Genomic DNA, 72,089 nt, shown 5'->3' with positions numbered 1-72,089 from the left:
ACATTATGCAAAAGGTAATCTGTTGCCTACTTTAAAGCTGGAATTTTCTTCAGTGCTGGAAATGGTTGTTGTTGCTGAAACTCAAGGAATGAGAGGAAGCAGAGCCAACCTGAGACGTGTTTCTGAAGGCATAAGAAATGTAGAATGTTAAAAGATTCCAGAAATGTGGGATGAGGGGGTTGACTTTCTTTTTCCCCCAAAAATGGCAGTCTCTGACGTCAGGGGAACTATTTACTCACATGAAGGAACGAACTTTCAATTTTGAAGGGTACGATGAACTGGTCAATTAAATATATACCAAGTCATCATACCATTCAAAATTGAAAGTTCATTCCTTCACTCAGCAAACAGCTGTACCTTACTTCCTCCACGCTAGCATCTGGGCTATGTTCTGAGGGTGGTACACAGTTCTTTTCTTCAGTGGGTTTAAAGTGTACAAAGTTAGAGGCAGAGTTTTCTGAACATAGAGAAAACACTCCAAACTAGAAATCCTCTGAGCTGACTTGTGAAGAGAAATACAACTTACACAGCCCAAGAGGCAGGCACAAAATCACCTTTGAGTAACTGTGTGAAAATACGTGAGGATGAAAGGTTTATGTGAAAGGGAGAGCTAGAGAGAAAAGAGGCTGGAGAGAAATGCAAGGGATATTAAAAGATCCTAATTCTTGCAAGCTTGTACTTTATCCTGAGGGCAACTGTATCTGAGCAGGACCCTGTGGGGCCCTCCTGGGACAGACCTTTCCCCCTACCCACCCACCGATGTCCCCTACCTCCTCTTGCCTGTAGAAATCCTTTAGCTTAGCTTCCTAGACCTTCTCCAAGTTCCAAAGAATAAATTTAATCAGAGAAGTGAGATAATGTAGGAAAAAAGGGAGGTCAAGCTAGACAAAATAATGATAGTTTAACCATTAAACAAAGTCAAGGACCTTTAGTTCTTTTTTAAAAATTAATTTATTTTAATTTAATATTGCGATGGTTTTTTGCCATACGTTGACATGAATCAGCCACGGGTGCACATATGTTATCCCATCCTGAAACCCCCCTTCCACCTCTCTCACTACCCCATCCCTCTGGGTTGTCTCAGAGCACCGGCTTTGAGTGCCCTGTTTCATGCATTGAACTTGCGCTGGTCATCTATTTTATATATGATAATGTACATGTTTCAGTGCTATTCTCTCAAATCATCCCACCCTCGCCTTCTCCCACAGAGTCCAAAAGTCTGTTCTTTACATCTGTGTCTCTTTTGGATCATATAGGATCATTGTTACCATCTTCCTAAATTCCATATATATGCATTAATATACAGTATTTGTGTTTCTCTTTCTGCCTTACTTCATTTTGTATAATAGGCTCCATACACATCATTAGAACTGACACAAAGGACTATAGATAATATTCTGAGCCACATCTTTTGAGGTGTTTTGCAGATGTTGAAAGCTCCATCAGTGGAAGAAGTTACCTGTGTGCTGCTCATAAGCATGTAGACCCCAGACTGGCTGGAACCAGAAGACTGACGAAGCTGACTCCTGATTACCTCACCAGCAACCAATCAGAAGGACGTCCACAAGCTAATAATTCACACTGCAACCCTTTCCCTCACCCTGTCTTTAGAAACCTTTTCCTGAAAGTCACTGGAGAGTTCAGGCTTTTCGAGCATTAGCCATTCACATCCCTTGCTTGGCACCCTATATTAAATGTGCACTTTCCTTCACTAAACCCATTGTCACAGATGGGTTTTACTGCACTCAGGTGAATGGACCCAAGTTAGGTTTAGTAACGCACTGTCAAGTTACAGAAAGGTTACAGTACCAGAAACCAATGAGCTCCTACTTGTTCTTTAGAAAGAGCAGTCTGATGAGACTGAAAAGAATAGTTTTGGCAAGACTGGAGATAGAGAAGCGAGTTAGGAGACTGATGCAGAAATGGGAATATAGTGGGATAGAGTGGCTGATTTGGGTGGAGAGAAAAGTGATGGGTGCAAAACACACGAATAGGAGGGACTTAGGATAACTAGAATTTACAGGTTGATGGCATATTAAGACAGGGAGAAGAGAAAAGTTGACTACTCTGAGTTTTCTACCTTGAGTAGCAAACAAATGGGGTCTCATTCACTGGGCATCTAAAAGAAGAGCAGCTTGGAGAGAGAAAATGATTAGTCAGTTTGGTTTGGACCACATTAACACAGAGGTCCAGGTAAGCTACTGGATAGAAGGATAAGGATCTGAGCAGAAATACCTGATCAGCTTACTAGATTATTATTGACTAGAAACTCAGCATCTTATTGATAGTTACTGAAGCCATGGGCAGGGATGAAGTCACCCAGAGAAAGATGTAGCGTATGAAGAGTTTCCATACAGAAGTAAAGACGTTTGATCAGTAAATGTGCTAAAGTGATGCTGAAATTGCAATTTCTGCAGAGTATAGTGAGAACAGAAAGGGTGCGGTCAACTCTACTTGGAAAGCTTAATCTGAGTGTGGTAAGTCGAGTAATCTCTCACACATGGACAAGGAAAGAAAGATCACAGCAAGCAGAGGGCATAATTAAGAATGGCATGGAAATGTGGAATGGCACAAGGTGTTTGGGAAACCATGGATAGTTTGGAATTGCTGGGGAGTAGGATGCACAGAGGGGTAAGAAAAAAAATTTGTTAAGAAAAGAAGCTAATAGAAGTGAAGCAGACTAAGTCTTAAAGGGTCTTGTTCTACTGCTCAGGAGTCGGGGTATCATCACCTGTGGAACTCTTTGATGGCAAGTGGGTATAACTGTGTGCACTGTGAGAAGTATATGTAATGTGCATCAGGTCTCTAGCACAGTGCCTGGGACACAGAGGCATGAAGTAAATGCTAGCTTTGCTTTGATAGAACTCTCACTCTGGCTGTAGTCTGGAAGATAGAAGTCATGAGAATAGGGGTACGGTACTGAAAACAGGCAGGAGAATTGAGAAACCAGTGCAACACTGTAGGTAAGCAACAAGAGCCTAGCTCAAAGCGGGAGCAAAGTGAAGAAGGATGAGCTGAGAGATATCAGATGCAGAACCAACCCCCTGGGGGCTGGAGATGGGGGTAGGGGATCAGAGAAGTCAAGAAGCACAGGCTCACCTCTCTGGGTGGCCCTGTTTGTGAAACTGGGGACTATTTTGGGGAGAAACGGCAGCGAGTACGATTCAGGATTCTGAGTTGGGGAAGCCTGTGGCGTACAGTTAGGCAGCTGGATATACAGGCATAGAGTTTAGGAGAAGGTTTAGAGTCTTCTCTAGAAGAGAAAGGGGTTGTTTGGGAGCATTTATAAAATGAGAGGAGCACTGGGGCCAAAAAAAGTCCTAAACAATGCCAATATTTAAGGAATGATAGAGAAAGAGGAGCTGGATTTTAAAATACAATTGACTCTCACTATTCAAGGTAGTGAAACTCTTTCTCCCCCAAGTTTATGGAGATGTAATTGATATAAGATATGTAAGTTTAAGGTATACACATGATCATTTGATACACACATGTATATACTGGGAAATGATTACTAAAATAAGGTTAATTGACACTTTTATCACTTTACATAATGACTGTTTTTTTGTGTGTGGTGATAAGACTTAAGATCTACTGTTAACAACTTCCAAGTATATAACGCAGTATTATTAACTATAGTCACCATGCTGTAATTAGATCTTCAAAATTTATTCATCTTATAACTGGAAGCTTGTCCCCTCTGACCAAATTTCCCACACACCCCACTCACACCCCAGCCCCTAGCAACCACCATTCTCCTCTCGGTTTCTAGGAGTTCACTTTTTTTTTAGATTAGATACAAGTGGGACCCATATGATATTTCCTTTTCTCTTATTTCACTTAGCATAATGCCCTCAGGTCCATTCATGCTTTTTGTAGCTGAATAATATCCAATGGCGTACATTTCTATGCATGTGTAACACATGTGCTTTTGTGTTTCTCTGTTGAGGAATACTTTGGTTGTTTCCATGTCTTGACTGTTGTGGATAATGCTGCGGCGAACACAGGGGTACAGATATTTCTTCAAGAGAGTGATTTCATTTCCTTCAGATATACCCAGAAGTGAGATTGCTGGATGATGTGGTAGTTCCATTTTTACTCTTCTGAGGAACCGCCATGCTTTTTCCATAATGGTTGGTGGTTACGGTCCATAAAGTCTCTGTGAACACTGAATTGGTAAATATGGAGCAATGCTCTCAGGGAAAATACAGGGTTAGGTTCCTGCAAGTCTCTGGTCACAGCATTTTTATCAACATATCAATTATAGCCATTTTTTAAACCTGTGTTTCTGTTGAAAAACACCTTTTTTCATATATATATATAGTTGATTCATTAGCATTGAACTTGGAACCAATAACTCTATGACTCATGCTTGAATGAAACTTATCTAACACACATGTTTCACATCACATGTATTTTCTCCATAAGGCACATCACATCAACCTTCATCTGTAAGGTCTGTAAGGTGTCTTGCACTTAGGATCCCTAGACAGGACTTTAGCACTAAGCTGGGGGAGTGAGGGGCATGTGGCGGGCAGGCATTTTAAACTGCAAAGTTGTTAGTGTAAAGCATGAAAAAAAAATTTTTTTAAGTGGTACTAAATAGGAAAAGGAAACAAGTATATACCACAAGAGCTTAAACAAGAAAGCAGAGCATCACCTTGTTCTACACTGGCTGAGAAGAAGCAAGTGGGGCAACTCATATTTTTCACTGTTCTACGCATGTTTGCAAATGACTTCAAAAGCACCATGTATTTTGGTTTAGGCGTTACAAATAAACTTTAGAGTAGGTGAATTCATAAGTATGGAATCTTCAAATTATGAGGATTGACTATATATTCAGAAGAAGAAGTAGTCATTTTCAAAAGAAAGTGTGCTGTGAAAGACTGTTGATAAAAGAAGAAAACCATAAAGATGTTACCTTCCACACAGAGCTCAGGTAAATGAAGACAAAATAAAAATCTGTTGGATGTTGTGAACATAAGGTAATTGCTGGCGTTTGTTAGAATTCTTTCTTGGGAGTGGTTGAAGCAAGAAAATGGTTGGCAAGAGTTGGAGAATAATTGGAGGGTGAAGAAATGGAGAGAATGGAGAGAGAATTGTTTGAGAAAGCTTGGGTGGGCTCTTCAGAGGCAGGGGCAGGGGGCGACGTTCAACACTGAAATGGAAGCCTTCTGAAGGTAGGGGTTTTCTTGTGTTCATGGCTGCTTCCTCAGCACCTGGGACAGAGTCTGAGGCATGGATAGGTGCTCATTGCATCTCTGCTCCCAAGAGGGCTGGTCTGATAGAGCTGAGATCATGTGCCCACCCCCCTAACTTTACAAAGAAGAAAACTGAGACCAAAGAGGCCTAATAATTTTTCAGTAGTCCCCCAGCAAGCTAGTGGAAGAACTGTGACTAGAAACCCAAGACTCCTCACTCTTCTTTTTTCCCACAGCATGCAGCCCCAGATAAGAGCAGGAGTGGGGTGAGTATTCTGTATCATCACCACAACAGAGATTTCAGCAAATGAAGAGGCTGGGAGGACTTCCTAAGTGAAGAAAGCAAACTGTGAAACAGTGTGCATAACATGACCCTACTGTTTTAGATTAATAAAATAAAAACAATCTAGCCAGCATACCTTTGAAAAAAATTGGTTTCCTCTATAAAGTGGCATTACAAAGGACTTCCACTTCTCACAGTATGTATTTCTGCAGTGTTTGGATGTTTCTAAGAGTACATATTAGTTAAGAGAAAACTAAAACCAAAAGTTTAATGCCTGTAGAGAAAAGTCCACCGCCGTTAACAATGGTTAAATGTTGTCTAAGTAGATGAGTGGATCTTTAGTCAAAACACAGAGCAAGTTTTGGGAAGATAACAAGCACAGCCTGGAACAACCATTGAAGCTTTCTTTAAACACCAGAGGGATCTAGGAGAATGAGAGAGGACAAAATTATTACTGCAAAGTGGGAGAAAGAGAAGGTGTGGGAGAAATAGGGAGGCATTCCCACTATGGGGTGTGGTGAAGCTACCCTGAAACAAACCGCAGATAATCTAGGGATTGATAACATGGGCATCTACTGAGAAAATGACTCAGAGGTTGGCAGCATTCAGAGCAGAGGCTTCCTGCCCACTCCCACTCCCAGCGCCTCAGCCAGCTCACGTTCATCCACGCACGCACAACAACTCTGCCAGGCTCCTGCTTGAGCACAGTTCATAAGTTACTAAACCGCTCAGAACTAACCTCATCTGAGCTATTGGAGGACCCGGTGCAGTGATACATGCAGAGAAAAGCACAGCCGCAGACCCATAATGAGTTATTTTCACAGTGGCTGAATGAGAAGCAACCCTCATATTGCATCTACCTTGGGGAAACTCACAGGATTTGTTTTATGCTACGGGTATACTTTCTCTTAAGAAAATACTGTTCTACAGCATTGTATGGAAGTGGGAAGCACTGGGTGTACACAGGTCCTACATAAAGATGGTGCTGGAGACTCTCCCTTATGGTGGTTCTGCTTTTTTTTTGTTTTAGAACATAGTGGACAACAAATGGTTTAAGAGTCATCTTAGCCGAAGTTCAAGGGGGCATTCCCTTTTCTTTTCCAGGCTCTAAAGTAACAGGATATTTTTGCAAGTCAATGAGCAAAAGATTTAGAACTCTGAGAGACATGCTTCAAGCATAACACTTTCAGCCTAGATTCTGTCTGGTAGTAATTAGATTTTTCCTGTCTTAGTTTCTCAGAACTCCTCCAGTGAAGTTCCATAGTTGGAATTGTTTCAAACATCCAAATAGAACAAGAGACCACCACCCCTCTTACCCCTAACCCCCTCACACTTCTCATGCCCCTCTGCGAATTAGGAGCATCATCCTTTATCTAGCTCATACATAACTGCCCACTGCTGCTTCCCTTGCTAGGAGGCTAGTGATGGAAGCACCTCTGTTGCTAAGGTATACTGACCTGTAAAAAGGTGAGACTTTCAGACTCAATATAGTTAACAGGAGTGACTTTCTCATTTAAAGCACAAAGAGAAGGTCTTTCTCTCACCCCCTAAAAGAAATATTATAAATTAATATTTACATTAATTAATATAATAGAAATTTTATAATTTAATAAAATGTTGTATATATGCATAATGGAATACTATTCAGCCATAAAAAAGAATAGTGCCATTTGAAACAACATGGATGGATCTAAAGATTGTCATACTAAGTGAAAAAAGTCAGAAAGAAAAAGACAAATATCATATGATACCACTTATCAGTGGACTCTAAAATATGATGCAAATGAATTTACTTATAAAACAGAAACAGATTCACAGAGAAAAAAACTTACCATTATCAAAAGGGGATGGGGGAGATAAATTAGGAGTTTGGGATTAGCATATACACACTGATATATATAAAACAGGCAAACAACAAGGACCAACTATATAGCACAGGGAACTATACTCAATAATTTGTAATAATTTATGGTAATATTATACCAAGAGCAAAGTCAAAAGATAAGTGAAACAGGGAAAGATACTTGTAACTCATTTCAGGCAATGTAATCCCGCACTCCCTTTTCGAAGAAAAGGAATATAAATGTCTTTAAACATATGAAAAGATTCTCCATTTCAGTCATAAAAAGATAACGGTAAATCAAAACTGTAGGAGGAAACCATTTCTTGCTTTTCAGATTGGCAAAAATTCAAGAGTGTGACAACACATTCTATTGTCAGGGCAGAGGGGAGAGAGGCTCTTATCTAATGCTGGTGGGAGAATCCTTTGAAGGATAATGTGACAATAACCATCAAAAGCGTATTTACCCATCAACCTGATAATCCTACTTCTGGAAATTTATCCTACAGACATAGATGTGTAAGAGAAAAGGTCATTCATGCAGGTTTATTCACTGCAAGGCTGTTTATAATTACAAGATTTCAAACAATCTGAATGCCCATTAAGTTTATCTTAATGGCCTCCACTCGAATTAATGGGGACTAGTTAGATAAGCTATGGTATAGCCGCACAGCATAACACTGTGCTGTGCTGTGCTTAGTCACTCAGTCGTGTCCAACCCTGTGCGACCCTGTGGACTGTAGCCCACCAGGCTCCTCTGTCCATGGGATTCTCCAGGCAACAATACTGGAATGGGGAGCCATTCCCTTCTCCAGGGGATCTCTCCGACCTAGGGATCGAACCCAAGTCTCCCACACTGCAGGCGGATTTTTCACCGTCTGAGCCACCAGGGAAGCTACACAGATGTAAATAGTAAAAAGTGAATGACTTCTACGTGTTAATACGGAAAGATCGCCAATTCTGATACTGACAAGAAATATGTTTGGTTCCTGCTTCCTGGTACAGAGCTCCTAAAACCCTTATAATTTCCTGGGTAGTAAGGGTGACAGGAACACCTTTTGTTATATATGTATTTTTTCTGTCCCAGGTTCTTAATACAAGGGCTTTTAAGATCCTGGAGATCTCAGGCTGACGAGTTATTTTTATAAGCTGATGAAGTACCTCTTGGCTTTCCTGGTAGGACAGTGGTAAAGAATCCACCAGCCAATGCAGGAGGGTTCTACCTCAGGTTCTACCTTGGGTTTAAACTTTTAAGATGGACCGGTTGGATCTCCTTGCAGTCTGAGGGACTCAAGAGTCTTCTCCAACACCGCAGTTCAAAATCATCAATTCTTTGGCGCTCAGCTTTCTTTATAGTACAACTCACACATCCATACATGACTACTGGAAAAACCGTAGCTTTGACTACATGGACCTTTGTTGGCAAAGTAAAGTCTCTGCTTTTTAATATGCTCTCTAGGTTGGTCGTAACTTTCCTTCCGAGGAGTAAGTGTCTTTTAATTTCATGGCTGCAATCACCATCTGCAGCGATTTTGGAGCCCCCCAAAATAAAGCCAGACACTGTTTTCCCATCTATTTGGCATGTAGTGATGGGACCAGATGCCATGATCTTCGTTTTCTGAATGTTGAGCTTTAAGCCAACTTTTTCACTCTCATCTTTCACTTTCATCAAAAGGCTTTTTAGTTCTTCTTTGCTTTCTGCCATAAGGGTGGTGTCATCTGCATATCTGAGGTTATTGATATTTCTCCCAGCAATCTTGATTCCAGCTTATGCTTCATCCAGCCCAGCATTTCTCATGATGTACTCCGCATATAAGTTAAATAAGCAGGGTGACAATAGACAGCCTTAATGTACTCCTTTTCCTATTTGGAACCAGTCTGTTGTTCCATGTCCAGTTCTGACTATTGCTTTCTGACCTGCATTCAGATTTCTCAAGAGGCAGGTCAGGTGGTCTGGTATTCCCATCTCTTTCAGAATTTTCCACAGTTTAATGTGATCCACATAATCAATGGCTTTGGCATTGTCAATAAAGCATAAATAGATGCTTTTTTGGAACTCTCTTGCTTTTTTGATGATCCAGCTGATGTTGGCAATTTGATCTCTGGTTCCTCTGCCGTTTCTAAAACCAGCTTGAATATCTGGAAGTTCACGGTTCATGTATTACTAAAGCCTGGCTTGGAGAATTTTGAGCATTACTTTACTAGCATGTGAGATGAGTGCAATTGTGCAGTAGTTGGAGCATTTTTTGGCATTGCCTTTCTTTGGGATTGGAATGAAAACGGACCTTTTCCAGTCCTGTGCCCACTGCTGAGTTTTCCAAGTTTGCTGGCACATTGAGTGCAGCACTTTCACAGCATCATCTTTTAGGACTTGAAATAGCTCAACTGGAATTCCATCACCTCCACTAGCTTTGTTCGTAGTGATACTTCCCTAACCCTAACCTCCTTTCCCTCATGTAATTGCCTTTTTTGTGTGTGATGAGAACATTTAAGATTTATTCTCTTAACAGCTTTCAAATCTCCTTTCTCCATATTCCCCATGCCTCAGACCACCCTGCTGCTTTTACTCCTCATCTTATAAATACCCCTAGCTCCTCACCTTGAGAGTGTTGGGTGGAGAGCTTGTTCTCCTATCTTCTCTCAACTCTCTCTTTGCTGCAGACCTCAGCTTCTTAGCATTTTTTTACTTGCCATGCTTCAGGACAAGACAAACCTGATTTGGTATCTCCTGCTGTACATTATATTGCCCAGTTCTTATTCATCTTATAGCTAGAAGTGTGGCCCCTTCAATCAACATCTCCCCATTTCTCCTACTCCCTCCTGCCCTTGGTAACCACCACTTACTTTCTATTTCTATAAATTCAGCTTTTTAAAAACCCACACACAATTCAGATCATATGGCATGTATTTTTCTGATTTCACTTGACATGGATGGACCTTGAGGGCATTATGCTATCACAAAAGGCAAGATTTTCTTTCCATGGCTAAATAAGATTCAATCAACAATGGAATCAAACTGGAATCAAGATTGCCAGGGGAAATATCAATAACCTCAGATATGCAGTGACACCACCCTTATGGCAGAAAGTGAAGAAAAACTAAAGAGCCTCTTGATGAAAGTGAGAGAGGAGAGTGAAAAAGTTGGCTTAAAACTCAACATTCAGAAAACTAATTCATGACATCCAGTCCCATCACTTCATGCCAAATAGATGGGGGAAACAATGGAAACAGTGACAGACTTTATTTCTGGGGACTCCAAAATCATTGCAGATGGTGACTGCAGCCATGAAATTAAAAAACACTTGTTCCTTGGAAGAAAAGCTATGACCAACCTAGACAGCATATGAAAAAGCAGAGACTTCACCTTGCTAACAAAGGTCCATGTAGTCAAAGCTATGGTATTTCCAGTAATCATGTATGGATGTGAGAGTATAACTATAAAGAAAGCCGAGCACCAAAGAACTGGTGCTTTTGAACTGTGGTGTTATAGTAGACTCTTGAGAGTCCCTCAGATTGCAAGGAGATCATACCAGTCAATCCTAAAGGAAATCAGTCCTGAATATTCATTGGAAGGACCTATGCTGAAGCTAAAACTCCAATAGTTTGGCCACCTAATGAGAAGAACTGACTCATTGGAAAAGTCCCTGATGCGGGGAAAGATTGAAGATGGGGAGAGAAGTGTTGACAGAGGATGAGATGGTTGGATGGTATCACCGGTTCAATGGACATGAGTTTGAGTAAGCTCCGGGAGTTGGTGATGGACAGGGAAGCCTGGCGTGCCGCAGTCCATGAGGTTGCAAAGAGTCAGACACGACTGAAAGACTGAACTGAACCGAATATTCCATTGTGTGTATATAGCACTTTTTCTTTATGCATTATTCCTCCATGGACACTTAGCTTGCTTCCACGTCTTGGCTATTGTGAGTGATGTCACCACGAACATGGGAATGCAGCTACCTCTTCAAGACAGTGCTTTTGCTTCAATCAGATAAATACCCAGAAGTAGCATTACTGGGCTTTTTCCAGAATTTTGACAGCAATACCATAGACATGAATACTTCTACAAGACTCTTAGGCAAGCAAAGCTTTTTATTAAAAGAGGTTGTGCAGGAGGGAGAAGGAAGGAAAATGCCAGCTCCCTGAGTGGGAAGGGGTGACTCACTTTTCTAACGAAAGGTAGAGTTTGTCTCAAGACCACTGATTTCCAGAAATCAAACATCTTTGATCTGCAGCAGGTGGCTATCAGAAACAGGTAGTACTTTTGTGAAGAAAAAGGAATGCATGAAAATTCTATTCAGGAATGCACCAGAACAGATAAGGTTAAAATAATTGAGCTTGTTGTCTTGTGATAACTAGATACACTTGTTAGTGAAACAAAGTTAATCTTTTATTCCTGCAGGCTTTTTTGTTTCCCTCTCTGGGACTCAGGTCCCAAGGGCCTGTTTTGGCTTGTAAGACCTGTTTTGTCCAAGGCTGTTCCCCAGTCCTTTTCCAGGATGGCTGTACTCTTGTCTTCTGGTCTCAGTAAGACTGCTGGATCGTCCTGTGTGTGTGCTTGGTTGTGTCTGACTCTGCAATTCTTTACTGCTGAGCCACCAGGAAAGTCCTGCAGACCATATGGTAGTTCTATTTTTAACTTTTCGAGGAGCCTCCTTGCTTTTTTTCCATAACAGCTGCACCAACTTGCACTCCCGCCAACAGAGCAGGAGGATTCCCTGTTCTCCACACTCTTGCCAACACGTGATAAGTGCTCTTTGACAAGTGTAAGCAGTTTGTCTCTAACTGCTGTATAATCCTCTTGGTTGCATTCTCTCATTCCCTTGTTCACAGTAACAGTAATATCTGTACCCTAGAGGGGACACAGTAAATGCTATACTTGGTGACTAGGAACTGAGCCACTGCCCAGAGAAATCACTGCATTGGCACCTTGGGGCAGGGGCATTTATCTGTTACTTGCTGAGACATCGCAAGTTCTAAGAGGCTGGTGCTTATCTGGGAATCTCATTTAGGGAAATCCAGCCTACTTAATTCCAATGGTATTTTTATGACAATTTTGCAATGTTTCAAAGGGGAATCAAATTTAGTAAGACCTTTATTGGAATCAATGCACTTGACTGGCCTACTTTCGAAAGCAGTTTGGCAATGGAGCATTTCCAAAAAAAAATCAGCATTTGCAATCAATGTGCTTACAAGGATGTTTATTGAGTCCTTAATGAGACTGAAGTATCAAAAGAGGGGGCGGCTGCTTTGATCTGGAGAGGCAGAATGGAAAAAGCAGTGGAGCTGAAAGAGTAACGTCATGGTTTCACGCTGAAGCCCAGAACTGGATCAACCTCACTTTAAATTCCTCCTCTACCCCCGACTAGTTCTGAGGACCTCAGAAATCTACTGCAGTCAGTTAACTCTCGGTTGAAATGCCGCTGATTTGAGGGAAGGCTGTAGATACCCTTTTCCATTGCTCCGTGGCAGTGGAGAGGAACATACAGTGTTTAGAGTTAAGAGCTCGGTTCAGATTCCAACTTAACCTCCATTTTCTTGAAGGCACATGAGAGCTAAAGTCATAAGATCATTCTGAATATTTAATTAAATAATATAAACAAAGAACAAGTCACGTTAAGCCCATTGATTATGTTGCAGAGAAGCCAATTCTGACTCCATGTTAGAAACTGTTTCTTTGACTTTCTTTTCCTTGCTTTTGTTGCTATAATCATACATAATAACCTACCTCAGAGGACCCAGACCCTCTGTTTTTCTTCAGCAGCTCAGTCATGTCCAACTCTTTGTGACCCCATGGACTGCAGCAGGCCAGGCTTCCCTGTCCTTCACCATCTCCTGGAGTTTACTCAAATTCATGTCCATTGAGTCAGTGATGTCATCCAACCATCTTCTCCTCTGTCATCCCCTTCTCCTGCCTTCAATCTTTCCCAACACCAGGGTCTTTTCTAATGATTCGTTTCTTTGTATCAGGTGGCCAAAGTACTGGAGATTCAGCTTCAGCATCCTCTACCTGATTGTAAATGAAAGTGCTTTTGTTCCACTCTTAGAGAGATAATCTGACCCTGCCTACCTGTGAATAACTACAACAAAAACAGATAAACACACCTCTTCCAAAGTCTGGCCATTCCCAGAGAGGTTTTGCAAGACTGAAGACCCTTTCACTTTCCTTCCCCACTGCCTCTCCCTCTCTATGCTGCCTTTAAACGTTAGATCCTCATTCCTCTCTGACTCTATAAAAGAATCTGGCATCCAGACCTCGCAAGATGGTTCCTCTGAGACATTAGTCTGCGTCTCAATCAACCAGCTTTCCAAATAAAGTGATATTTCTTGGCTCAACACCTTGTCTCTAAGATTCACTGGCCTGTCATGTGTCAAGACGAGCAAGCTTGAGTTGGTAACAAATTTGGCTTAGCCAGTCAGGAGCCTTGCTGCCTGTGACTAGCCGGCCCCAGGCGGAGAATATTGGAGCAAGGCCCTAGCAGCTGCTGGGACCATTTGTCCTGAGGATCTTTCCTTCAAGATTCCCGAAGCAGCACCGACTGTCCCCAGCACTTGGCAGTTGTGACAAGGAACTGACAAACTTCGAGTCAATGGATTTTTTAAAATTAATTTATTTTTATTGAAGGATAATTACTCATCAGAATTTTGTTGTTTTCTGTCAAACTTCACTGTGAATCAGCCATAGGTATACATATATCCCCTCCCTTTTGAACCTGCCTCCCATCTCCCTCCTGAGTCAACGGATTTTATTTCACTTGTAGGATAAGTCCAGCCAGTTCAACCAGTTCATTTGTTTGTGTTTTTGTGTCACCTTTTCTGTTGTGGGTTGATGGGCTCGATTTTGGAGAGTAAGTTGCTCCAGTGTATACACCGGAAATATATTTCCCCCTTAATTTGGGCTTTTCCTTTACAAGACAAGCCAATTTGGTTGGGGTACCCTGCTGGAGAGAGGAAGTGTTGTTGGACTCTACCTTGAGCTGGTTCACTGGGGAATTGGTTACTGTGGGGCAAGCCTACCCTAGTTGGAATCAGTTTATTTGTTTTGTAGAGTAAATTTATTTACCTGATTTGGGAATCAGCTCATTTATGCATCCATGCTAGAATTTATGTCATTTGTGTTAGAATTTGCCTATGTCATTTATGTTTTGGTGTTATCAAACTTATAAAAATGGGAAATATTTCATCTATTGCAAAAGGAAAGCTCTTTGGGGCATATATTAGATATTAAGATAAGAAGAGCAATGGCCCCTGAATGGCTCACAATTAAATAAGCTGACAGTTAGAATCACTTTGCAAAGGAGAGGAACACTCTGATAATGAAGAAGCCTGGTGACTCCCTTGAACTTGAGACATCTGATTCTAAATTTTCCTGCAAGGGCCCTGGGTAACTTTGATAGTGAGAAGCTTCAGCTCCAGTTTGGGAAGCTTCCCATAGAAGAAAAACTCCAACCTTTTGGAGAAAGGCCACAGGTTTAATGGGACTGGGAAGTCACATTAATGTGACTTACAAGCTGGCTAGGTTTTGGTTTATTCTGGTTACTTTGGTAACAGGCGGACATCTGGTACTGTTTCCTCTAAGGCTTCCTCTATGTTTTCTTGCTTCTTTCTTCTTTGTGAACAGGCAAGAGGTTGTGGAAGCAACTGAGGAACTCTGACCAGGGTTGTTCTCTGGTAACTTCATGTCAGCACCTTGTTTCTTGGATTCATTGGCCTGTCGTGCGGCGAGCACATGAGTTTGGACTTGGTGACAAATTCTGTCATTTCCCTTCTAGTAATGGCTAGTGTTTGCTGTCTGTTTGCTGTGTACACAGTGCTGTGTAGGAATCCTCTATGGATCTGAAACAGAGCAGGATCCTCTGTGGTCCTGATGCCCCCACCACTGTGTTCTCAGCCTGCCTTTAGTCTGCGGAAAACTTTAGTCAAAGAGTAAGTTTAATCTGAGAAGTGGGAAAATGTAGAAACAAAGGAAAAGAATCAAAGGAGACAAAATAATGATAATGTAGTCATTAAGCGTAGTCAAGGACCTTTAGTTCCTTCTCAAGGGCCATAGATAATATCCTGAGCCATACTCTGTGAGCTGTCTTACAGATATTGAAAACCCAGGTAAAGTGAACTACATGACGACCAGACTATACCCATGACATAAGCTGCCACAATTCTGAGAATTGGCCTCAAGAAGTGAAAACAGACTGACTTTGGAACTGAAGATTAACTGTGCCTAAACAGTCAAGATATTGCTGGTCAGACCACCAATGACCGATTTTAAAGATAACGTCAGAGCTGACCATGCTGTTTTTGCATATAGCACTGTCCCTATGTCTATAAAAGCTCTTACACTCTGCTCATCAGCTGGGAAAGTTGGCCTTTGGACAGACATCTGCCCTCTCCCTTGGTTGCCAACATCCGAAACAAAGCAACCTTTCCTTTCGGCCAAACTACTGTCATTTAAAGTCTTTTGAGCAGTGAGCAGCCAGACCCCAGTTTTGGTAACAGACCTATTCAATTAATCTTTTACTTTTAATGACTATATATTGAAATTAAGTCAAATAATCTTATATAAAAGATTGAAATTGTGTGTAACCAGTGGTTTCTTTTGTTAACAAATCCTTCAAATCTAAAACAAAAGTAGAACTTCTGGCAAAACAAGAGGACAGAAGAACACAGCATTGCAGCAAACACTAGGCCCTCCTGTGTACCTGCCTCTCCATCTCTTTGCCGTACACCTGCTGCCTTCCACCTGCAGCACCTGCTTTCCTTGGCCTGAGGGCTTTCTTGTCCATGCAGGAGTCACAAGAATGTTGATGCTGCTGATGCTTATTCACTTTCTCCCCACCCTGCATCCTTCAGTCAGTGACTGATGGGAGCTCCCTCAACCCTCAGGGCTCAGATATGAGCTCCCAGAGGTTTTCCAGCTGTGCCAAGCTCCAGTTATCTAGCCCAGTAACTGGTTTAGCAATACATTCATTTACTGGATGTTTCTCTGAATCTCCGGGGTAGGTGCATTGCTGTAGTGGCAGGCTTCAATGTGAACGGCACCCTCTCTCTTCTCTTAAACTTCTTTTTCTAGTTCCATTTGGGTGGGTGGTAGAAAAGAGTCAAAGGAGAGACCATATTCAGGGTTCAGACAAAAAAGAGGCCCGTAAGTGTACTGTACCTCTTAGGATTGACCCTCAATGGTCCTTAGGCCACTGCTCTAACTTTCTGTCTCACTTGTTAATTAGAAATGTTTTAAATGCTAAATTGAAATAACTTTCATTCCACCCAACTTCCCTCATTTCCAATAAAATTGAGCAATTTTATGAAATAAAATAGAAAATAGTTAAAATTTTTGAATTCTAACTATGTGGCAGCATTAGCGTTTCAGGTGCATGGAATTCTTTAATTAATTCTCACAATAACCATTAAAAACAACTTATACTTCTTACCCTACTCAATATACTCATTGACTGGAGCTCAGAAGATAGGGGACTTGCCAGGATCACACAACAAACAAGAGGCAGAACCAAAAGTTAAACATCCTTTTATCTGGCCCAAGAGCATAGCTCTGCTTAAAATGAATATTCGGGGGTGTTTGTTTTTTTCCAGCTTCATTGTAGTCTTAATATTGTTAAAAAAAATCTATTGTAGGAAGACTTATGGAGATTGTACCGTTTACCCAGAGAAAAATATGGTAATATACTCTAACACATCTGACCTTGAATCCTTGTCAAGTCTTGATTTGAGATGGCCTCAAAGTCCAAAGCAAACGCGAGTTCTAGAGAAACCGGCATCTTGGAGCCCAGGAAAACCAGAAGGCAGAGACAGGGCAAGTGTTCTTTAAAGCAGCTTGATTTGGTAGAGAAAAAGCGTGCAAGATTTGTTTATATTTCTTACTTATTTGGTGCACATAAGGAACAGTAGTGCTCTAGTATCATCAGTAACACACATGCAAACATCTGTGCACACACACAACCATGCAGACCTGAGCGTGTTATTAGTGACTAGGAAACAGAGTTCAACAAAGGGAGCCTGATGCAGAAAAAAGGACTACCTGGCTGGCTACAATGCCCTGCAAAGAGAAGGCAATGGAAACCAGTTGTTACAGAAAATTTGAAAATCCATAAATCATGAGTGGAAAGTGATTTTTCTCCAAATATGGAATTAAGAAAAAAACTAAATGAATGGCAAATTATCTTGTAATTTGCAACAGTGACTTATTTAACCCTAAAGAGACACCAGGATTAACATTGCGCATGGCAGAAAATATCTGTGGAATTTTTGCATGCTGTTTAATGAATAAATAAATGAACATAGTCACTAAATTTATAAGGACTGTCAGATTTTTAGGAGCTTCTCTAATCAAAAGGGTTCTGCCTCTAAGTTTTTTTAAATATTATTTAAATAATTAAAGAACTGTTGCTATACAAGAAGAACATGTTGCTATATTAGTCTTTACTAGTCTTTTAAATACTCAAACTATAAACACAAATCCAAATTTTAAAAATTACAAAATTTTTTCTTAGTCCCCACAGCTTCATTCTGAATGATGAAAAAAACTGGTATGTTCTTAAGGCCTTGACCTGTGATGCTTTTAAAGTCTTGGCAGCTACAATTTACTGTAATTAAGTGATCAAGCTGCAGTGTTTAATGCTGGGTTATACTCTCCAATTAGTACAGTACTTTGGATGTTTCATCTTTGCAAAATTACAAGTTAAAATTATTACTGGTTCTTTATGGAACAAAAGTGTGAGCATTCTCATACAAACCTATTTTCAATTTTCTTTGTTTTTTTCCAGAACCTTAGATGTTTTGACCTGAATACAGTAATTTTTAACGGGAACCTTAACTGCTAAGGTACTCACTGTGGGCAAAACTTTCCTGGGTGATATGTTCATCCTCTGACTGCAGTTGAATTTATGAGCGTGGTGCTTCTACATTTTCCCATAGTGTGTGGCATTTAGGTTAGTTTATACTTCTTTCTTAAAGTTAACAAAACTCTGAGTTTTTAGTTAATTCATCTCTTAAAAAAAAAAGCTTGTAGCAAATGTAGAAAAACTTTATTGACTGTGCATTCATTCAGGGACCAAGTTCGCCCATCTTTCCTTTCATCAGTAATTATCGTGAGTCCTCTATCTCTGCATTGTCTGACTCATACCTGATAACATCTCCAATTCATAGTTCCTCTAATACAGTTTGCATGTATCAGGTAATTGATTCCACCTTCTAGAATCGCTGAGTCACAACACTGGAGTCACAGTCTTCTTTGCTTTACCACATAACGGAAATAGACAAATCATTTCAGCACCCCTGCCCCAAACTGCCGCTGTGGGAGCTGAATGTAGGTCATGGCAGACAGTGCTGCAATAGGAGATGCCACGAAGTCAGGGTACATTGTCTCCGGCTTTCACATTTAAATTCAGCCTCTCCCTTCCCACTGCTTTATATCTATATATATTATGCATATTAAGTATATATATAATGCATATATACACATATTGCTGTGCAGGCTTTTCTCTAGTGAGGCTAGCGGGGGCTGCTCTCTAATCGTCATGTGCAGGCCTCTCACTGTGGTGGCTTCTCTTGTTGCTGAGCACAGGCTCTGGAGTGTTTGGGCTTCAGCAGCGACCGCACACGGGCTGTCATTGTGCCTCCAGGCGCTGTCGCACAGGCTCGGTAGTTGTGGAGCTTGGGCTTTAGTTGCTCTGAGACACATGGGACCTTCTCCAATTAGGGATCAAACCCACGTCTCCTGCATTGGCAAGTGGATTCCTCACCACTGAGCCACCAGAGAAGCCCCCATTCTCCCATTGGTTTTAATAAAAATTTGCCTTCAAAATAACAGAAGTAACATTTTCAATTGAATTGTAACTGAACCCAGGTTTGGCTGCTCGGTGCTCATAAACCAATAATTTGAGAGGCAAGTGTAGTAGAAAGGAAAGTCACTTTAATCAGAAAAGCCGGCAGTCTGGGGAGAAGGTAGACTCATGTCCTGAGACCAACTCCAAAGATTCTGCTCAGCCATGACAGTTTTTAAAGGAAAAAATGGTAGATGGGGGTTGGGGAGAGAATCTCAGGGAATCACTGAGGCAGGAGGTTGAGTTCTGCCTCCTTCTCTGTTGAGTACAGACTGATTGACTCTACCTTCAGATGTCTTGCCTGGATGATCTGCCTGCAGAATAGCTTAGGGGGCTGCTGTGGGTAGACTCTATTGTCCTAATCATTAACTGCTTGGTTCTGTACTTGGAGGGAGAGGGGCTTCTGCTTGGTTGCAGAATGATATTTGGGTAACATACATGAAATATCCTTACAGACTTTAAGTCATTTAATTGTTAAGTCTTATAGGTGAGAAGCAGACTCAAAGGAGCTTAACCAGCTTGTTCAAGGTTGAGTTGGGATTCCACTGTAACCCCAAAACCAGTGGTTCCCAAACTACTTGAATATCAAAATCACCCAAAGAAGACATATACAGATTTCCAGGCCCCACCTCTGGGTAGTCTTATGGGTGGATCGTGGATAGTGTCCCTTTACATTCTAGTATCTGCTATTTGTGGCTAATTTTTATTTTCTCGGTAGACTTCAGCCAAGAAAGGAAACTAAACCACTTTAGTTTTATAAGCCAAGGAAGATGTGAATGGTTTAGTAAATCTTATAGCAGCTTATTTGAGCTGCTCTTTTCTCCTTCCTGAAGTGGATTGTTTTCTCTATCAGGAAAATTATATGAAAAAACAAAAAACAAAAAGATTTGTGTAGTGGCTGCTGCAGCAAGTTTATAAACTGCCTTTGGGGGTAATGGGGAGGAAACCCTAGCCCACCGTTTTCAAGTGGTCAATTTCAAGCTACTGATGGTTTAACAACCTGCTCACAAAAGTTCTGAATATTTAGCAATTGACCCAAAAGTCAGCTTCACTATACTACTGGATGTAAAATACATAGTGAGAAACTGAAAATTTTCCCAACATTATCGAAATTGTCCATTATGTGGCTCGAATTGGTTGTGTGGTTCGAATTCCCCAAACATCATTATGTCTGTTAGCTTCCTTCTCTGACTTCCAAAGGGACCTAGGTGGCCCCACGCATCTCTCAATTGCCAAGAACACACTCTGATATGGTCCTGGGGAGTAATGGGTAAGGAGCATTTAGCGGAAGAGAAGCAGATTCCATTTTTATATAGTCATTAAAAAAAATAATTCTTATTTAGTTAATTTAGGACTGTGCTGGGTCTTCGTTGTTTGCGTGGGCTTTCCCTAGTTGCCGTGAGAAGGGCCCTCTTTTGGTTGAAGTGCTCAGCTTCTCATCGCAATGGCTTCTCTTGTTGTGGAGCACAGGCTCTGGGCACTCAGGTTTTAGTAGCTGCAGCCCGCAGGCTCAGCAGTTGCGGCTCTCAGGCTCTGGAGTGTGGGCTCAGTAGTTGTGGAGCTTAGGTGCTTCCCAGCATGTGGACCAGGTCCACATCCCTGGACCAGGGATGGAAACTGCGACCCCTGCATTGACAGGCAGATTCTTATCTACTGCACCACCAGGGAACAGATGCCATGTTTAGCGTGACTACTCTTTCTTCTTACCTGCGTTATAGCAGGTGTAGTATAGCAGGAGAGCCGTCCTCTGTTTGAGAGAGGCTGCTACCCTTAGGACTTGTAGGATCAGGTGGAAATGAAATATGACAAAGAGTTTAAGACAATTTGAATCTGAAAGGAACAAAAAAGGCTGGAGCTTTCTATGCCTCCATTCACCATAGGAGAAAGATGCATAAGGTCAACTCAGATTGCAGGATCATCATTAGTGAAGATACCACTGGCTTGCTTTTAATTCACTTGGCTAGACTGCAGGCTCTTTTCTCAGGCAGGGCACAACCCTAGCTCATCCAATGACAGGGACTGTTCTTTTGCCTGTGGTAGCCTTTTGCCTGTGGTAGCCTTTGCACTGACTCATTTTGAAAGAGTGATGATGGTAGCTTGACAAAGACTGTGCCCTGAGCACAGCATCATGACTAACGCCACCACATGTAAAAGGTCATAAAACATATTCCAAAACCAAACATAAATGATTCTAGGATCATCCACCATTTTAGAGTATTTATTCCCTTGGTAAACTTCTAGAAGTTGTGATAAATATTTTGGGGGTGTCTGTAACTGCAATAAAGGTACATAATCCACCCTGAGCTCCCTGTGTAGGCAGCTGCAACACTACTTCTATGAGAACAAATTTGTTTTGAATGTTCTCACTTTTATTCTGATTGACTCTACCAGTGCAACTTGTTTCCCATATACTTTTTTACCTGACTAGAAAGAAAAATGTTTATCTTCTAAGATGATGAAGTCAAAAAAAAATTAACTTCCAAATGAATCAACCAGGGAAAATTGAATCACAGTAGGACTCACAATTTTAGTATAAACACTCCAGAGTAGGCAGTGTGGATAGATCGAAGAAGAAGACCTAGATTGAACCCACCAGCTATCAGGTCTTAGTCCAGTCATTTAAGAGGGTTTTCCCATCTGTAAAATGATAATATGTATACTTACATCTCAAGGTAATATATTCCACCAGGTACTAAGCATGTTTTGTTGTTGCTGTTCTTTATTCACTAAGTCATGTCCAACTTGTGACCTCATGGACTGTAGCTCACCAGGCTCCTCTGTTCATGGGATTTCTCAGGCAAGATTACTGGAGTGGATTACTGCTCCTCCATGGGATCTTCCTAACCCAGGGATCAAACCCAGGTCTCCTGCTTGGCAGGCAGATACTTTACCACTGAGCCACCTGGGAAGCCCCACTAAGCAGGTTTATCATGTGTTTTACCCTTAATCCTCAAAAATAATCCTTGAAGAGTTCTTAACTTGGGAGTTCAGACTCCCACGAGATTGAGATGAGATCCAACATGAATATCCATTCCCATACACGTATACAAAATTTGAATTATATGTATGTGTATTTTAATCTGAGTTCTCAACCAGGGACACATGAGCATCTCAGCATCTGGGGTGAAGATAGGGACAAAGAACAGAGGCAATTGGTGTGCTACTTCCATTGTGATCCTGATGTTTGTTCTCCTGTCTAGCTTGAGGTACCAATTTCAACAAAAAAAACAAATCGCCAGTTTATAATAGGGTGTATCATATACTTGAAGCTATATTGAAGATAAAAAAATTGAATTACCTAGGATTTTCCAGAGAAATGAAAAATCTTGTCTGTACAAAGATTTGCACAATAGACTTTAATTATTCATTATAGTCCCAAACTGCAAATAACCCTAAAGTCCACCATAAGTGAGTGGATTAAAAGGGAACATAGGTGCCCAACACATAAATGACTTTCAAAAACATGCTGAGTGAAAGCCAGATAAAAAAGATGGTTCACTGTATATAAAATTATTATAAACTGACAGAAAGCAGATTAGTGATTTCCTTGAGGACTGGGGTGGGAGGGATGGATTGAACTGCAAAGTGAAATGGGGAAACTTTTGATGACGGAAATGTAGTGTATCTTGGTTGTGGTGTTGGTTTCACAGATGTATACATGTTTTCCAAACTCACTGAGCTGTAAAATTTTTATATACTTTTTTAAAGATTTTTTTATGTGGATCATTTTTAAAGTCTGTTTCGAATTTTTTACAGTATCATTTCTGTTGTATGTTTTTGGTTTTTTGGTCACAAGGCGTGTAGGATCTCAGCTCCCCAACCAAGGAGCGAACCTGCACCTCCTGCACTGGTAGACAGTCTTAACCACTGGACCACCAGGGAAGTCCCTGAACTGTAAAATTTTTAATAACTGCAGTTTATTATACATAATTGTGCGTGAGTCTTTTTGAATTCTGATTTTCTCAGGGTACATGCCCAGTAGTGAGATTGCTGGGGCTTAGTAACTTTTTATATCAACAGTTTTAAAAGGTCTGTGGAATGTAAGCAAACAGTTTGAATGCCTACAGTTCTTTATAACCTCATGATAACATAAGATCTTTAAGGCCCTTATTGTGAACCAGTGATTTGCAAAAGCACTCTTGACCAAATTAAGCACTTTAGAACACAGACTATACACTTGTTTTCTAACCAGCAGGCATCAATATTCTGTGTATTATCTTCAGTAACTTCTGTCTATTGTAAATATTTACGTAAATATTTTATGTATTATATTTTGTGAAATCCATATTTTTTTAGAAAATTAAGTTTATCATGATTTGCAAGATAAAGAATAAGATCACAGAACAAAAGTATAATCAAAAAGTTTGTGTCAAATTTTTAATCTGCCTTGGAAATTCTACATTTTTTCCTATATTTGTGCAAAAATATTGTGGACTCAGTTTTGCTGCATTTGGAAAATGCAAAAGAAGTATGATGTGCTTAAGCTGTTGTGAGTAATATGTTTTTAAAAGATAATCATTTTTTCCATGTAATAACCCTCTAGAGAAGTCAAACCCTTGAAATGCTTGAAACAAACCAGAACTGAAACAGTTGATCGTTTTATTTCAAAATATCTACAAAGTTTTAATTTTCCATTATACAAATTTTTCAAAATTCAGACATTATTCAAATGTAAGCCAAAGTCCTCATACAAACAGAATACACACAAAGATAAAAAATATACATATTCTCTCAGCAAACTTTGTTACATAAATAAGAAAAGTATATACAAAAGCTAGTATTTTCAATATGAAGTACAATTATTTTAACACTGTAACCACAAACAGAAGGTACTAAAATAAACACCACAGCAAAAGTTAAAGGAACAACAAATTCATTTTATGACATCTACAACTGTAAAGATACATAAAGCCCATCTTCAGGTAACCTATACTTCACATTTAGATCTCAACTTTCACTTTAGTCATATCTAAGACGATTCTCGGGATAGGGGAAATTCACAATTCTACCAGCTAGCCCTGACACTTTATGTAAGTTAGAGCATGTGACAGACCATATAATCTATGTCTTTCTACTTTGGGAACAGATGCAAAAAGAATTCTTCGAAAGTTAAAATTTCATGAACCTGTGTTAAAAATTTTCCAGTAGATTGAATTGAGTATTGCAGAAAAAAAAAAAAAACCAATTCTTTTTAAGTGAGAAATGTTCGCAAAAAATCCAAATACTTGAAGTCTTAACAGAGTAAAGTAATAATGAAAAAGTATGCCAATGGTTCCCCCAGATAAAAGCAACTCAACTAGGTGTCTGCCTAGTTATGTTTTACCCCAGAAATTCTCCTTCCTTTTCTGAGCTCGTGCCAGAGTTTGAACAGCCTGGAGACTAGAAGCTGCAGAGCGAGCAGAAATTTCAGATAATCTGTCCTCATCTGCAATGAAAGAATTATATTCAGTGCAAAAAATCTCTTATAAAAATACTATGTTTCAATACATCAAGTGAAAATTAAAAGCATCAAGCTCTGTAATGTCAATATTGACTATCAGAAACACATAATCTATTAAAATATAAGATTAGTATTTTTAGGATCGTTCACAGTAATTTTCCAAGTTTATCATATTTAGAAATCAAACATTTCAATATTAAATGAGCATTCTGTTTTTTTCTGAAATCCCACTATGTCATTACACAAATACATGGACTGGAATTTTGGTATTACTTGGAAACAATTCATCATCATACTGTCTTGTCCTACTTTAAAAAGCACAGCTGTTTGAGCAAAAGAAAACTTCACATTTTAAAAACAAAATGTCATACCTTCACATGGTACCTACATCACATTTCTAAAGTAATTTCACTTAATATAGAAATGATGTCTGACTTCAATATGCTACCCTTCATTATTACTGAAATTCCTCATTCTGAGTAAGCAAATCAATTATCAAGTTATTTGTAAACACTGTTCTTCCATTAAAAAGAAAACAAGACAGGATTCAGTGTCCAGATATTGGCATTTCAAAACATAACAACTTGATTTCTAGCTCACTGAATTCTGAAAGGTGTCTCAAACTTGCTAAGAGGAAAGAACCTTCAATGTGTGTGAAGCCATAATACATAAAGTATTCAAATTTGCTTTCAAATTCAAAATTTATAAACAGTAATTTTATACTTCTTAGGTTGCATTAAAATAGTCATTTCAATTGTTCAACATCAAGAATTCAAAATTTCTCCTGCCACCATTATCAGTAACCGAATTTTTCAGAATAAAAACTACACAAGAGAAAAACACTCATTTTCCCTAATCATGTATTTTTTGAGAATATACAGACATTTGAAGAAAATGATGGATGTAATGCTAGGCCGAATTCCTGAGCCACCAGTCAGCCAGGGCGGAAAACAGAGTGCTGATCGTGGGTGTGATGCATCTCTTGCCATCCATTTGCTTTAAAACAGATTCTTCAAGGCTTAGTGCCTACTTTACTCATGTATAAAAGGGGAATAGTTTACCCCCTTCACAGAGTTTTAGGGATCTAATGAAAAGACATCTATGGAAGTACTCTGTAAACTATAAAGTGCTAACCGAATATAAAATTATTATACTATTATTAACTACTATCTAATAAAATATACTTTTATCTTGTGTTATTTGACTATTGAAATACCTTCATCATTAAAGGCTTCATGCTGAGGTAACTGGAAATTGTTCATCCTTGATTTTCCCACTTTAAAAAAAAGAAAGCCGTAAGAAATTATCCTTCAAAGCCACCCAACAATATATCTTACAATCAATTTGAAGAGAAGGTAGACTGTCAAAAAGTTTAATTTTATACCTTTAATAGAAATTCCTGCCAAAGGGCCATTTATTAATTTATAATATGCTTAGCAAATATGTAAACAAACAGGGGATAACCTCCTAGGATTCTTCTCAATGACAATACTAATCTAACTTGAAAGAAATACTATAAGCTTCTCTTTAAAGATGACAGTTGGACTATACACATGTACAAAAGCAATATAAATCTAGGACAAAGAAAATGGGAAACCAGAAAACAGAAACAAAAGTTTAAAAAGTGGAAAGCAAATGGAAGGCAGTGAGTGTGTGGTTATCACAGCCAATGGAGCTGAATCCTAAGGCAGCAGAGAAGGGAAACCAGGAAGCAATCGATTTGCTCCCCTGATGGCTGGGTGCTTGGGAGTACTGAGTACCACTGAAAGCTGAAGGGAAGGGAAAACTGAATCAGGAATCTAATTGTCTTTCTACAAAATAATCTACCAGATCCATCTTTAATTTTGCACAGCAGGGTAACTGCCCATCTCCCAAAAGAGGAATTGAGGTCTTATTGCTAAAGAAGGTTTATCACAGCCACTTTGACTGAAAGACACTAGATTCAACTCGGGGAAAGGAGAAACCATATTCCAAATAGGGGCATTATACATATGTATCATATATCTCCTCAACCAGGTAAAACATGCTATCCATGAAATAATAACAGAATGCTTATATAAAAGGAGTTTTTAAAAAAAACTTAGAAATTAAAAACGTAGCAACATATTTTAAAACTCAAGCAGAAGATAAAAATTAGTAACCCTTTTAAATTAAAACAAAAAGACAGAGATGGAAAATATGACAGCTAAGATAAGAAACAGCATCTTCGACATGTCCAACATCTGAAAAATAACAGTGCCAGAAGGGAGCAAGAGAGACTGGAGGGGAAGAAATTACTGACTAAATAATTTAAGAAAATTTCCCAGAACTGAGGAACATGACTTTTCAGATTGAAGAGCTCTACTGAGTACTAGCAAAATGAATGAAAAGGGACCCACCATAAAATTTCAGAGCACTAAGAATAAAGAGAAGATGCTAAGAGCTGTCAGGGCGAAAAAAAGTCACACACAGAAGATCAAAAATAAAAGGCGCATCAGATTTCTCAACAATAATAATGGACGCCAAAAAAAGAGCAGAGCAATAGCCAACAAAGCTGAAGGAAAATGCCTATGACTTGCGTTCTATATCCAGGTAGCACTGGGTAATGTCTGAAGGCATCTTCGGCTGCCATACCTGGGGAAGAGGTGCTATGGCATGTAATGGGTTGCCTAGACATTTTTGGAAAAGAACGTGAGACACATCGCACACTTAGACCAAAGTGAACTTGGGGACAGCACAACTTAGTGTGTCAAAGATGAGATTTTTTTTCTGTTTACAGAAATCTACTATGTTAACTAAAACGAAATAACACAGTATACTTATAGCCTCTGTATCTATCAATACAGCACTTTCATTTTAATAGACAAAAAATTAAAACCTAAATAATTACCATTATGCTGGAATTCCGGATCTCTCAGGGAGCCCTGAATTCGACGAGAAGGATGCCAGTAGGATGTGGCACAGGGTGGAGAAGCAGATTTCCCAGGTGTGTTAGGTGGGTATTCTGGCATTTTTGAAACCGGAAGAGTTGTCTCAACAAATTTGGGGATACTGGGTTCAGAATCTTCCCTCAAAGGCAAGGGATCAACTGTTTTAATACCAGCAGCTGGAGAAGTCAGGAGGGATATAGCACGACTTTCTTTCTAGATAACAACAACAAAAAAGCATATATGTGGGTACACATATATAAATAAAACAAACATTTAAATACACAAATAACCATAAATGAAATAGGGAAAAATATGGGGAAAATTTATGAAACCTTCATGTGGGGAAGATTTTATAGGACTAACAACCAATATAATGATACTTACCTAAATAAAAACAATATGTAAATACTTTAAAAAAGAAAAAAGAAAAATGACAAACTTGGGGAAAATACACAACTTACTGGATTGACAATGAATCACCATTGATACATAAATATTTCTTTAAAAGTAGCAAGATAAACCTAATTTAAAGGTAAAATAAGGACATATATCAACAATTCATATACAAACTACAAATAGCAAACACATTCTACACCTCACTCATCAAATAATTTCAAAATACAAGTATTAATAAAAGTACTAATTTTTTACTGAACAAATTATAAAAATAAACTTTAAGAAACAAACTATAATAACCTGAGTTGACAAAGATGTAGTAACACTGGGACTCTCATCAGTGTTACTGGGAGCACAACTTTACAGGGGAGCTGGTAAATCACAGCAAAAGCCTTAACACTGTGGTTCTCTGACCACAAAATTAATACTTAAGGAATCTTTACATAAAAAGAGGTAACAACAATAAGAACAAAAATGTAGGTAAAGGATGGATGATTTCTTCACAGCATTTTTCAAAACAGGAAAACTAAGACATAACAAAAGGCATCTAGTTTTAAAAAATGTTTCAACAATAAGCATCTAGCCTTTAAAAAAAACTATAGTATAACTACAGATATCATATTCACAATTAAAAATCAAATTATAAATTAATTACATGGGAGTACATTTATAATACATTGCTAGGCGAGGAAAAATATATTATGAAAACTTATCTACAGTATAATAAACAAATACACTTTATATCTAAATAACTCAAACTCAACAATGGCTGTTTCTACAGTAGGTATGACTTTAACTTTTTTGGTTTGGTCAGCATTTTCTGTCTTTCCACAATGAATTTGTATCACGAGGGTCAAAATCCCTGTATAACTTCACTTTTAGGATAATGTAAACCAGTAAAATCAAATATAGCTCCAAATTTTCCTGATTACTCCTTGTAATTGTTGCCTTTAGTTATTAACTTCGAGTTTATCAATGCAATGTTCAAAACACTACTTTCTGATCTTAAGCATCATTTTCTGCAATTAGAAGGCTTGGCTTATTGCTTCAAAGGGGAGATATCCTGAGGTCTCACTCTAAAAAACAAATTTTTAAAAATCAAGATCTATTAATAAGATAAAAAAACATAGATCTTCCACTTGCTTCCCTTTCTAATTACGAAGATGTCTCATGAAAATTGATTTTTTTTCTTTTTGTACATAAGAGAATTTGGAATTTCCGTCAAATTGGTTTTATTATTGTTAAAAACTGAATTAAATCTGTAGAATACTTGTAGTACATGGGGTTCTCAGGTTTAATTTAACTGACTTCATGATCTGTTCTTGAACCTAAAAACCTCCTTACTGGCCTCACTGCTTCTACTCTCCCCCAGTATAACGTGCTCTCCACTGAGTAGCCAGTAATTTTATTTATCAAGTGTATCAGAGATTTATATTTGTTTAATAGCATGAAATCCTCCAAGGGCTTCCCACTGACATTAGAATAACATCCCCACTCCTTACCCAGCCTCCCTTCCCACCTTCATTCCCCACCTCTCCTCTGCCTCCTTCCTCCAGGCTCCACAGGCCTTTTCACTCTATCAAACTGTCACTGTTGTACACGTACCCTTGCTGTTCTTTCTACCTGGAAAACAATCTCTGGCCCATGTCTCTGCACTGGGCCCCTCCCTCATTAGCTAGGTCTTGTTAAAATGTCACCTCCTCAGAGGTGCCTGTTCTGATGACTTAAAAACTGTCTCACCCACCCCTTGGAGGTTGTCTGCAGTTTTACTTAATTCACAGCACTCACTACTGTCTGAAATTCTTTAAAAAAAATCATTTGTCTATTCGGCCAATGAAAATGTAAGTTTCATGATGGCAGAGATTTTATCTTGATTACCAATGAATCCCCAGATCCTAACAGTGCTTGGCACACTGTAAGAGCACAGTAAATTGTGGACTGAATGAATGAAAATGAAACTCCTGATATTCCCCTCCAAAGATGGCTGTGGTGCAGAGTTCTCTTACTCAGAGCATGGCACTCTCCATCAATCCTGCTGGGTAAGTCAGAAACCTAGGAGCCATTATCCTACCCAGAACCAGGCCTTGATGTTGCTCCCCTCACACAATTCTTTAATTTCACTCATGTCTGTGCCCACCTTCCTAGGCCAGGCTATCATAGCTCCTACCTGGACTATTGCAATGGGCCTCCAGAGGTATCCATAGTCTATTCTTGCCTCCCATGGCTGCCAGAAAGATCTTGCAAAACATGAATCAATCACAACACTCCCATATTTAAAATATTCCAATGGCTTTCTATTTTACTTGAGATGGAAGATATTCTTACTATTGCTCTCTTTTCCAACCTCATCTTGCATCTGATTCCTGCCACACACAGGACTGGCTTTTGTTTCTTAAAACCCTATGTCCTTTCTCTCCACAGATCCTGGCATATGCTATGCTTCTCCTCACGCTTTTTACCTAGTTAGCTCCTCTTCCTCTGTATCTCAACTCAATTATGACTTCTTCAAAGAAGCATCCTTGACTTTTAAGTAGCTTCCTAATCTCCATTACTGGGTCAATTTCTTCCAGAATAGCAGTATATACTTCTCTGAAACAATTACTAGTTTTAATTTTACTTTCTGGGGGCTGTGATTCTCACAGGACTGTAGGTTCAGTAAAATCATGGACCATGTCTGAAAGTGAAAGTCACTCAGTCGTGTTGACTCTTTGCAACCCCATGAACTATACAGACCATAAAATTCTCCAGGCCAGAACACTGGAGTGGGTAGCCTTTTCCTTCTCCAGGGGATCTTCCCACCCCAGGGACTGAACCCAGGTCTCCTGCATTGTGGCCAGATTCTTTACCAGCTGAGCCACCAGGGAAGCCCAAGAATACTGGAGTGGGTAGCCTATCCCTTCCTCCAGCAGATCCTCCCAATCCAGGAATTGAACCGGGGTCTCCTGAATTGCAGGTGGATTCTTTACCAGCTGAGCTACATGGAAGTTCAGTGTACCATGTCTACTTTCGCTTATTATCACAAGCACAGAATCTAGCATGAAGGTAAATGGATAAGAAACATCTGCTGGATAAAGTGAGCTAGCAAACACTTGGGTTTTTAGTATCATTTACAAAATGTACAGATGGTACTTGACAAACCAATACCATGAAAATGCTACTCTCAAGGCTTATGAGACAATGCTGTTTAAGAGTTTAAAATGTGGGCTCTGAGAAGAGACTGCCTGGGGACAAATTCTGCTTCACTGTTTGGCAGCTGTATCACCTTGGTTTCACCTAAATGAGAATATTAACAATATTTGCCTCACAGAGTCATTATGAAGACTGAACAAATTAACACATGTAAAGTACTTAGCACAGAGCCTAAAACATAGTAAGTGTTCAGTAAATGCTAGCTATTATGATCATCTCCACGTAAATTTCCCAAATTGCTGCTGCCCCATAATACTCCCACAATTCAAGGGATGTCATTAAAAGTTACCAGCAAAAAATATTTCTGGATATTATGATAGTAATTCTGTTAACTCCTATGGTAGAAAAGATAGAACGATATTAAACAATGGCAACTGAATGACAGGGATTTAATGTTATGATAGTAGCTTTTTTAAGGAAAAAAGGGGGGGAAATCATTGTGTATAGCAGGTTTAATGACTCCTCGGCCTGCCAGCAACCAAAGCGTAAACAATGGGGAAAGAAAACAAATCTAGTTCCTGGTATGGCTACCATTACAATCCAAATGATTGTCACCTCCTTCCTGGATACTGTAATTGACTAACTAGTTTCAGTTACTTGCTCTTGCACCTCTATTGTCCATTCCCAATACAGTAGCCAGAGTGATCTTAGAAAAACCTAAGTCAAATCATATCATTCCTCTGCTCCTCCAAAGACTTTGCATTTTATTCTGAATAAAATGGAAAGTCTTTGCTATGACCGCTAAGGTCCTACACAATTTAATCCCTCATTATGCCTCTGACCTCACTGCCCATTCTACTCTCTTGCTCTCATCTCCAGCCATGCTGACTCCCTACCTGTTCCTCAAAGAATCAGGCACCGTCTCAACTGCAGGACTTTGCACCTGCTGCTGCATGGGGTTGCTGAGGGTCGGACATGACTGAGCGACTTCACTTTCACTTTTCACTTTCATGCATTGGAGAAGGAAATGGCAGCCCACTCCAGTGTTCTTGCCTGGAGAATCCCAGGGATGGGGGAGCCTGGTGGGCTGCCGTCTATGGGGTCGCACAGAGTCAGACACGACTGAAGTGACAGCAGCAGCAGCAGCTCTTTTTGTAAAATGCCTTCCTAGATATGCATATGGGTCAGTTCTTTACCTGCTTCAGATTCTGCTCAAATGCCACCCTCTCAGTGAGAACTTCCCTGGCCAATTCCCACTCACTTCCCCTGCATTATTCTTCTCCTTAGCCCCTATCACTGTCTAAAATACTGTGTGTTTTACCTAACTATCCTGTTTACTGTCTCCCTCCTCCTCTAGAATGTGAATTCAGTGAGGGCCAGAATTTTTACCTGCATCTTTCACTGCTACACCTCCAGTTAAATCAGGGCCTGGACAAAACTGTCTGAGTAGATGCACAATCAACAGTACTGTTTTTCTTCTCTCTCTCTCTGTTGTCACTACTGACAATATTTGAAAGTAAGCAGTCAAAATACAATGGCACTACCCTCAGAAACAATTCAATGCCTTTGCCTTCTGAAAGTAAGTTAATAACATCATCTCCACATATGACCGAATTTTCTAAAATCTGAACCTCTCATGTATTTATTGCATGTAACTAAAATAATCACTTTCCAAAGAGATGTTTTTCTCCAATGTGTAAATACTTACCTTCCTAAAGTCATTCTTCAAAGTCTCTAAGCCATCCTGAGAGGATACTCTTTTCCTCTGTTCTATGACTGGAGGCTTCACTTTAGATGGAGATACTAAAACAGCACCACCTGGAAAAATACAGAAGATGCCACTGTTTCAATTTAAACTAAATTATCACATAGAGGAAGCAGGTGAAATAAGAACTGTACGGTGTCCGCCTATTACCAACAGCTGGAGTGGTAAGATCATGATGAGTCCTCTGGATTCCACCCAGTTCTCTCAGCTTTGGAGTAGGAAGCCTGCCTCCTTTCCCTGAAGACATAGAAGATGACTCCGACCTACAAATGAAGACAATTATGAAGCATGTCCTCTAGAAAATATGACCAAAAAAAATACTTTGCCCTCATTATGCAGTTAAAGCATAAACCTTTAAGAGAAGGCCATTTTGCTTCTGAAAAAATAAGAAACAAATCCACATGCAGTTAAGAGAAACTGACTACTAGAAAAGAGGGGAGATCACTGCAAGTCAGCAACACACTGGAGATTTCTTCCCCTGAACCAGAGCCTAGGTTCCATTAGCTGCAAAAATCGTGAATGAATAATAAGGGGGTTGGACTATGAACAAAAAACACTATAACCAATGGTAGAGAACCATTCCCCAAAACAATTTGCATATAAATCAACAGAAATTAGCTATTTGCAGAAATCACTTATTTTAACATCACAAAACTTCTTTTTCTCTATAACCATCTGATAGTAAAGAATATTAGTTATTTTTCCTTAAGTCATAAAGGAAGTCATTCTTTCAGATATATCTAGCTAATCATATCTTAAAAATCATAATTAGCAGGATATAAATAAAAAGAACACTAACTACTTCCTCCCCAAGTAATTCAGTGTTCAAGTGTTCAATTCCCAATTAGTGCAGTGGGACTAATGATTTGAGCGACTCAAATCCCTGAGGGAATCAAATTATATAAACCATATAGAAATGCCTATTTCATGACATTAAAGTAAAATCTGCTTTTTATAAGTCATGAAACCAAAAATGTAAACCACTATCATTAGGGACAAAATGAAATACTTATCTGTGTACAATAATGCGTCTACATACACACTTAATTTTACACACTTACTCTTCTTTGATCTTGTCTGCTTTAGATTCTTCCTGTACCTCCAGCTTCTCCGGCTCTTCCACGCTGACCTGCTTGTCCCTCTCCCGCTCCTCCTGCTCCTCCGGCTCCTCCTCCCTCGGTTGTTTCTGTGTGTCTTCAGGGGTGTCCTCAGCATCCCACGCCAGACGCCTTCTAACGGGGATGGGAGCATTTGACACACCCAGTTTCTCTGTGGTAGTTTTCTGGGGCTGTTCTTCCAAGATAGACTTTTTTTCTTCTAGCTGTGTAGAAGGACATTTTTGCAAAGTCTTATGGCTTGTAGGATCTCTGTGTAACAAAATAAGTTTTATTTTAAAATTTAGTAGTTTGAGGTTTCTAGTTGATACTTATTAAGTCCGTCATTTCCTTCCATGGTTCACAACTATGTTTCCCACTGATATTGCTTTGCCCGGATATTGAGGGAAAAAATCAAACTAAGAGTTCATGTTATAGAAGTTAAAGTTATAATCTATTAAAATATTCCAAAATAAATTTATGTCCTTTTACTCCTACCATCACACATATATGCCTGTACTACTGCTGACAAAACTCCCACGTATCTTTCAATTGATAAATGCATACATAAACTAGGACCCCCTAAACGGTTTAATTTGTTCAGTTACTCAGTTAGGGCTTGTGCACAAACTCGTGTGTACTTATACACCAAATAAGCTAATTCAAATTTTGTATTTTAGATTAGGTTAATTTTTTTGAGTCACTGTTAAAGAACAAATTTTGTGGACTTTTAAAATCAGATGTCACCTAATTATAATTTACAGTTCAATGTGGTATGTATGATCATACTAATACTCTATGAAAACAGAAAACTATTTTATTTGATGCAAATCAATGTGCTATTCCTCTTAATAGTTTGTGTTCACTTTAAAACCTAAAATAGAGAATTGTTCCACAGAATCAGGGCCAAAGTTCCATATCAATCACAAAAATCCATTAATGAATGATAATGGATAAGTACTAATAGCTAATATTCTCTAAGTTTTTATTATTGTTGTCTTTTTGTTTTGTTTTACTTTTAAAGTTTTATGTCTACTGCTAGTCATCCCCATTTTACTCTTAATTGCTGACAAGGAATATGATAAAATCTAAACTTCCAGATTTAAATTATGCATTATTTCTACACAGGTGTGTAAAGCAAGTATGTATAGCTTTACTTTTCACAAAATATAAACTAAAAGTAGTTAGTGGCTGATATATTTCCACTTGACTATACAAATTTTGAGTCTTCATATCATGTTCCTACGTAATTCTATGATCCACATTACTCTATAACATACTCTTCCACCATCCACTAAGAACATCTCACCCAGCAAGATCCAGCGCTCTGATGTTGCTGCTAATGGTTCCTTCTGAGCTCGTGGTTGAGGAGACATCCCAACAACGGTTGTTTTCAGACAGAATCTGATTCAAATGATCCCGAGAAAAATGGGTTCCCTGAACTCGTTTCCTATAAAACTCAGCCTTCTCTCGGAGTTCTTTAACCTATGCAGGAGAATTGAGATACCATGTATTATTTTAAACGCTCCTTGCAAATACCACCAAGTAGCATATCCAAGACACTGCACACATACAGCCAGAGACCAAGGAGAAAGAAAGGCAAAAATAGCCACATATATTCATAAGGCTATGTGCATTTTTAAGCAGAAATTAAAACAGTCAAGCTTAAGCACAATGCAATTATTTTACTTCAGGCCAGCAGGCAGGGAGAAATTTACAGCAGCTAAGAAAAACACTGACACCTACTTCTTTCTTCAACTGAAATTACACAAGTACTCTATGCATTATTACAATTTTTAAAAACATGAAAGCGACCAACCTCCGCATACCACATGGCATTTAGAGAAGCCTAGGGGAGGAATACAGAAACATACTTAATGACAGGTTAATGCCGTAAGTGAATATTAATGGGAGTCAGTGAAATATCTTATTATTCTTCCTTCTAAATATATACCAAAACTTGTCAATCAATATTTTTTATAGTACTTTTAACAACATTTAATTTGGTAACCAAGATACCTTAACATTGCCTTGAAAACCAACGACATTCTTGCATGAGTGGAATGCTGTCCACAAGGTAACCTAATGACTATTTTCCCACCTCTGGAAGAGTACTGACATGCCAGAAAGCCCTAGCCTCAGTCTTTACTTCTTGGCTTATGTACAGCTGCTACTACCACAGAAGCACCACTGAGACAGTCTCATGACTTCCCCCTCCAAATTCCTCAACATTCCCTTGTAATCACCCAAACCAGTAATAAATACATAATTTAAAAGACAATCACAATAATAGACGTAATAAATTTGACAAAGTTAACAGGATACCCCCAAAAAATATTCTGATGAACTATATATGAGGTGACTCACATATTAATTCCCTCATATGCAAATAATATATTTTCACATGAAAAGGAGTCTCTTATACTCACTGAAACTCATTTTATACATTATACTGCCACCTTCTGACTTTCTTAAATACAATCCCACAATGTAAAAAAACTAAGTTGCAGCTTAAAATTGTTTTCAATAATCTATTTGATTTATTCTCAAAAAAACTGTGTAACTTTTTCCTATCATAAAGACAGAGTATTAGCCTGAAAAGGCTATCTAGATGCTGTCTGCTAAAGCTACTCTTCTCTCACTTGAAGACAAAAAAGCATATAATGAAATTAGCACTGTGAAAGCAACTGGAGAAACATATCCTCAGCTCCTTAAGGATACTACTGATGCAGAGGGAGGCAAGCACTACGTCTAATGAATCAGCCAAAGCAAAGGACAGTACCTGCCAGGGCAAAAAAACCCCACAAAATCCCAACAGAATCCTATTGCTCTAATGAACCAAACCTGAAACATTCCCAAAGGATAATTCAAAACATTGTTTTCTTCAAATGTTTTCTTCACTGTCAAAAAAAATTGAGCCATATTCATTTACCATTTTTTTTAACTTACAGAAAATTACTAGTTAATGTTTTTTTCATTTAACAGGTAGAACTGAGACACATGGATTGAGTCTGAACTCATAATCAGGGTATTCCAAATGCACAGGAACCTTGTAATAAAGTGCCTTGACAGAATCCAGATTTTATTTCTAATACGTCCCTGCATGCTTCAAATGTATCACGGTCACCCCATCACCCGCATGATAAAATCTTCATGTCTTAGGATCACTTCCTCCTCTGAGCTCCCAAAGCTCTTCGTGTATACCCTCATTAGTACTTATTTCATTTTTCTGGAATTACTGCTTTTGTCATTCTCCCCTAACCTACAAATCCCTTGAGGTAAGGGATAATGTAGCCTTTCAACACTGATTCCACAAGCTGTTCCTGAGTGTGGACTAAGTGCTAGGCCTGAGCTATACGGCTGGTAGCAAAGCTAAGCAAGAAAGGGCCTGCACTCAGTGAACTCACAATCTGGTAAAGGAGGCTGACTTCCTCCTATATGATAAATCATTATCATAACACTGTATGATCTATGCCATAAAAAACAAATGAGATATAAACTGAAGGAAGGTTTCAAAAGGGGGTCCTACCAGTCCTGCATTGAGTGAGGGTCGAGCAAGAAGGAGCCACGAAGAAGGCTGCATTCTATCCATGGAGGAGGACATCACTGATTGATGAATGAGAGGATGGACAAACATCCCCTCCATGTACACAATGACCCAGTTTTATTTGACACTGATTCTTTTTAAAGAACGGAGTGGAGATACAGAAATTCTGTAAAAACTTTATTCAGCTTTGTCTGTTACTGACATTTAAAACTCAGTGCTTTAAATTGACTTTATCAGCAATCTTTGTTAATAATCTTCATGCTAATGTTGTGATATTTTGCAAATACATAATTTTAAACTTCTGCAATCCTAAACTAATATGAAAAAATAGGAGGCTGATATTTTCAAAGTGAGGTGTTTGTTCTGCTAGAAAGCGTAAAAAAATCAGTGGCTTGAACTCAGTGTTAAAAACAATCCTCACAGCCAAAAACCAGAGTCACTAAAAAAGATATGAATAAGCCATGCCAAACAATTAAAGCAATATACACACCCCTTCCCAGGTCAAGCAATACAATCAGATTACATGACATAAATGCTAAAAATGTCTTCCTTTCTGAATTTCTTTTTCTAAATTAAGAACACAACTAAATTTGTTTAAAATTTAAATGTAAAAATTCAAACTCAGAAAACTGGGGAATAAAATACTTCTTGTTTCCAAAATTCATCCCCTGAAAATAAAGAGTCATCTTATACCTAAAAGTGCTTAAAAGTCTGTCAAATTATAGAACGTCTCTCAAAAGTGGCACTTCATCTTGAAACAAAGTCCAATTTCTGGAAGCACATTAGAAAAAAATGATCTCAACCAATGTAGTTGGGATGATAAGAAGACTACCTAAAAATCAAGGGAAAAAGGCATTAACACAGATCCAGCAGTTAATCTGGGGATGGGACTTAACCATTGCAATTGTTGGTTATTATTAAAAAACAACCCTTGAAGTGAGCATTGTAAAGAGGAATAGTGCCACTGGTTATAGTTTGGAGGTAACAAACAATTACTGGACCAAAAAGTCAACTACCTTAATGTTATGTGAATATGAACTTGGGACTTGGTTTAAAATACCTAGTGACTAGATTCTTTCTAGATTCAAAAAGTACAATATCTCAAAGAAGAAAGAGGCAAATGGAGATGACACATGGACTAGGAAACTGCAACAGGACTTCAGGTGAATTAACACTCAAATAGTAAAGTTACCCATGTCCAAGTGTATTTGAAGAGTGAGAATAATATTCCATGAAATGTTAGCAGTAGGATAATGTGGGTATCCTTAATTGTTGGTACATCAAAAGCAGCCACATAAAGTATCTTCCAGGGAAAAAAATGTATATAAGATTTAAGTAAAATATTAAATGTCTATGACCTGGTCAACTAAAACTGTCATCACCATCAGTCATCACTAATCTTGTAACTAAAAATTCTTATTCTTTTCTAACTCCAATTTGCTTTTTGAATGATTTTGACCATGAGGTTAAGGCAAACTATTCCACTAATTTAAACACTTTAAAACCACCAGTAATAATTAATAAAACACACCAGAAAAGTCACATTACTATAGGAATCTTAAAGAGAGAAATCTTAAATAGGAAATCTTAAAGAAACATCTTAAATTAACAACAAAAACAAAAATGTCCTCTTCCATGAGGGCAGGAATAAGGATTGTTACCTTATCATGACTTCAGATGTAACAATCCTCAGAGTCCATTAAATGTTTAGATCTAAATCTTAACTACGCTAAAGCCTTGACTGTGTGGATCACAACAAACTGTGGAAAATTCTTGAAGAGATGGGAATACCAGACCACCTTACCTACCTCCTGAGAAATCTGTATGCAAGTCAAGAAGCAACAGTTAGAACCGGACATGGAACAACAGACTGGTTCCAAATTGGGAAAGGAGTACGTCAAGGCTGTATATTGTCACCCTGCTTGTTAACTTACATGCAGAGTACATCATGAGAAATGCTGGACTGGATGAAGCACAAGCTGGAATCAAGACTGCCAGGAGAAATATTAATAACCTCTGATATGCAGATGACACCACCCTTATGGCAGAAAGCAAAGAACTACAGAGCCTCTTGATCAAAGTGAAAGAGGAGAGTGAAAAAGTTGGCTTAAAGCTCAACATTCAGAAAACTAAGATCATGGCATCTGGTCCAGTCACTTCATGGCAAATAGATGGGGCAACAGTGGAAACAGTGACAGGCTCCAAAATCACTGAAGATGGTGAATGCAGCCGTGAAATTAAAAGATGCCTGCTCCTTGGAAGAAAAGTTATGACCAACCTAGACAGCATATTAATAAGCAGAGACATTACTTTGCCAACAAAGGTCCATCTAGTCAAAGCTGTGGTTTTTCCAGTAGTCATGTATGGATGTGAGAGTTGGACCATAAAGAAATCTGAGCACCAAAGAATTGATGCTTTTGAACTGTGGTGTTGGAGAAGACTCTTGAGAGTCCCTCAGACCACAAGGGGATCCAACCAGTCAATCCTAAAGGAAATCAGTCCTGAATATTCACTGGAAGGACCAAATGTGAAGCAGAAACTGCAATACTTTGGCCACCTGATGCAAAGAACTGACTTATTGGAAAAGACCCTGATGCTGAGAAAGATTGAAGGCAGGAGATGAAGCAAACAACAGAGGATGAAATGGTTGGATGGTATCACTGACTCAATGGACATGAGCCCGAGCAAGCTCCGGCAGTTGGTGACTGACAGGGAAGCCTGGCGTGCTGCAGTCCATAGGGTTGCAAAGAGTTGGACACAACTGAGCTACGGACACTACTGAACTGACTGAAACCCTAACTACCAACTCATCTTAATTTTAAAAAGTCTCAGGCCAAGAGATAATCTTTCCAAAACAAGGAGCTAACAGTGGTGCAGACAGACAAACTAATCTTGAAAAATCAATCAGTCTTCACTTGAGAGTGGAGGTCTGCAGGTTATAAAATAATCAAGTCTATAATGCTACAACTCTATAAACTGACTTCATTAACAAAAATAGTTGATTTTAAAAACATTTTTAACTTTAAAGACCTTATAATTAATCTCTAAGGAGCTAGTTGGTATTTTTTTTAAAAAGTAAATACACTGATAAATAATATCCAACTGATACTTCTGGTGCTATCACCACATCATATATCTTCAAAATGTAGTCTCTACTACTAAGTAAAACTACTGAAATTAAACTGAAGTAGTATCAGAGAAAATGTGGGTTTACTGAGTTTATATACTCACCTGATTTGGTATGTTTTCCTTCACACGTGTCCAAGCCCCAGCTTTATATAAATACTGGGCTGGGCTCAGAAATTTTGCTCTATATTCTGAATTCACCTTCCTAACAGAAATGAAATGAGAGTAAATATTTCACCATGCTGATCAGCTAAATACTATGATATTTTTCTTACAAAATACATACCCAAGCCTTTGATGTCTCCAAGGAGTAAGTTTCTTTTTAGGCTGGTTTGAGTCTTTTGATTCCATCTCTGCTTCTGATTTTAAAGGATCATCTGTTTTATTACACTAAAATGAAAATAATTTGAACTTTTCATGCTCCATTTATGTTATACATTAAAGTGAAAATACAGATGTCATAAAGTATACTTAGATACTGAATTATAATTGCTTTTAAAACTAAGATTTTACTACTAAGATAATGCAAAAATCACAAGTCAACAGCAAGTTTTGAAACTACTCTATCTGGTTAGTTTCTTGAAGTATATAGCTCAGGATATGGTTTCATTTTCTAACAGTAAAAATTTTACATACTTGGCTAGGAAAAATGTTTTAATTATGTCAAGGTTACTGATTTAGGTGTTCAACCACCTTTTGAACATTGGTCTTACATTTTCCTTTGATATTCTAAATCTACACTTAATTGATACAATAATTAAATGGAAGGTCCCAAAAAGTAAGTTAGCACATTGCTTTACTGAATAACAATTCTTTTTCTCTTTAAGAATATCGTTAAGTCCAAATAAAGAAGTATTATACATTATTATACACATACATTATATATAATATATATGTATGATTTTTATAATACATACATAACTGTAATATCTTTATTTTATATATATATAAAATTTTACTTTTAGTCATATAGTTTTCACTCTTAGAATCCATAAAATAGGTATGACATTCCAGGAGATTCAAAAACAGGACCTATCCCTGATTTACCTATAATTTACAATAGTTTTAACCTGATGATGCAACTCAAACAGCTGTAAACTTTTTACAGAAGTAGGTGTTTGTATGTACTGAGGTAAGTCATGTGAATTATACTGGCTATAACTTGGTATACTAAAGCTCTAGTTTAAAATAACATGTGTGTATGTGTATTTCTGTCTTAATTTCCATTAAAGTATGTGTTTCTATCACCACTGTAACCCCTGAAGTTCACATTACTGTAAGGCCAATCATCTGACATTAGGCATAGCAGACTTACCTGCTATATTATTAAGCACTCATTGCACTGTATTATACCTAATTATTTACGTCTATGTCTACCCCATGCAACAAGAGCTCATGGCCCAAGAGCTGCTTAAGGCTTAGTGTGGTTATAATTGTATTCGCAGTACCTACCAGTGCCTGGCTTCTACCAAGGGCTCAATGAACATTTGACGTTAAGTGAACAAACAAATAAATGAACTAGCTAAAAACAAAAATCTCAAATGGTGATAAGTAAAAGGAAACTTATACAGTTGCAAATGGTGGTAAGTAAAAGAAAATGTGATATTGTAAAGTAATTAGCCTCCAACTAAAATAAATAAAATTAAAAAAAAAAGAATTGACAAATACCTTCTTTTCAGGAGATATTGTTTCAAAATTTCCGTTTTCCTTCAAATGACTTCTTAATTTTGGTTCTTTCACTGGGGATAAGCCCTTAAAATTTCTTTTGTATTCAGTTTCATGGATGACTGAGTTACCTTTGAATTGTGGAACAAATTTGCTTTTATTGTGGAAAACCTTAAAACAAAAATTACTTTAGTTTAGTTTTTTTTGTTAAATATATAGAACTTAGAACTTCAATTGCTTAAAGCATTCCACATATAAAGTTTAATCATCAGGATACAAAAAAGGGAAAATTAAATACGACTATAATTTCATTTCACATGGCTAATTAATAGCCATTGCAACAAAAGTAAAAATAGGCAAATGGGATTATGTCAAACTTAAAAAAAACTTCTCTAAAGAAAACAATCAACAGAGTGAAGAGACAAACTATTGAGTACAAGAAAGTACCTGCATACATCTTGTAAGGGGTCAATTTCTAAAATATTTAAAGAAATCAAGGAACTCAACAGCAAGAAACAACCTGATTAAAAAATGGGCAAAGAGGCATAAAAACAGACACACAGATCAATGGAACAGAATGAGTCCAAAAACAAGCCCACACATATATGGTCAATTAATTTATGACAAAGGAGTCAAGAATGTAAAATGGGGAAAGGGTTTCTTCAATAAATGCTGCTAAGAAAACTGGATAGCCACATGTAAAAGAATGAATCTAGACCATTATCTTATGCCATATATAGAAATTAAATTAAAATGGATTACAGATTTGAATGTAAGCCCTGAAACCAAAGAACTCCTAAAAGAAAACATAGGCTAAGCTCCTTGACATGGATCTTAATGATTTTTTGGATTTGACACCAAAAACAAAGGCAACAAAAGCAATCATAAACAAGTGGGACTACATCAAACTAAAACATTTCATACAAGAAGGGAAAACGTCAACAAAATTAAAACATAACCTATGGAATGGATGGCATCACCAACTCTATGGACAGAGTTTGGGTGAACTCCGGGAGTTGGTAGACAGGGAGGCCTGGCGTGCTGCAATTCATGGGGTCACAAAGAGTCGGACACGACTGAGCGACTGAACTGAACTGAACTGATGGAATAGGAAATTTTGCAAATCATATGTGATAAAGAGTTAATATTCAAAATAATAAAGAACTCATAAAAAACTGAATAGAAAAAAAACAAGCTGATTAAAAATAGGCAAAAGAACTTTTTTCCAAAGAAGACATAAATGGTCACCGGGTACATGAATGCATCACTAATCATCAAGGAGTAAATCAACATCAATGAGACTTTACCTCACATACGTTAGAATGGGCATTAACAAAATATAAAAGATAAATATTGGTGAGGATGTGGAGAAAAGGGAACCCCTGCCACTATTTGTGGGAATGTAAATTCCTATGGAAAGCAGTCATGAGGGGTCCTCAAAAAATTTAAAATATAATTATCATATGATCCAGCAACCCTATTCCAGGTATATATACCAAGGGATACGAAATCAGTATCTCTAGATAATCTATACTGCCATGCTCATTATAGTATTCACAACAGCCAAGATACGGAATCAATCTAAGTGTCCATAGACAGATGAATGGATAAAGAAAATGGAATATTATTTGGCATTTAAAAAGCAAATCCCTTCATTTGCTACAACACAGATGAACCTGGAGAACATATGTTAAGTGAAACAAGCCAGGCACAGAAAGACAAAAATACTACATGGTTTGATCCCACTTATAGGTGGAATCTAAAAGAATTCATAGAATAGTGGTTTCCAGGGAATAGGAGAGGGGGTAAATGGAGATATGTTGGTCAAAGGGTACAAAGTTTCATCTATGCAGGATAAATAAGTTATGGAGAGCTAAAGTATAGCATGACTGCAGTTAAAATACTGTGAAAAAAGTGAAAGTGTTAGTCGCTCAATTGTGTCCTACTCTTTGCAACCCCATAGACTATAAACCACCAGACTCCTCTGTCCATGGAATTCTTCAGGCAAGAGTACTGGAGTGGGTAGCCATTCCCTTCTCCAGTGGATCTTCCCAACCCAGGGATCAAATCTAGGTCTCCAGCACTGCAGGCAGACTCAACCATCTGAGCCACCAGGGAAGAACTCAGTACACTACTGTATACTTAAAATTTGCTAAGAGGGTAGAGATCAAGTATTTTTAAGTGTTGTGCATTCACACACACACACAAAATGGTAGCTATGTGAGGCAACAATGTGTTAATTTGCTTGACTGTAGTAATCATTTCAGAATGAATGCATATATCAAAACTTTATGTTGTACATCAAAATTACATAATTTTTCTCAATTATACCTCAATAAAACTGGAAGGAAAATCCAAAGGTCAACTTTCGATGCTCATTAATATGTTCTGAGTAATAGTTAATATAATCAAAATAATACTTAAGTCAAAAGAAATAATGAATCATATCTTTTCTCCCCAAAGTTCCCTACCACTCCGTTAGTTTGGCAATAGGATAAGTAAAATAGGCAGATTTTAATCACATGAAAATACACATTAGCTTTACAAAGCAACTTTGTCAGCTCTACAGGTTTTTTCCTCCTTGACATCAACTTTTTTCTTCCTGCAACAATAAAATATTCTTGATATTTTCAATATCTGACATGCATTTGTTCATTTTTTTCCTTTGCTTACTTAATTTTAGCCTGAAGCAAGGGAAAAAATCAGGTAATTATCATGTTTCTATTTATAAATGTTTCCTTTTATCCTTATTATTCCATGATATGGTTTCCATTTTATGGTATATTGCCACTGATTACAAAGAAAGTAATGGAAAAGATATGGAGTTCAAATAAGGTGTTTAACTGCTTCATAATGCTGAATAATCTACCTACACTTCAAAACCAAACAGTATATCTTTTTAAGTTCAGCATAATCTCAAGAACTTTTCTGCCATAAATTGTTCTTACTCCTTTATATATAAGACATCCTTTCAGAAAACAAGTGTCTGATAAAACAGAAATGAATAGCTCCTTTAGGAATTTCCCCATCAACAAGCATGGAAAAAATTTCTGTCACACAACTCTCCAATCCACAGACCTGAAACTGCTGATATGCTTTAACTAACAGAGCATTTCTTTACAAAAAATTCTCTGAAGTCTTCACTAATGACAGCAATAAAGCTAACAGTAAAGGTATTTGCTAGTGACTTCTGATACTATAAAAAGAAAATTTCTACACAATGCTTTTCACTGAAATATGTAAAAGTTGTCAATAGGGCTTTGATTTGAATTATCTCTAGCTTATATTCCATAAAAACTAAACAATCACAATTTTCAGGCTGTATTTTCTGGTACATTTTCTATCTAAGAACACTTGTGAGCCAGCAAAAGAAGTATTGATTCTATTCACTAGGTTTATAAAGGGAATGTATTGCTTTAGGTTATTTATTGTGTTCCTAAAATGTTATATATATTTCAGGTTTTTAAAAACTGAATAACAAGTAAGCCTAAATCTGCTACAATTTATAACAGTGGAAATACTATCTTAGTATAAGACGACATGTTATTGTCTTTCTGAATCTAATTATCCTCTCAGTCTTTGGGGATGCATAAAGTACACAGGTGAGTGAGAAAGAAAAGACTAAGCTTCCATGAACCTTCGGGGATATTCTAAATGGAAGTATTTCCTACTTACACCTAGGAATATGGTTAAGAACATAAATGAGAGTTAAGAGCTAAGAACTTTCTAGAGAATTATAGTAGTAAAAAATATATATATTTTAGTAATGGTAGCCCAGTACTAAAACTGTGTGAGAATACGATGAAACTTAATATCACTTCTAGTTACCATTTTAGCTTTTGAATTTTATAAACACAAATTGACAATTCTATCACTGGTCATTTGATATAAAGACAAAATTATATATCTTGTATCACCTCAACCTATTTTTTACTTATTAAATATCCAAAGCAGTTATGCCTTTCTTAGACAGAAAACTTGCAATATATTAGTCAATGAAACACAACACTTAAACACTTAAAATATAATTATCATATGATCCAGCAACCACATTCCAGGTATATATCCAAGGGATATGAAATCAGTATCTCTAGATAATCTACACTGCCATGCTCATTATAGTGTTCACAATAGCCAAGATACGGAATCAATCTAAGTGTCCATGGACAGATGAATGGATAAAGAAAGTGGAATACTATTTGGCATTTAAAAAGCAAATCCTTTCATTTGCTACAACATGGATGAACCTGGAGAACATATGTAAATAAATATGTAGAATAAAACCAACATGTAGAATATAACCAATTTAATAATTTTTTAATAAGTAAAAAAAAATTCACAGCATGCAAAAACTTACCAGTTCTCAAGTTTTCATTACCCTGTCTCATATTTAGTATATGTGATGGATCTGGCAACAATGATCATCAGTAGCCTAGGACAGTATAATATTACTGCTATAAATCAGAAGTAACAGGATGATTTTAGCAAAACTCTCATTTTCACTTTTCTAGAACCTACCTCGAGATCTACTATCTAATTTCTTTCTATGTAAACTGCAACACTAGATTAGATAATGGCACTCAAAAATGTATTGCATCCATTAAACTACCTGATTGGCTGCAAAAGCTGGAGCAGGTTGTTTAGGGGTCTTCCAAACAAACTGCCTTTGATATTCAGAATTCCTCAAGACATTATGTGAAGGAACAACTGTCAATCCAGCTTTCTTTCGCAGAAGTCTATCTAACTGTTGGGGGAGGAAAAAAAAACAGAACATTCAAAGTTATTAAAAATTTCTATTCAAACTTATTTTTTAACTGTAATTTAAAATAAACATACATATATACAATACAATATAAAAATACAATATAAACGTACAATGTAAAAATCTACACTCCTAACAAATTTAAGTGTATAGTATAGTATTGTTAACCATATGCACATTGTTATAGAGCAAACTTCCATCAGTAATGTTCCTTTTAAATTGTGACTCTTTAAAATTCCTTTCTTAATACTGTCAAGGAATTATCATGCATCCCAGCAAAAGGTAACACTTCTCAGTTTATTCCTACCAATTATTCATAAATGGATCTACTAGTAAGAAATAACAGCTCATCACCTCATCCACACCTTGCTTCTGGGACACCTCTTCCCCTGCCCATCAGACTTACATGTTACCTCCCTTGATTCCCTTGTGTCCCCTGGTTTTCCAACACTTTTAAATGCCTCTCCGTGGTTCCAGTTAGTGGTGGACATGAAATAGGGAGGAAGCAGTAGTTTGGAGAAAACTGTGGAAGGCAGTGAGGTGTCTGCACAGGGCCCCACAGCCTCTGCTTATGTGCTTGCAGGGGCCTTCCACAGGCCAGCTGTGACATAAGAGAGCAAACTGCAAGATCTTTTGAGATCCAGCCAGACCTCTCCTTTCTTTTGCATTTTGCCAACTGAGGCTGTTTTTTTCCCTCTGGTATACAATAAGAAATTGAAAAGGGCCTAGGTATAAGTCAGCTCACCATCCCTGCCAGAAGTAATAGCCTACTCCCCTTCTCTGTCTCAACTTGATCTCTCCCTTAGGACTCAGATGCTGATATATGATAAATGAAATCCAGAGGCAGACTGTCTTCCCAATGAAGGGATATCTGAAAATAACCAGTACAAAATGGCAACTGTTAAGAATAGAACTAATTCATAATAACTAAAGTCAACTATCACCTTATAGTCTATTCTACAGACTTTGAACAAGAAAAGAGCAGAAAAAAATTAAGCAACAAAATGTAATATTACTGAAATGATAAAATTTATAGAAAATTCTATGCTTCGGAAAAGAAATACAGTGAATATACATACCCTATCATCTACATTTTCTGAAAGAGGCTTGGTAGGATGTTTCAGCTCCACATTTTCATTAGCTGGTACGCGGTCTGCTTTTACATCTTCCTTATTTTCTACAATATCTGAAGCCCCCTCAGTTCTAGAGTCTGCAGAGTGAGATCTGGTTCTCTTGGGACCCCTGGAGGCTTCTACTGGAAGAAGTCTTTCTTGGTTAACATCTTCTGTTTGTTCTGCCTCCTGTGATTCTGGTGTTCTGGGAGCTTCAGTTTCTGGTGATAGGACCACATCATTCTCTGAGGTAGCTCCATTCCACTCAAGAGATTTTGAAATCTGTGGGTCATGATGAGGGACTCTTCTTTTCGAAATAAAACTTGGCTCTCTTGTGATTCCTACAAAATATAATATGCAAAATTAGCAGAAACCAAAGCATAAAGCCACAAAGACAACTTTGAATCACATGTATGAGAAAAGAAATGGAATTTAAAATTCACCTGAGATACACAATATCCTTCCAGTTACAGGGTTTAAAAAAAGTACAGTTTTCAATGTAAAATCTCTAATTTTGCTTTAAAGAAATAGCAAAAGTTTGACCATAAATTTAAATTGGGGTCATGATGTTCAAGTTATGCTAACACAAGTCACTAGAATTGCAACGTGATGGAACTGGCAAGCCAGGCGGAATGTGTTGCCTCCGTTTCTAATTACTTTCCTGTGCTACTTAGCAGGACAATGGGCCCTGGTACTGTCAAAATGTGGAACTTTTCACAAAGCTTCTCTTATGCAGTGCAGACCAAGATGAGAAGGGATGAGATGTCACTATGCTAGATCTTGGCTCTATATCTGCCTTGAGCTCTTCCTGAGAAGTTAAAGAGAATAAACCCTTTGAACCAGAGCTAAGATACTATTTCTCTATATTTCTCTCTGGAAAGCAAATGCCCAAAAAACTTAACCTTCTACCCAGGTAAGAGGAGCTCTGCAGAATGACAGCCACTGAGATACTGCCCTAGTTTGGAGCTATTCTTTAAATAGAAAGAAGACAGTGTAGGACAGAGAAGAAAGATTAAGACTAGAAGAGAAGGGAAGGTGGACAGACAATCTGGCATTAGCTAAAATCAGAGCTCTTTAGCGTCTATCATGGATATTTTGGCCATTGGACACAAAGTCTCCACTGGTGCAAGTCTCCCCTAGACCACAGTCTTCACACTGGATGCATATATGTCTGGAGGCATATAAAGACATCCAGATGAGGGGTGCAGAAACGGCAGCTTAAAGGGATCACTTTCCAGATCCTCACTTCCATATGTGCCACTTCCTGACACTGATCTGCCTAAGGGCTTCATCTGCCATCTGTAGTTTCCCTTCTCACCGCTCCTTTCATAATCACCTTTGCCCACTTTACAAAAGAAACACACGGCTCTCAACCACCCTATGGAATTTTCTTTAAAAATTTGTCATAGGTGGGGAGGACAAAGGAACAATTCAAGAAAGCACAACTCCTGATGCGGAATATTTAACAGCAAAGCAAAGAAGGCAGAAATAACAAAAGGAACAGCACCTTATTTTATCTAGCTCCAAGCCTTTTCCATCTACCTATCTTAAACTAAAATTCAAGTGTAAGATTCATTATGTGAAATGCATATATGCATATTAATGCACTTATGTGAACCAAAAAATAAAGTTAGACTTTCTTCTCATGGAAAATAATTCTAATTTTATCTGATTAAGTTTCCAATGAGGACTGACTTTACCAATTAAATGATGAACACTTACCGTAAACTGAGCTAAACTAGCAGCTCCAAAGTTAACAAAATACATGTAAAACACATATGATATTTGTGTATGCACAATAAGCCAGAAATATATCCTTTGATTGTACTGTTCATTACACTTTTATTAAAAAAATTAAATATCAACTTTAAAATGTGAAGAGAGACAGATTTTCTAAATTCTTTTAGCAGTTATGAAACCAAAAATACTTGAAGACCACTGCCCTAGACGTCCCTCTTTAACAGAGCAGGGCTGGTGGAAGAAGAGCAAAATGAAAAGGGAAGCTTCTCAAGTGGTCCACCCTTGTCTCTCAGCACACACTAGAAGGAAAAAGACACAGAGAATGTCTAGCCAGTTTCAGGTAACACTGCTGCTGTTCCTTGCTAGCTTTCTACCTCCTTTTTGAACAACCTGGAGTTCCCACTCTGCCCCTCCCCCTAGACATTCCTTTCTCATTAAGGTATCATACTCCAAAGTGGCTCTGTTCCCATAGTCTCATTTCATCATCACCTTTTCAAATGCAGCTGATCTAAACTAAAATGTTATATGGTTAACCAATTCGCCAGTGTCATAATATCCCTTAAGGCCCTCAATGGGCTTAGCTTAGCTACATTTCAGAGATTTATGTTGGGATACTTAATCTAATAGAGCCTCAAATTTGTGGAATTCTGGTCATCTGGAGAGGATTATGAGCACCACCCTGCCTAAGATGCAGGGACACTCGGGCTTTGAAGCCATGCTCTGGGCAAAGGAGCCTGACAATTCAGAGGAATATTAAAAGAACCACCCACTCTAGTCCACTCTTCCCTTTGTTCTCCAAACCTAATCCTGGAAATATGCTCTTCTTACTAGTTTCCAGACTTGGCACCCCACTCTTTAAGTCTTTTCCTGGCTTCAAACATCTAAGATTGGAGGAAATTATATCCTACACATCTGCACTCTCACAGGGGTCACAGGAGGAGCACCTAGCACTATCTGTGTATAAGCACCTAGCCCTTAACAGGAACATCTCATTCATCACTCCCAACAATCCTGTGCAAGGGGCTTCCCAAGTCCCGCTTGGTGAAACAGGCCCAATTTGTCCAGTCTCACAGCAAATGTGGATTCAAATCCAGGTTTATGCATTCATTTTAAAAAAGAGAGAGTTTTAATAAGCTTTAGAATGTGCCAAGGCCCTACGTTAGGTACTGGGCAGGAACACTGTGGTGAAGACAGAGCTCTGTTCTCAGAGATCTTATATTCTAGTAAGGGAGAATTAAGCAAGCAGGTTGAATCAAGTCAGTCTGTCTCTCTCTCCTTCTATCACACTCTGGGAAACCACAGATTTTTAATCATTTTGCCCAAGGTTTATTCAAGTTATAATGACAACTAATTGTTCAACTCACCTAATTGATCTGATCTAAGTCCAGCCCATGGGTGTCTTCTCTCCACTGAGGAATTACAGGACTCTGACAAATACGACTTTTTCCACAGAAAATTTCTCTGGTACTCACTCAACCCCTGTAATGCAAAGTACAATTTAAGTAAAATGTAATTAATGAAAGTTGTTTTAAAGTATGTATCAGTAAAAATCATGTCTGAACCTCTAAAAAGAGTGGAAATACTTAAGACTAATTAAACACAGAAGAGCTCCTTAATAATAGCTCCTAATATTTACCCAACCCTGCACTAAGCAGTTCAGTGTTATAACCTTAATCCTCACAACCACTTGAGGCAGATGCTACTAGGAATGGCTACCCTTTTGCTGGATGTTGGAATCAAAAGCTTGAGCTTTGGTCTGAAAATGGGTGGCAATTTAAATCCTCATCACTATAATTATCCTAACTAATGAAGTTCTCACCGAGTACACAATATTATATTGCAATATATGCCTAGTTCCTTGTGAAGTTTTGTAAAGTCAACCAAGAAAAGACAAATTCCCCTCCCACTCTGAATACAAACCCTCAAGATAAAAGAAGACTGCAGGGCTTGGGGAGCACTGAGGTCAACTGTTATGTTGCGTGCTTGATCATGACAGCTACCAATCAGAAACTATCAACAAACCTTAAAGAAATGCACGATTATGAATATACCCTGTCTTTAATCTCGTCAGGGTCCCATTTCTCAAGCCTTTAAAAGACATAAAACGCTCTGAAGTTTTAAAGGGAACGGGTGTTAAATGCTAAGCTGTGATGTGGTCCACAGGTGCCCCAATCGGAAGCCCCCACAGTTCTCATTATAAAGTGCCCTCTATGTACACGCCTCTGAGCACCTCCCCCGTCCCCGCCCCAAATAAATCCATCTCAAACCATCTAACTCTTCCAGTCGACAACTCAGAACTGAGTGTGAGCGGAGAGGGGGCTAGGTAAGAGGAGATGAGCATCCTCCGGGATAGTGACAGGCAGCCTCGGGAGCTGACAGGTTCTACGGGGCCGGGGGGCGCGGCCCAGAAAGCCAGTGAGGCTCCGGCACGCCGCACCCGCCCCGCCCTAATTCCCCCCATCAGGCTTCGGGCCCGGGGACCCCGTCCTCACCTTGAAGCGCACCGGCATGTCGGCCTGAGCTGGAGCCCCCGCCACCCCGACAGTTAACGGGACAAAAAGCTTCGAGGGGGCGGGGCGACAACAGTAGGTTCCCAGGCAAAAGCTTCGGCCCAGCGTCCTCGACTACGCGCCGGCGCACTCCGCGATTCCCCCCTTGAGCCCTGTCGCTCTGCCTTTCCCCGCCCATTCTGAAGACTAAGAACCAATTGAGACTCCAAAAACCCCATGCCGTCATTAAGATTCGGCCAATTAGTGTCGGAAAGGAAAACGCCCGCCTCCCGAGCCAAATCCCGCGGGCTGGTAGAAGTGGCGGGCGGAAGGCCGGCCAATGAGGCTCCCGGACCCGAAGTGGGCGGGGCCCCGCGGGAGCTTCGTCCTGACGAGTTGATGGCGTCTGGTTTGTGGGCCACTCTGCAACAATGGTCTAACTGCGGGGATTCGTTGAGTCACCGACCTCGCTGGGCCCCGATTCTTGACGTCATAAACAGCACAGTGTGTTTTTAATTCCAACGTGTATGACAGAACCGAATGTTTCTTTTTATGAGGTGAAACTATTCAGGTCTGTTCTTTGGAATATCAATTCCTGCCATGGACAACCATGCTACAGTGTTTACTATCACATCAAAACGAAGAGGCCAGAAAATACATATGGTTTAGGCAGGCCAAAGCCCATTTTTTTATTGCATCTTGAAAGGCAAACTGCTGACTTTCGGTGATGTTTTCACCTCTCACAACCCCTTCCCCTAGAAGATGTACATATAGCTCCTAGATTAGGACGCGTTCATTAATGATGGTTGTGAGTCTCAACTCTCAGAGCCTCGGCTTTGTTTCTCCTCTCATCCTTTTAAAAAATGAAATTTCGTTTGATTTTTATCATCATCAATAAATATTTCTTGAGATTCTACCTTTGAGAGAATGCCATGCTGACCCTAACAACGGAAAAGAACTAAATTGTCCAGATAGTTAATATGCTTGGGGAGAGTGAACATATATTTAGTCAGTAATAGTACAATGTATCATGTGCTAATTGCCAAATAAGTGGTATTAACAACATAGAAATTGGAGGAAGGAGTCATCCCTAAAAAGGATGGATAGAAAAAAGTTCAGGAATAAAGATTCAGACTCAGCCTTGAAATTAGAAGAACTAAAATAAGTAAAGAAAACAGAACAGTTAAAGGGTAGATGTCTGAATGGAATGCTGCCAGGCTTCTTCCAGGAACAACAAATGCAGTCTCATTTTACTTTCCTCACTTGTTAACTGAAGAAAAGGATACCCTCTTGTAAACTTTCAAATATTAATATTAATCCTTGATGCCCTCCTTTAAGCATTTTCTGCAGAGGCTTGTCTTCTGAATCCTAATTGATGTCTCTATTCTTCTTCATCATCTGAGATGCTTAAAAATTCATTTGAAGGAGCCACCTGATATCTGAAACAAAGGGAATATTAAATTAGTCCCTGTACAGCCATGCATCCAAGGGGCCCTAGATAAATGTTAATTGGTGATGACAGCATCTCTGTCGTGTAAATTAAAAATGGCACAAACAAGATGCAATGAAACATAAAATCCTCTGCAGGAAGGCAGACCGGATCTTATAGGATAGGAAAGATACAGCTCTGATTGTACATAAAGCTTTGTTACCACTTAATGCTAAGGTGAAATCAGTATGTATGTAGAATGTAGCCTATCTGTCAAACAAGGACAATGATAACTAATCTGGCTCTGCTGAGCAGAAAACGACAAGAAAACCAAACAGCAGATGGTAAAAAAAAATGACTTCGTCACAACCTGAGTTTGCTGAAATGTGTTATTAAGGACCCAGGGAAGAAGAATGTTTTACTTTGTTATTTTTAAGAAAATCCTACTTCAGTTTGGGGTTTCCCTGGTCGTTCAGCTGGTAAAGAATCCACATGCAATGCAGGAGACTCTGATTTGATTCCTGGGTCAGAAAGATCCCCTGGAGAAGGGAAGAGTTGCTAAGGGACTAAGCACAGCACACACAGCACAGCTACTTCAGTTTATGAACCGAAGATATAGACATGAAAAAAAAGTAAATGAGAGTTTTGTAGCCAGTTTTATCAGATTTAACACTTCACTGCTGCAGGCAGCAGACCCAGTACCCTGCAAAGTTCCACCCATATGTTCTGGGGAGTCCCTAGGAAGCGTCTCACATGTGCTTACAGCTACCACATGTAATTTGCCCAGCAGCACTGTCACTTCTTACAATAGTCACACATCTCTAGGTGTCACTCTTCCTGTTGACTCAAACGTTTACTGGGGACCGAGTCATTACTGGGCACAGACAGCACGGAGTCTCCTTGGCCTGCTTAGCCCTGCTGGCAATCTGTGGCAAAGCACCTCCCTACACTTTTTGTGTGACCCCTCTTATTGAAGGAATACCAAAGTGTCTTACAGAGTTCTTCCACTTATGTTTTAGCCTTCCTCATCTCCAAAGGGCTCAAAATGAAGTCCATAATTCGAATCTAGGCCAGAAAGTAATTGTTTTAACTAATGGGTAGCATTCTGTAAGATAAGGGTGTCACAACTGGCTCCCTCTTCCCCTTCTTGATTTCTCTGTTTCTCATGCAGATAGAGTCTGTTTTTGCCTATGAGCAACTAAACCAATACAACCTCTAAGAAGGCAACTTGGTGATGCTTTTCACCCAGCAATTCCACTTTTATAAATTATCTTACAGATATACTTACCCACCAACCCACTCCAGTACTCTTGCCTGGAGAATCCCAGGGACGGGGGAGCCTGATGGGCTGCCGTCTCTGGGGTCGCACAGAGTCGGACACGGCTGAGGCGACTTAGCAGCAGCAGCAGCATACTTACCCACATGTGAAAAACCAGTTCATTCAATGTTGTTTACTGCATTGTTTATAGTAACAAAAGTTGGAAGCAACTTATATGTCCATCTGCAGGGTACTAGTTACATACATTATGGGTCCTCCAGGGCCAGGGCAGGAACAGGTCATGCAACAAGTCTGCACAGCAGTGCAGGCTGCTCTGTTCTTCTGGCTTTCTGACTCAGCAGATGTCAAGTACATATTATGTATATCTGTCAGGGTATGGTAGGGAAAACAGAAACTACCAGGAGCATTTCAACAGAGAAAACAATATAAGCTATGGGTTATTGGAAAACTTAAAAAAGCTAAAAAGAGAATGAGAGCATGGTAATTCCAGGAAGTGCCTCACATCCTGAAGCTGGAAGAACAGAGGGAAAATGTTGAGGTTACTGGAGCACAGGGCTTCCCTGGTGCCTCAGACAGTAAAGAATCTGCCTGGAATGCGGGAGACACGGGTTGGATCCCTGGGTCAGGAAGACCCCCTGGAGAAGGGAATGGTAACCCACTACAGAATTCTTGCCTGGAGAATCCCACAGACAGAGGAGTCTGGTGAGCTACAGTCCATGGGGTCGTAGAGATTCAGACACAACTGAACAACTTACACACACACACACACACACACACACACACGCACACATTGGGGCACAGCTCCAGGTTGGCTGGAGAAATTTCATGGGAGTTGGTCAGACTGCTGAAAAAGATTCATTGCCTAGCTGGTGCTGGTGCCTCTGAGGGGACAAAATGAGGCTGCCAGAAAAAAGAGGGAAGGAAACATGGAGACTGTAGCAACTGCCACCACAGAGGTAAAGGTCATTGTTAAGGAGCCGCAGAGAGGAAAAGCTAGCAAAAGAGAATTTTCCTATCTCTCTAGTGTCCTCTCTTAGCAGACCTAACAGGGAACCAGCAGAATCCAAAGGGTCTACAGGTTCCAAAGGGTGAGACTAGAATTGAGACAACAGTTACTAACTTACACACCCCCATAGAACTCTTAAAAAGAAATAAGCATTGTTTTGAGCTGACTTGGAATGATTCTCCTTCATCCCCTCACCAAAAAAAGGCAAGTTGTAGAAGAGTGTGTGTGGTATACCTGTTAACTGGGATAAAAGAAAGACAAAAAAAGAAAGAAAGATGGTAACATTCATAAACACTTTTCTTCACAAATCTAACTCCATAGTAGCAGCTATGAAGATGAATGTTTTATTCATAGTTTTCAATATGCCGAAATTTTATGGTATTGATAGCTATCATTAGAGCTATCCTTCTACTTAAAATGACTCCTTCCATTGAGCCTTTCTAGAGTCACTTTGATTTATATCTATCCCAATAGGGCTCTTGATTCTTTTGGAGACAAAAACATATCAAAATCGCTTAAAGCAATTATTTGTGCTTGAAGTGTAAATATGCTACTCATTCTACTAAGAACAGGAAGTCAATCATCTTCACAAAGCTAGCAATTTCCCATCATTTTCTCGGTAACAATTGAAACATTAGAGAATTTGTGTTTGCCTCTAACTATATTTCCATTTCACCAACAAATGTATTATCTATAAGCAAAACAAAAGACAAAACAAAAAACAGAAGTTGAAGAAAAAAGATGCAAAGATGAGTAAGACACAGTAGGACAGACATGTATACAAAGAACACAGGAAATGATAGAGAAGGAAGATAGGAAGGGGCGAATGTGAGCACCCTGGTATTCTGAAGATGCTTTATAAATCTAGAGCCAGAAACTTTGATCTAAGACTGGGAACTAAACAGCAGACAGGCTAAGGAAGCTGCTTTTATAAGTGGTGCTGGGAAAACTGGTCAACCACTTGTAAAAGGATGAAACTAGAACACTTTCTAACACCACACACAAAAATAAACTTAACATGGATTAAAGATCTAAATGTAAGACCCAAAACTATAAAACTCCTAGAGGAAAACATAGGCAAAACACTCTCCGACATACATCACAGCAGGATCCTCTATGACCCACCTCCCAGAGTAATGGAAATAAAAGCAAACATAAACAAATGGGACCTAATTAAACTTAAAAGCTTTTGCACAACGAAGGAAACTATAAGCAAGGTGAAAAGACAGCCTTCAGAATGGGAGAAAATAATAGCAAACGAAGCAACGGACAAAGAATTAATCTCAAAAATATACAAGCAACTCCTGCAGCTCATTTCCAGAAAAATAAATGACCCAATCAAAAAATGGGCAAAAGAACTAAACAGACATTTCTCCAAAGAAGACATACAGATGGCTAACAAACTCATGAAAAGATGCTCAACATCACTCATTATTAGAGAAATGCAAATCAAAACCACAACAAGGTACCATCTCACGCCTGTCAGAATGGCTGCTATCGAAAAATCTACAAACAATAAATGCTGGAGAAGGTGTGGAGAAAAGGGAACCCTCTTACACTGTTGGTGGGAATGCAAACTAGTACAGCCACTATGGAGAACAGTGTGGAGATTCCTTAAAAAACTGAAATAGAACTGCCATATGACCCAGCAATCCCACTGCTGGGCACACACACCAAAGAAACCAGAATTGAAAGAGACACGTGTACCCCAATGTTCATCGCAGCACTGTTTATAATAGCCAGGACATGGAAGTTACCTAGATGTCCATCAGCAGATGAATGGATAAGAAAGCTGTGGTACATATAAACAATGGAATATTACTCGGCCATTAAAAAGAATACATTTGAATCAGTTCTAATGAGGTGAATGAAACTGGAGCCTATTATACAGAGTGAAGTAAGTCAGAAAGAAAAACACCAATACAGTATGTTAACACATATATATGGAATTTAGAAAGATGGTAACGTTAACCCTATATGCGAGACAGCAAGAGACACAGATGTATAGAACAGTCTATTGGACTCTGTGGGAGAAGGCGAGGGTGGGATGATCTGAGAGAATAACATTGAAATATGTATATTATCATATGTGAAACAGATCGCCAGTCCAGGTTCGAGGCATGAGACAGGGTGCTCAGGGCCAGTGCACTGGGATGACCCAGAGGGATGAGATGGGGAGGGAGGTGGGAGGGGGGTTCAGGATGGGGAATACATGTATACCCATGGCTGATTCGTGTCAATGTATGGCAAAAACCACTACAATATTGTAAAGTAGCCTCCAATTAAATAAATTTTTTTAAAAAGAAACCCCCCAAAAAAATTCCCTGCAGGAGTCACAGCTGAAATATATTAAAACAATGTTTTTTCCAAGTGACCAGAATTTTAAAAATTTATAAATCCTTGTGTTATAAAATATCTGGAATTATAACTTAACAAGCCACCATAGAATGTTTGCTCTTAAAACAAGTAGGTCTTGCTCACAAGAATAAGGATTTTATTAAACAAATGAATAAATCTGTGAACTTAATACTCATAAATAAATAAATAAATTCCATCATGGGCAACACCTGAGCTAAAGGACGTTTCGCTTTCTCTTTTGTTATGCCCTCAGGGAGCTGAATCCAGGCCAGAGATCAGGAAGATTTTAACTAACTTTCGCTCAAGATTCTTTCCCCAAAAGGTAAATTACTTGCTGCCTGTTGTCTCTCTTTTACTCTCTTACTGCTTCAGAAATGAGAGTAAAACTGGTTTAGAAATCACCATTTTAGCAACACGTTGACACATCATCCTTACATATGTATATGTATAATTTTCTCTGAAATACCTTACAAGGTAGCTGAAATTACAGTTTCCAGGCTCAGCAATGCTCTGGCACTTGTAACTTCCCCTCAGGTCACACTTACATGGGCTTCCCTTGGTAAATCTTGAGCTCAGTTCAGTTCAGTTCAGTCACTCAGTTTTGTCCGACTCTTTGAGACCCCATGAATTGCAGCATGCCAGGCCTCCCTATCCATCACCAACTCCTGGAGTTCACCCAAACTCATGTGCATCGAGTCGGTGATGCCATCCAGCCATCTCATCCTCTGTCGTCCCCTTCTCCTCCTGCCCCCAATCCCTCCCAGCATCACGGTCTTTTCCAATGAGTCAACTCTTCGCATGAGGTGGCCAAAGAATTAGAGTTTCAGCCTCAGCATCAGCTCAGCCTTTGCCAAAAAGCAATCAGTCTGACCACTGCTTTCTTTGGCATTTTTCCATAGGTATTAACTGCCTTTTCCTCATATGAATGAATTTCTGATTGCACAACTGAAAAAAAGTAAAAAATATTAAGTCAATGGATTCTGCCTTAGAAGCAAAATTGCTGATACTTCACGATTTTTGTCAGCAAGAACCAAATAAACAGTCTGTGATTAAGGCTTATGACCGAGCCAAATGCAATTTGCCCTTCAGACTTTTAGCCCCGTATGCCTTTGTTGACAAAGTGTATAGCTTTTGAATCAGTGGAGCACCTTTTGGAGAGACTCCAGTTTCTTCTGACAACATGGACTTATTGTGTGTGAAAGCCTGAGGGACTCCCTGCCATACAGGGCTGTGGCTGAGTACAGTAATTCTCAGTAAGGCATAAACCACTGCAAGCCTTACATACCATAATAACATTGTGCCTCCACTGAACAAGGTGCAGAGAACAAAATTGTGAGGGATGAAATTCCTTCCATTTTAAAGCCTTCACAGTTTAAGATCCTGTTATCTAAGAATTACCTTCTCTTGACACCCCACTCCAGTACTCTTGCCTGGAAACTCCCATGGGCGGAGGAGCCTGGTAGGCTGCAGTCCATGGGGTCGCTGGGAGTCAGACATGACTGAATGACTTCACTTTCACTTTTCCTTTCATGCATTGGAGAAGGAAATGGCAACCCACTCCAGTGTTCTTGCCTGGAGAATCCCAGGGACGGAGGAGCCTGGTGAGCTGCCATTTACGGGGTTGCAGAGAGCTGGACACGACTGAAGTGACTTAGCAGTAGCAGCAGCAGCATCTTCACTGATTACTCATCGTCTTAAGTCAACATCCCTACAGATTTTTCTAGAGTTGCTAATTCAACAGATTTGGAAGCTTTAATTTTCTGACCACTTAAACCAGATGTCGTGTATTAAAGATCAGATTGAAGGATGATACCCACTTGCCTTCCTTAGAATCTTGTAAATTTCTAGTCTATGCCCAAATAAATTTTGAAATGGTCTTTTATCACATAGTTGTGTATATACCTTGATAATTACAGATCAAGACCAAATATTGTTTCTGAAATCACTGTTCTTTCTATTAGTATCCACTGGAGAAAGGAATGGCAAACCACTTTGGTATTCTTGCCTTGAGAACCCCATGAACAATATGAAAAGGAAAAATGATAGGATACTGAAAGAGGAACTCCCCAGGTCAGTCGGTGCCCAATATGCTACTGGAGATCAGTGGAGAAATAACTCCAGAAAGAATGAAGGGATGGAGCCAAAGCAAAAACAATACCCAGTTGTGGATGGGACTGGTGATAGAAGCAAGGTCCCATGCTGTAAAGAGCAAAATTGCATAGGAATCTGGAATGTTAGGTCCATGAATCAAGGTAAATTGGAAGTGGTCAAACAGGAGATGATAAGATGACACTGACATTTAGTAATCAGTGAACTAAAATGGACTGAAATGGGTGAATTTATTTCGGATGACCATTATATCCACTACTGTGGGAAAGAATCCCTTAGAAGAAATGGAGTAGCCTTCACAGTCAACAAGAGTCTGAAATGCAGTACTTGGATGCAGTCTCAAAAATGACAGAATGATCTCTGTTCGTTTCCAAAGCAAACCATTCAATATCACAGTAATCCAAGTCTATGTCCCAACCAGTAACGCTGAAGAAGCTGAAGTTGAATGGTTCTATGAAGACCTACAAGACCTTTTAGAACTAACACCCAAAAAAGATGTCCTTTTTATTATAGGGGACTGGAATGCAAAAGTAGGAAGTAAAGAAACACCTGGGGTAACAGGCAAATTTGGCCTTGGAATACAGAATGAAGCAGGGCAAAGACTAATAGAGTTTTGCCAAGAGAACGCAGTGGTCATAGCAAACACCCTCTTCCAACAACACAAGAGAGGACTCTACACATGGACATCACCAGATGGTCAACACCGAAATCAGATTGATTATATTCTCTGCAGCCAAAGATGCAGAAGCTCTACACAGTCAGCAAAAACAAGGCCAGGGGAGCTGACTGTGGCTCAGATCATGAACTCCTTATTGCCAAATTCAGACTCAAATTGAAGAAAGTAGGGAAAACTGCTAGACCATTCAGTATGACCTAAATCAAACCCCTTATGATCATACAGTGGAAGTGAGAAATAGATTTCAGGGCCTAGATCTGATAGATAGAGTGCCTAATGAACTATGGAATGAGGTTCGTGACATTGTACAGGAGACAGGGATCAAGACCATCCCCATGGAAAAGAAATGCAAACAAGCGAAATGGCTGTCTGGGGAGGCCTTACAAATAGCTGTGAAAAGAAGGGAAGCAAAAAGCAAAGGAGAAAAGGAAAGATACAAGGACCTGAATGCAGAGTCCCAAAGAATAGCAAGGAGAGATAAGAAAGCCTTCTTCAGCAATCAATGCAAAGAAATAGAGGAAAACAACAGAATGGGGAAGACTAGAGATCTCTTCAAGAAAATTAGAGATACCAAGGGAACATTTCATGCAAAGATGGGCTCAATAAAGGACAGAAATGGTATGGACCTAACAGAAGCAGAAGATATTAAGAAGAGGTGGCAAGAATACACAGAAGAACTGTATAAAAAAAGATCTTCATGACCAAGATAATCAGGATGGTGTGATCACCCACCTGGAGCCAGACATCCTGGAATGTGAAGACAAGAGGGCCTTAGAGAGCATCACAAACAAAGCTACAAACAAAGCTAGTGGAGGTGATGGAATTCCAGTAGAGCTATTTCAAATCCTGAAAGATGATGCTGTGAAAGTGCTGCACTCAATATGCCAGCAAATTTGGAAAACTCAGCAGTGGCCACAGGACTGGAAAAGGTCAGTTTTCTTTTCAATCCCAAAGAAAAGCAATGCCAAAGAATGCTCAAACTACTGCACAATTGCACTCATCTCACACGCTAGTAAAGTAATGCTCAAAATTCTCAGGCCAAGCTTCAGCAATACGTAAACCGTGAACTTCCAGATGTTGAAGCTGGTTTTAGAAAAGGCAGAGGAACCAGAGATCAAATTGCCAACATCTGCTGGATAATGGAAAAAGCAAGGGAGTTCCAGAAAAACATCTCTTTCTGCTGTATTGACTATGCCAAAGCCTTTGACTGTGTGGATCACAATAAACTGTGGAAAATTCTGAAAGAGATGAGAATACCAGACCACCTGACCTGCCTCTTGAGAAATCTGTATGCAGGTCAGGAAGCAACAGTTAGAACTGGACATGGAACAACAGACTGGTTCCAAATAGGAAAAGGAGTACGTCAAGGCTGTATATTGTCACCCTGCTTATTTAACTTATATGCAGAGTACATCATGAGAAACGCTGGGCTGGAAGAAGCACAAGCTGAAATCAAGATTGCTGGGAGAAATATCAATAACCTCAGATATGCAGATGACACCACCCTCATGGCAGAAAGTGAAGAGGAACTAAAAAGCCTCTTGATGAATGCGAAAGAGGAGAGTAAAAAAGTTGGCTTAAAACTCAACATTCAGAAAACAAAGATCATGGCATCTGGTCCCATCACTTCATGGGACATAGATGGGGAAACAGTGGAAACAGTGTCTGACTTTATTTTGGGGAGCTCCAAAATCACTGCAGATGGTGATTGCAGCCATGAAATTAAAGGACGCTTACTCCTTGGAAGGAAAGTTATGACCAACCTAGATAGCATATTCAAAAGCAGAGACATTACTTTGCCAACAAAAGTCCGTCTAGTCAAGGCTATGGTATTCCCAGTGGTCATGTATGGATGTGAGAGTTGGACTGTGAAGAAAGCTGAGTGCTGAAGAATTGATGCTTTTGAACTGTGGTGTTGGAGAAGACTCTTGAGAGTCCCTTGGACTGCAAGGAGATCCAACTTAGTCCATCCTAAAGGAGATCAGTCCTGGGTGTTCTTTGGAAGGACTGATGCTAAAGCTGAAACTCCAGTACTTTGGCCACCTCATGCGAAGAGTTGGCTCACTGGAAAAGACTGATGCTGGGAGGGATTGGGGGCAGGAGAAGGGGACGACAGAGGATGAGATGGCTGGATGGCATCACCAACTCGATGGACGTGAGTTTGAGTGAACTCCGGGAGTTGGTGATGGACAAGGAGGCCTGTCATGCTGCAATTCATGGGGTCGCAAAGAGTCGGACACGACTGAGCAACTGAACTGAACTGAAGTGATATCAAGTTTCTATAAGGGATCAAGAATTTCTCAGCACATAAATCAGTTTTCCTCTCCTTAGTGACCGATAGTTGTTGCTTCCCTTAAGAAATTTGAGTTTGAATTTTCCTGAAGCAATGAGTTCACAAATTCTTGGGACTGTGTTGTTCATCCTTTACTCTTAACTTTTGTTAATTGAATTACTGGTGATTGACAGTGTAGTGGGTGATATGCCCAATTGTGGAATACACTGAATTTAAAGAAGTTGTTTCAGTATTATTGAGAACTATCTGAATTTAAAGAAGTTGTTTCAGTATTATTGAGAACTACCTGTGAAATAAGTTGTATAATGCTCACTTTAGTTAATCATAGCTGTGGCAGACACTGAGGAGGACTTACTCCAAGTCCATTCCGGCCTCCCTCTCATATCCTGCAGAAGCTACAAAGCTAAAACTCCCTTTGACCTAGATGGCTTGTCTGAAATTCAGGGAACCCAGATTCAATCCCTGAGTTGAGAAGATTCCCTGGAGAAAGGAATGTCTACCCACTCCAGCATTCTTGCCTGGAAAATCCCATGGGAAGAGGAGACTGGCAGGCTTCAGTCCATGGAGTCACAAAGAGTCAGACATGACTGAATAATTAGAGGGCTTTGCAGCTGAAGTCCACTTAAAACTTACATTCTGCTCATAAGAAGCACTTAATGAATTAGATGGAAGAAAATGAATTAAGCAGAAGAAAGGGAAAACATAGGTATCTGCTATCATGGCATAAATCATGGCAGTAACAGCAGCAGCATGATTCTGAGTTAACAGCTTCCTGATTACAGGAAAGGCGACAGGTCTCTGGAAACAGGGCTTGTAGCAGTGGCTTGTTAATTTAGCAGGGAGTGTCCTGCTTCTACAACTTCCTGACTTTAGTGAATCTGTCATGTGGCATAGATCCAGAGTCTACTTCTTCAGATGTCCCAGTGAATCTTTAAGCCACTTGTACGTTACCATAATAATGTTGTATAGCAATTATTTCTAAATGCAGCAACTTAAAACAATAGCCATTATTATTGCATGAATCTATCAGTCAGCTAGCCAGTTCTACTGGTTCAGGTGAGCTTGGCTGATGTTACTGAGCTTGCTCACGTGTTTGTGGTCAGCTGATGGGCTAGCCAGAAGCTGACTGGTCTCAGATGGCCTCAGCTGGGACAACTCATCACTGCTCCATGTGGGCCCTCATCTTCTAGCAGCCTAGACTGGATTGTTCTCATGGAGTTCCAAGAGGAAGAACAAGGTGTACAAGGCTCTTGAGGATCCGTCTTAGAAACAGCACACCATTTCTACCACATTCCATAGGCCAAAGCAAGGTTCAGTGAGAAGGAAACAGACTCAATCCTTTGATGTGAGGAGTTACAAAATCACATTATTAAGGAGCAATGAAAAAATTGGGGCCATCATTGCAATAAATCTGCCTCAACACTGAATGCACTAAAAATACTTTTTCTGTTTTGAATTGCTAGAATAAATTATGTTCTCTGCAATTTAACTCCGACTTGCACAGCGGTGGATTCGACATTTTCATTTATCTCCTGCTGCTGCTGCTAAGTTGCTTCAGTCGTGTCCAACTCTGTGCGACCCCATAGATGGCAGCCCACCAGGCTCCCCCGTCCCTGGGATTCTCCAGGCAAGAACACTGGAGTGGATTGCCATTTCCTTCTCCAATGCATGAAATTGAAAAGTGAAAGTAAAGCCACTCAGTCGTGTCCGACTCGCAGCAACCCCAGGAACTGCAGCCTACCAGGCTCCTCCATCCATGGGAGTTTCCAGGCAAGAGTACTGGAGTGGGTTGCCATTGCCTTCTCCTCATTTATATCCAGTCCCTCTTAAAACTCTAAAAAATGACAATAAATGAGGAAAACGGGTATAAACTGAAAAGGTCAAAGAGAAAGGCAGAGGCAACAATGGCAAAATAGAGATATCAACAATACTGGTGATATGAAGAGCAGATTGGGTTCTCTGGGAAGTAGACTCTGAGATGTAGTTACATGTGCCAAATGTTTATTAATGAGGGCCCTGGGGTTCCACACCTATAGAGGGAGAGCAAGGGAGCAGGAGTGAGCAGAAGTTCAGCTGTAAGGCCAGCCTCACCACAGCCTCAGCCAGCTCCATAGGGAGTCCAAAACGAGCATGGCCCATCAGAGTTGTCCTGCACTGGACCCTATTGGCCTCCCTAGGAAGTGTATGGCCTTGGACACGGTGGCTGTCTGCAGTGAAGGTAATCCCTAAAGGGGCTTAAAGCAGGATATAGCCTGCTGAGCTATATTATTGTATTATTATATTATTAATACTTTTTAATTTAATTTAAATATATTTTATAAATTATATATTTAAATACAATTTTACTTTAATTTAAAATATAATTATTTTTACTTTATACTTTATTATATTATTTATATTTGTTGAGCCAAGCTCAACACAGCCAATAGCAGCAGGATATGGACAGTGCATCACTGTAAGCATCTTCTCACTACAGAGTCAGTGTTCTAACAAGTAGTATATATTTGAAGCCATAGGCCAAGAAATGTCTGTTCCCACTGACAGCTAGTCTCAATGCAGCTATTAGAGTCTTAGACCCCAAACCTTCAGGAGTGAAGAAGGGTACCCGACAGCACTTGGCTACCTTCATTCAGGCACTAAGCCTGGATTTTGCTGTGCGCTTTTCATTCCCTATGCTGATCTCCCCTGCCTTACCATGTGGCATGGTATTATACTTGGCCTCCACAGAATATCATCCATAGCCTTGTATTTCCAGAGATTCAAGCAGAGTTGGTACAAGGCAATTAGGGAAGCCAGATCCAGGGGCCAGCAGGACATTCTGATGAGGGTAATTGGACAAAAGGCAGAAGAAGGATGGGAATTAGACAGGAGAAGAGCACAGGAACCCCTACTCTAGAGGGGAGCAAGGAAAACAGAAATAATCTGAGGATCTGGGCCCAGAACTCATCTTTCTACCTATAGGTGTATAAAACACAGCATTAAGGAAAATTATCAATATTAGTGAGCCCAAAAGAGAAAAAATATTGGCTCCCTAAAATTAATTACAATTATAGTCATTTATAAACTCGTACTACCATTTATGCCTAATTCCCCAGTGGCTCAGTGGTAAAGAATCCACCTGCAGTGCGGGAGCCACAGGAGATGCAAGTTTGATCCCTGGGTCAGGAAGATCCCCTGGAGGAGGACATGACAACCCACACCAGTGTTCTTGCCTGGAGAATCCCATAGGCAGAAGAGCCTGGATGGCTACAGTCCATAGCATTGCAAAGAGTTGAGCATGACTGAAGCAACTTAGTACCATGAAGCACAATAGCACATATACATGTCATAAAGTGTGTGTTCAATATATTAATTGGAAAGCTGAACTCTGCAACTCTGTGGACAGTTGTTAGTGTTTGTTACTACTTCCTTGTGATCCAAGGCTCACACCTTAGCACTAGAGAACACATGAGCCAGAGGGCAGCTTCATTCTCTTCTGATGAGAGAGAACTCTGTGGAACAAATCCATGTTTCAAATAAGTGTTCTTTTTCCAATATAAATCACTCTGTTATTGTAGTTCTACTATTCTCTTGATCATGGGCTTTTACTGTGAAGAAAGTAAGTGTTTCAAAGATATGCTTTTTCTTAGACAAATGCAGTAAGGTATGGGCAAACATGTCGTGAATTGAAAAGTGTTATAGAAATGAGCAGTTTTTGTTATTAGGTATTAAGAATGGTCTCCTTTTATACAACTTCTCATGTTTGCTGTTCCTAAACAGTAGAACTCACATGGTTTAACAATTTTTTTTTCTTATTGATGTGTAATTGCCATATAACATTACATTAGTTTTAGGTGAACAACATGATGATGTGATAAGTGTATAAACTGCAAGACAATCACCACAATAAGTAAACATCCATTCCCATACATAATTGCAAAATTTTTCATCTTATGATGAGATCTTTTAAGAACTGCTCTTTTATCAGCTTTGAAATTGCAATATAGTATTATTAATTATAGTTGCCATATGGTACATCACATCCCTATGACTTATTTTATAACTAGAAGATTGCAACTTTTGACCCCCTTCACCCATTTCTTCCCTGGTGACTCAGATGGTAAAGCGTCTGCCTGCAATACAGGAGACCCAGGTTCGATCCCTTGGTTGGGAAGATCTCCTGGAGAAGGAAATGGCAACCCACTCCAGTATTCCCGCCTGAAGAATCCCAGGGACGGAGGAGCCTGGTAGCCTACAGTCCATGGGGTCGCAAAGGGTCAGACATGACTGAGTGACTTCACTTCACTTCACTTCTTCACCCATTTCGAACATCATTAATCTGTTCATCTCAAATTTATTGTAAACAATACCTTTTATGATTAGTGTTACTATTATTGTCTAATATTTAGAGTGCTTGATACATGTCTTAGAACTATATATACTGTATCAGAATGGTTCTGTCAGGAAAACAGAACCACTATAAGTGGTATAGGAATAAGGAACTTCATATAGAAATGACAGCTTTCATAAATAGAGAGGAGCTGAGGAAGTAAAGGTCTAGAAGGTGGCAGCTGAAGGAATGAAGAGTCACTGGTGACTTCAGCCTGAAGCCCTGGAGTGTGCATAGAGAATTTTAGCTCATGGAAGAGCTCTGAGAATGCTGCCAAAACCACAGAGTGAGAGCTCATGAAGAGGGCTCTGAGCCCCTGTGTCTGGTGAAGCCCTGATGATCCTCAGCAACTATTATCCCCGAAACAATGGACTCCCTTCATATACCTTCCAAGTCTTGCACAAGTCACAAATTTAAAGTCTCACAAACTCTAACCTGGAACCACTAGGAAGGGGGATTCTGGGAAAGGTAGTTCCCAGCCTTAGATAACAATGACGTCCGTGGTGCCAACTTACCAATAGGCAATGCAGCACACAGACAACTCTATTATCTACAAAGGACACGATGCTGCTAACATCTAGGGGCAGTTAAAACTGGGGTCACAAAGAATTGAACACAACTTAGCAACTGAACAACAATAGCAAAAAATGATGAGATGCTCAGTAATTTGCTTGAGGTCACATACTAATAGGTGGCAGAGCTAAAACTCAAATGGAAGTTTGTTTGATGCCCGTGATCATACTTCTGATAACTATTCTCTAATGGCCCCTCAAAAAATCAATAGAAATACTGATTATCTGTCATAATATTTCTTTTTGTATTATTTCCTGTCTGTATGAGTACCAGAGGCATATGTTATGCCTGGTCTAGAACGCTGTGGGTAAGAGAGACAGATCTCAGAACTAAAGTGATGCGTCAGGGCTGCCTGTCTCCTTGCGGCTAATGGGACATTTCTGCTGCCCACTGTATCAAGTGAACCACTAGGCAGCTTCCAGAGCTACATTGTCAGAAATTTTCTTTTCTTCTTCTGATTGGAGAAAAAATAATATCTATGCTACTCAATTTTCCAGTTTTCTCCACATGCTATGCTTTAAACAATGTACCTTGGACCTCCTTTTGGAGAGAGGCAATGCTTTCCATTACCTCAAGATGAGTGAGAAGAACTTCAAGGGAACATTTGGAGAGCCTGATGTGGAGAGCCTCTTTGGACTCTATGACACAGAAAGGCTATTATCTCATTCCTGCCTGGGACACACAAAATAGTGAAAGATTGCAGCTAAGTTTTCTGGTTTAATGGCAGAATGATGAGAGGCGGCTGCGTTAGGAACAGACTACATTTCTGCCCACAGTAGGGCAAGACTGTTTGAGTTTCCTAGTGAGCCAAGTTGAACAGATGAGAGGGAGCCAACTGACAGTCATCATGTTCAATTCTACCTAAGATTGGAGAGGAAATGTGACCCAACAGTGGATGGCCAGAAGTCCAGGTGCTGAGGGTGGTATTGCGGTGGCTACTGCTGTACAGCCCCACCTGCACCAAGAGAGCTGTGGTCAGAGGTGGGCACACCTCCAGGACATCCCTTGAGGGACAGAGCCAGCAATTGGCACCTGCCCCGTCAGAGGAAATCATCAGGTTACAAACCGCACAAGCTACAAAAGGTCTTTTTTTCATTTAATCCTCTCTCTTTTTGAGCCTGGTCCTGAAAAGGTCAGAAACAGCATCTAGAACATAAGGAAGAGAAGGAAGGTACAACATTGAAGGAGAGAAATCAGTTATGCATCTCTCCCCAGTCAGGCACATGTCTGGGTGGAGAGAGGCAGGAAGGGAAAAGGGAAGTGAATCAGAGTTTTGTACTTCGTGAGAACTTTAAAATCACTAATTGGAGGCTGTTTTGTGACTACAAGCAAACAAGGGATTTTTTTTCTGAGTGACTAAAAATGTTTGGGACCTAGATGAGATTCTGTCCAGAAAGAGGATTTAACAGGAAGAAATGGGAAAGAATAAACCGGATTTATGCTTTATCCTATTCAGTCCAGCTTGTAAGTAAAATGATTATACCAATACAATGGGAGAACATAAAGGAACTCGTAGAAACTCAAGACATTATAGCAGAATCGTAAAATGCCATATAAAGAGCTAGAAAATAAAATTGAGGACACCTCCTGGAAGTTGGATCAAAAAGAAAAATAAATCCATGAAAAGACATAAAAGACATAAAAATCTACAGTCAAAGAGGTCCAAAATCTGACATAATATAGGAGTTGAAAACAAGAAAAAAAGGAGAAGAAATGTAGAGGAAAAAAATGCTAGAAATATTTTCAGAATTGAAAATATGGGTTTATAAATTAATAGTGCATATGTATTAATTATTTAGCAAATATTTGAAAATATCTTATGAGCTTAGTCATATTCTAGAACTACAGCAAAGACTAAAACAAGCAAAGTTCTTGCCAAGGGGCTTGCATCCTACTGGGAGGATATAGGTAATAAACAATGAAATAATAACATGATATATCAGAAGGGTACAGGTAAAATAAAGACAGAGGAATATGGAACAATGGGGTGGTGGGAAAGGATTGCTGTTTTAGATCAGGGGGTCAGCAAAGCTGTGCCAAAGGAGTGATAAGTGCAGACATGTTGAAAATGTAAGCAGGGCAAAGGCAAGATGCTTTTTCCATTTGTTTATGATAAGTTACCTTGAATAGAATAATAGGAACCAAAACAATTGAATGAATGAATCAAGGCATAGGAGCAGCATATGCAAAGGCCCTGAGATGAGAACATCCTCGTTTTTTTTTCGGGAATGCTCATGTAGCTGGAGTAGAGGAAGCCTGTGGGGGAATGATAGGTGTGACCTTGTAGGCACGGCAAGGACTTTGCATTTATTCTGAGACAGACAAGAATCCATTGTAGGGTTCTAGACATCAGAGTATCATTATGCAGTTGACATTGTTAAAGAACTACCCTTGTTACTGTGAGGAAAACAGACTGTACAAGGTCTAGGGTTGGTGGAAGCCAGGAAACCACGCTAGTCCAGACAAACATTGTCGGTAGCTTAGAGTAGGATAGTATCAGTGGAGATAGTGAGACATGAGCTGATTATTGATAAATCTTAAATATATATTGGACAAGACTCACTGGTGAATTGGAGGTCATATGTGAGAGGAACAGAAACACTAAAGTGAGGCCAAAGGTTTTAGCCTAAACAACTAAAAGAATGAAGGAGGATATTCTTAGATGTAAGGTGCACATGCAAGGACCAGATGCAAGGGTGAGAAATTGGTGGTCATTTGGATTCACTAATATAAAGATGCCTAAGAGACATATAAGTAGAGATAGCACATATATTTATTTGTTAAATAAATAAATTTGGGGAGGGGTGTGGCATGTTCAAGTTTATCTTCCTCGATACCCTGCATCTATCTCAAGGACTAGACAAGTGACCAGATTTTAAAGACCATTTCCAATCCTGAGACTTGACAATCCAATAGTCCTCTCCTCACACTTAAGTAAAAGGCATTGATTCTCTCCTTTTAAAACTCCTGTAGCATCTTTTCTTCCCTATATGTATGCCCTTCCTTTTCCACATTACATTCTCCTTGTTGCCTCTGGCTTCTTGAAGTATGAAAGTGAAAGTCGCTCAGTTGTGTCCGACTCTTTGTAACCCCGTGAACTATATAGTCCATGGAATTCTCCAGGCCAGAATACTGGGGAGGGTAGCCTTTCCCTTCTCCAGGGGACCTTCCCAACCTAGGGATCGAACCCAGGTCTCGCACACAGCAGGCAGATTCTATATCAGCTGAGCCACCAGGGAAGCCCAAGAGTACTGGAGAGAGTAGCCTACCTTCTCCAGGGGATCTTCCCAATCCAGGAATCAAACTGGGGTCTCCTGCATGGCAGGTGGATTCTTTACTAGCTGAGCTGCCAGGGAAACCCTCTTGAAGTATAAGTCTCTCTTATTAGTCTCTCTTATTCTGGAAAAAAAGAAAAGAAATCCTTTCACTTGACCATCCTGCCCTTTCTTCTTCATTTCCCTGACAAAACCATCATCTCTCCATTTAGTCTCTGAGGAACCTTTTTCTCCTTAGCCCTGATTTCCATCCCCAGACCCGTCCCTGAACCAGTCCTTCCAAGGCCAAGCCAGCAGCCTGTTCTCTGGTCTGTTCACCCTCACGGAGGCTCTGCGCGCTCTGCACGTTCCTGTCCTCGACTTCTCAGTGTGGGCCTCCCCCAGGATTCATTC

The 72,089-nt window shown here is 39.4% G+C and overlaps 1 protein-coding gene and 1 non-coding gene across 2 annotated transcripts; both read right to left on the bottom strand.

Moving 5' to 3' along the window:
- Positions 1 to 21,992: 21,992 nt before the first annotated feature.
- Positions 21,993 to 22,063, bottom strand: TRNAG-GCC (transfer RNA glycine (anticodon GCC)). The gene has a single exon. It is a non-coding gene; the product is annotated as a tRNA-Gly (tRNA).
- A 2,404-nt stretch (positions 22,064 to 24,467) lies between these two features.
- On the bottom strand, positions 24,468 to 52,350 carry MDM1 (Mdm1 nuclear protein). The gene is made up of 15 exons (XM_052640754.1): positions 52,333 to 52,350; positions 51,205 to 51,319; positions 48,068 to 48,441; positions 46,836 to 46,970; positions 42,230 to 42,397; positions 40,848 to 40,951; positions 40,667 to 40,766; positions 35,708 to 35,737; positions 35,198 to 35,373; positions 33,856 to 34,161; positions 32,945 to 33,057; positions 32,738 to 32,847; positions 27,465 to 27,717; positions 25,812 to 25,871; positions 24,468 to 24,580 (listed from the first exon to the last, which is right to left on the bottom strand). The coding sequence occupies exons 1-15, from the start codon at positions 52,348 to 52,350 to the stop codon at positions 24,468 to 24,470; spliced, it is 2,175 nt and encodes a 724-aa protein (XP_052496714.1).
- Between the last annotated feature and the right edge of the window lie 19,739 nt (positions 52,351 to 72,089).

The sequence above is a fragment of the Budorcas taxicolor genome, chromosome 5, assembly GCF_023091745.1.
Source record: "Budorcas taxicolor isolate Tak-1 chromosome 5, Takin1.1, whole genome shotgun sequence".
Lineage (NCBI taxonomy): Eukaryota > Metazoa > Chordata > Mammalia > Artiodactyla > Bovidae > Budorcas > Budorcas taxicolor.
This window is presented reverse-complemented; position numbering and strand designations above follow the sequence as displayed.

What these genes read in the sequence shown, in the direction of transcription:
- MDM1 (XM_052640754.1), bottom strand. An exon ending in ACTTAGATCAGATCAATTAG is followed by an intron (nt 48,442 to 51,204) that starts GTGAGTTGAACA and finishes TATATTTTGTAG; the next exon opens with GAATCACAAGAGAGCCAAGT. An exon ending in TGAAGCCTTTAATGATGAAG is followed by an intron (nt 24,581 to 25,811) that starts GTATTTCAATAG and finishes CTTTCATTGCAG; the next exon opens with ATGAGGACAGATTATCTGAA.